This window comes from Diabrotica virgifera, chromosome 1, assembly GCF_917563875.1.
Source record: "Diabrotica virgifera virgifera chromosome 1, PGI_DIABVI_V3a".
NCBI lineage: Eukaryota > Metazoa > Arthropoda > Insecta > Coleoptera > Chrysomelidae > Diabrotica > Diabrotica virgifera.
This window is the reverse complement of record NC_065443.1, coordinates 253194063-253253484: the sequence shown is the minus strand read 5'-3', so window position 1 is coordinate 253253484 and position 59422 is coordinate 253194063. Positions and strand designations below refer to the sequence as shown.

Sequence of the window (59422 nt, the reverse complement as noted above, 5' to 3'; positions counted from 1 at the left end):
ATTTTTTCAATTTTTTTTCAAATTCAGGAAACGAAAAATTTTCAAATCGATTTTTATAGAAAACGGTGTTTTATTGACTTAAATCAAGAGTACCTTTTAGTACTAGAATACCTCACAATTTAATAATCCACTATCAAAAATGCTTAAAAGTTAAAGACAAAAAAGTTATGCGATAAAATAACCGTTGCCCCACCCAAAACCGACGCCTATGACTGGTACTAGAAATTTACAAGGGATGGAATCAATTTATCTCCAGAAGATAAATATGTTTACCAATTTTAGTTTTTCTAACTAGAAGCGTTCTGGAGGCATTTAAGAAAAACTAATTACGCGACGCCATCTTCAAAGAGCTCTAGCTCCCTTAGGAAGCATTTTCGGACTGGGTGAATTTGGTTAAATTGTCTCAAAATTATCTGAGGAATATCCTGTATTCGTTTGTCGGTAGATTTTCTGGACACCCTGTTTATTAAAAGAGCAAGAATTGGAAGAGAGCAGTTTAAAGATTAAGGTTTTCTAGAAGAGGCAGTTGACGCATAATTTACTGAATGTCAGAACTTTGGAAGCAGGGAACTTCGCTAAGCAACTAATAAAAGAAGGGGACGTCCCAATGGCGATAGGTAACGTTTTGTGGATATACAATATACAGGACAGGTATCCATAAGGTATGCCTAAATAAAAATACCCTCAGGTAACTCACAAAATTGTAGGGGCGCAGCTTTGTTATTATACATGTCACAGGAGGAAAAAGTGTCGATGCCCCAGAGAGCTACCTAGCTTTGGAAGTATACCCTTGATACGGTATGGGCACAGTATATAGAGGTTCCACAGTAAAACCACTCCTCTGTCGGCGCTTTGATCTCCAGAAGTAATACCGGCAGTACGTAATTGGTAATTCACCAGTGGTGGATGCGGGTCTTCCCTGTTAAAATCCGTACGTTTCTATGCGACTAGCAATGATAGAGTGGGGCAAAAGCGACTAAGAACATTGCGCGGTCGCCATGCGCGACTACAGATTTTACTTCCAATTTTTCAGAGAGTGGTTCTACTGTCCCTCCTTATACTGTGGTATGGGTGCACTGCAGTGCCTGACAGCATTTTGTCCAACTCGTGGGAATAAGTGAGTCACTAAGACAGAAGAGTACATACTTAGTAATGACTGACTGTTCTTGAATCTCTAAATAAAAGGAGAACGAGAAGGGGCAGGCTTTCTGTCTCAAATATATCTTAATGATCCTAATCAGTCCCGAGGATTGTATAATAGTTAATGGAGTATGTACAATAACCCAATTAGTTCGGTTGCTGAAATATTCCAAATTCCAATCATTGACAAGTCTTAAAAAGCCTAAATCATGGATTTACTTTATTTGTCACTAGCATTGCTCTCACATCTTAACTCAAGGTGCAACTTCAATAATTGGTGTTCGACCGGTGTAGAATATATAGCTTCCAGAGAAGAGAAAAAACAAAGGAATGTGAATACTATTTATTAAAAACGCGTATGTCTAAATATCTCGAACACCTCAATTTTTTAACACGTTCTTTCAGTTAGAATCCACGTTTTCATTTCATTTTTTCCATTTAATAGAATAGAATGCTGAAGTCTAATCACAGACAGATATTATCTGTAGTAGTAGCTATCGTGTTGGGCTCTTAGCGTGTGCTCACTACGGAGACCAAAGGATGGTATCCTAGCCTAGAGCATAGTATCCTACTCTTCATATTCGTGAATTCTGGCCTTCAAAATAATGCATTTATTTTACATAGCGATCAATAATATAGCTTCGATCGCCAGGTAAAATAAATACATTATTTTAAATGCGAGAATTCACGAATATGAAGGTACGATACCATGCTCTAGGCTAGGATACCATCCTTTGATCTCCGTAGTGAGCAAACCCTTTTAGATTTAATAGTGTTGTAGAGCAGTGATTCCCAACCGGGGGGCGATTGCCCCATTGGGGGCGATTTGAGATTTTCAGGGGGCGCGGGCGATAGAGCGAAGGGGGCGATATGGGGGGCAATAGAGAAAAGGGGGCGATAAGGTGGGCGATTAGCATCTGGGAAACGAGAAATGGGTAATAGAGAAGAAAAAACAATACTTTCGATCGGATATCCATAGGATAATAAAAAGTAATTAAATGTACACCAATTCAGGTAATAATAACACAAATATCTCGTCTAGTAACAGAGGGCTATGAATCATGATACAATTTAATTCTATAGGTAAGTAATACATTATAAAAAAAAAGACTAAGTTTTCACTCTAATGGCATATAAAACAACATAATGCTATTCTACATCCCACCAAAATGAAAACAATGGGAACCTTCTCTGGTTACACCTCCGAGGCTTCTACAATTTGCAAGCCATACGGATGCTGAGACTAAGGAAGATGAGGGAATTCTACAATTTACAATTCACGTCCCATCTGCTCAGCGCGGTAAAGTTCCAACGAGAATGGTTCCCTTTATACTCCAATCAGAGTAAATGTAAATAAATTTTTTTTTTAATACATTATAATTAATTATGCATTTTCCTTCTATCGAGCTTTCGTATTGGGCGAACATCCTCACAAAAGAGAAAGGGATAGAAGTGGGATAAGAATTGTGAGAGTAGGTACCGATCCTGCCGATCTGACTCTAACAAAAAGTGTATACGGCCGAAATTGTGGTCGTTTTGTCATCTATCTATCTTTTGCCCTTCATTTGTCCAAAACTGAACGTAGGCCTCCCCCTTATTTTTCCACTCTTCTTCGCTCAGTGCTAATTCTGTCCATCTGGTCCCAGCGTATCTTTTTGGGTCATTCAACCATCTCATCTGTGGTCTGCCTTTTCCTCTTTTACGGTCTCAAGGTCTCCAGTGGATTATCGCTTCCTTCCATCTTCCGTCTTTTTGTCTGTTGTTTTGTCATATTTTCCACTAGAGAGTAGTTGCATGTTTGTTTAGATCTTTCACTTTGGTTTTATTTCTGATCCATGTATTTTTATTTTTGTCACTTAGCTTGATACCCAGCATCTTTCTTTCCATTGCCCTTTGAGTATTGGCGATCCTTTCCATATTTTCCTTTGTGAAGGTCCACGTCTGTGCTTCATATGTAAATATTGGTTTTGTCATAGATGAGGTAAATAAAATTAAAGCAAAACCAAAGAATGATGGAATATTTCGTACACTCTGACACTCTGTAAAGAAAATGATGAGATATTTAATACATTGCTACTACAGTACTACATACGGAAGTCCGTTGGCTTTCGAAAGGGAATTGCTTACGGCGGTTCTGCAGTCTCATGGATACTGTTATCGAATTTTTTATAACTACTGACCCCATACTGAGTACAGCACTACAAGAGAAGCGAAATGACATCGCTTAACTATCAGATATTTCTGAAAAATTAAATGGAACGAATTTGGGATTACAAAGGAAGAACATAAATATGGCCAAAGCGAAGGGAGTAGTCTGAGCATTCATTGACAAACTATCTATTTTTGAAGAAAATATACAGAGAGGAGGTCTGACCAAATTCCCCAGAAATCATCATGTGGTTATTCTGAGGATCTTCAAACATATTGCCTCCACCTTGGAGGGGATTTGAGGTACATAGCTATTAACCAACATTGAGCCAGACATAAAGAAATTATGTGAGTATCACCAGGCCCAAGGGAGAAATTAACAATTATGTGGAAAAGATGCAAGAGGCACAAGATCGAAATAGAGGGAAAATTATGAGAGATCTATGTCCAGCAGTGAACAAGCGAAGATTGAATGACTTACCATGTATCATTTTACGAAATGTAAAAATAAATCAATATTGTACTGATTAATCTTTTGTTTCAATTTAATTGGGGAGGGGGGCGATTATAGTATTCACAACTGGTGAAACCTGTCTAAGGGGGCGATCATGGAAAAAGGTTGGGAACCACTGTTGTAGAGGATATACATACATCCGTTTGCAGCCTGAATTCTCCCTTTTATCTCTTCCGTGATATCGTTATTTATATGGGGTGATTATCGCTCTGAGGTATTTAAAACGATCCACTTATTCATAGATATATATGGATCTATTATTACATTACAACAAACCTTTACTGGAATCAAAATTGTAATAGATAACGAACCCTGTCCAGAAATTGAAATCAGGAGAGCTGTTAGGCAGGGATGTATGATGTCTCCATTACTATTTTAATGTATGTGTATAGTGAAGATATTTCTGAGGAAGCAGTACTATCTGAAACTGAAGGAATAATAATTACAGGGGCGGCTCGTGATAGTACAAGATGGTGAGGCACACTACACTTGAGGAATATTACAGTAGACTCTCTCTATAACGAACACGGGTATTACGAAGTTTCGCTTATAACGAGGTATGTCCAACATCTGTGTGCTTACTGAGGCCAGTGCTGTAATAAATTCCACCGCCTGTAACTTCCTTCCTATTTATCTGTCGACCGATATTGAGTATCGTAGGAAATTTACAATTTGCGATGGCCAAGGTTCATTGTTGAAGTCGATGATCGACACCTAATAAACTATGTAGGAGGCTTCAAAATATTTCAGTAGTGGTGATATGTACTGTTTTAAGTTCCTTTCGTCATGTAAATCAAATATTAAACAGTATTGTTCATACAAATCTTTATTAGCAATCAAGAAGCTACAACTTACAAGTTACATGACGCTAGCCGGAATGGCGTTACGTCGCTGACATCTGTCTGTCGTTGGTCTTCTTCTTTTACATCCTAAACATAATATATTACATAATATTGTTGTCTGATATAACGAGATCCGCTTATAACGAGGTAATTAGTACGCCATTTCAGTTCTCGTTATAGAGGGAGTTTACTGTATTATGGTTAGCTTTTCTTTAATAGCCGGAAGGTCGATTTTGTGGCGTCATAACGTCACAAAATGGCACCGTATTTATTTTAAGGCTTGCAAACGATATTAAATAACAATTATTTTATTCGCAAGAGAAAGTCGAAAGTTCTAAGTCTATAACATCGTTCATACTCTTATTAGCTGTTTTTTTAGCTAAAAATAAATATGATACCACATATCAAAACAGTGTGAGTCAGATGTTTCGTCCTTTCTTGGTCTCATCAGCGTTGTACAGTCATATTAAGCAAAATTTACATTATATACTACATGACAAGAACGTACAACTGATTTCAGTGGCGTAACCAGGGGGTTTTTAGGGGTTATAAGCGCCCCATACCCTTAACATCCTCCTTAATTCCATACCCCCGGAGACCCATACCCCCGGAGACCCATACCCCCTTAGGATCATCCTGGTTACGCTGTTGACTGATTCTTTTATTATTAATCACTTGCCAAAATGAAATTATTGTGCGCAATCAATATACCTTCAAACACGTGATAATTTCATTTGGAACCAATCTTATATTGTAAATGTATTGAATATATAGGAAATAAAAACAAGCAAGTAAGCAAATTACTGTTATATTATAAGATTGATTTTTTATGTTAAATAAACTAAGGGTTAAATTTTATTTTTTTGGTTTTTTATATTTTTTTTAAACAGCGTGCTTAAAAGTAAAATTATTATGAAAGAAATCATAATTTCTAATTTTTTTATTAATTTACTTATTTAATTGACATTTGGAAAATGGCATACAGCTAGTCACAGCATGATAACATATTCTAAACATCTAATTATACTAATAGTAAGTAACCAGAGTATAAGAAGGCCAAGTACACGTAACCAGAACAAACTGCTTTAACAAACTACCTAACTAAAACTGCAAGACCACGCTAGAGGCATATTTTTGCCAGCCTCTGAAAGGATATTTAATCCCGGCTCCAAAAATTATTCTCAGTTTAAATTTTATTGCGGCCGGCCGATCACTGCCGGCTTCGTAATATGCTAGACAAGGACCCATCTGAGGGAGTGCTTCTGCTATAATTTGAGAAAGTGAGAATGAGACGCATATATACTCCCACGTAGGGTAGGTACCTACCGATGTATTTATGAAGAACGCTACAAAGAATTAACTACAAAGATACGGGGTCAGGGCCATACCTACCTATTTTTATTTTTTATCATAAAAATAAAGTTATTAAGTTTTATAATAAAAATTAAGTTATTTAGCAAGTTTCAAAAAGTTAAATTGTATTTAAATAATTGATGATGAAATAACGAAATAACGTAAAGAGTCGATTGATATACCGGTGAGGCACTGCCTCACCTGCCTCATAGGACTAGCCGCCACTGAATAATTAACGGAAGATCTATTAACAACATAAGCTATGCAGATGACACCGTGATTATGGCAAGCTCTGCTGAACAACTCCAATTACTACTAAACAAAACACTAACAGTTTCTGTGAAGAGTATGGGCTAAATATGACTTCTTCTTCTTGTGGTGCTTTCTCCTTTAGTGGAGGTTAGCGACTACACTGGCAAATCTGTCTCTGTCCAATGCGGCTCTAAACAAAGATGTTGAATCAACCCCGTCCAGTCTCTTATATTTATAAGCCATGAAATCTGGCGCCTACCGACACCACGTTTTCCTTCAATCTTACCCTAGATGATCAGTTGCGCGAGGCGGTATTTTTCGTCTCTCATTATGTGTCCCAGGTAGCTAACTTTGCTGACTTTGATGATTCTTAGTAGCTCCCTATCTGTACCTATTCTCATTAGAACATCTTCGTTGGTTGTGTGGGTTGTCCAAGGTATTTTCAAGATTCTTCTATAAAGCCAGAGTTCGAAGGCTTCTAACTTGTTGATCAATGTTATGTTGAGTGTCCAGGCCTCCGTTGCATACAAAAGTATTGACCACACATAGCAATGCAGAAAACGACATCTATAAGGCTGATATTAATGCTACTGTTACAAAATAAGCCTTTCATTTTGATAAACCCTTGTCGGGCTACCTCTATTCTCGCTTTTACTTCTTGTTTATAATCAAGTTGATTGTTGAACCAGCAACCAAGATATTTGTATTGCTTTACATATTTAGGTTGTTGATGGTTCACATATTATATTGGAAGGGGTAAATTTTTGTTCCTTGGGGGCCGTCCATTACACGTGAGGTTTTTTTTAGCATTTTTTAACCCCCTCCCCCACATTTTGAGGTTTAAGACCCCGTATATCACGTGGATTGAGACATTTCGTGATTTTTATAGACCCCCTCCCCCCTTTCGAGCCTCACGTGATTAATGGACGGCCCCTTGATATTATCATAACTTTGGTTTTCGCAGTATTGATCTTCATCCCCATTTTTTCATAACTCTCATTAACCCTATTTAGCAGTATCTGAATAAGACTATGGTCCGAATCAGTCATTAATACCGTGTCACCTGCATAGCGGATGTTATTTACTAAATGACGGTAAAAATGACTAAAGAGACCAAATACATGATAATAACTAAGAAGACGAATATACAAACAAGCATACATTTGGCAAATGTACCGATAGAAAGGGTTGATAAATGCAAATATAAGAAGGAACCTGGATTTTAGACAAAAATGATCAAACAACAGAAATAAGGTGCAGGAGAGAAATAGCAAGAAATGCGTTTGTAAAATTTAAAACAATTCCCTGCAACAAAGATCCTAGGGGTACGAACATGCCGAAGATACATGGATGAGCGCGGTGTAGGTCGCGATCGCGGTCGAGGTTTACATCGATGACGGGCAGAACATACCGAAGATACCTTCCTTTCATTGTTCCTTGCGGTTTCCATATAACCAAAACTTGTCACAATCTGATTACAACAACAAATGAATAAATACACCAGCCGTATCTCCGGCGAATGTCACGTGTTTTAAAAACTACCAACAAACTTTAATTTACCACGCGATCAGCAGCTCGATCGCGATGTAAAACAAACTATTTAGTTTTGGCATCGACATCGCTATAAGCCGCGATGATAGTTCGCGAGGGTGAGCGGGTGACACATCCTTGATTTGTGCGATCTCATAAAAAAATTAAGGTTTGTTTCGACATCGATGTAGCGATCGCGACCTACACCGCGCACATCCATGTATCTTCGGCATGTTCGTGCCCATAGAACTGAAAGCAGCTGAAAGTAAGAACTTTGAGATGCTACATTTTTTTGGATACTGCAATATGGAGTTGAAAGTTGAAAGCTAGACATTGACATTGAAGTAAGAATATATAAATAAGCCACAGTCATTTAAAATGTGGTGTTATAGAAGGATACTTAGAATAGCATGGATACATAAGAAAACGAATACGGAAATATTGCGAGAAATTGGCAAAGAATACGAAATAATAAACACATAAAAATGAGTTACAATATCTAGGACACCTAATTAGGGGACAGCAATATGAAATGCTAAGAGTGATAATACAGGGAAAGATACGAGGAGAAAAGAGTACAGGAAGAAGGATGAGAGTGTTATGGTTGAAGAATTTTAGGGACTGATTTAAATGTAGAATGCAGTTCTATAGAACTCTTCAGAGCAGCTGTAGATAGAGTAAAGATAGTGATGATGATATCCAACCTACGATTGGGAGACGGCACTTAAAGAAAAAGCTTATACTGCATTTTGCTTTATTCTCTCTCGTTTCTTTTGTCTATTAATCCGGGAACAGTCGCGCCGTGAGAAAAAATCTCACATTTTATGCTTTTCCGTGATAACTTGATGAACAATTTTGCAATATTGCTTTCCACTCGTAAGTGCCTCGAGGAGGATAATAGTATTTTTTTGTGGAATATATATTTTTTTGTGCAATTTGTGGCTTTCGTGAGAACCAATTAGCTTTAAAATTGTTAGAAATAGGTATTTTTAACATAACAAGTAAATAAAATGTTGTTCTGAAGCTATTTCCTTGTGGCATTTTTATAATCAACTATTTTCAATGGGAAATAAGCCACAATTTGACAAAAAAAAAAAGATTTTATTAACGTTTCGAGGCCCAAGTCGGGTGTCGTTGTCAAAATACAAAATAATACTGTAATTATTTTGTATTTTGACAACGACATCCGACTTGGGCGTCAAAACGTTAATACAATCATTTCTTTTGATAAAATTGTGGCTTATTTCCCATTACATATAGTTGATTAAGTAAATAAAAATATTATAAAATAGAAATTTGTTTCAAATTCGTTAATTCGTATTTAAATTTGTATTGTGAGATTTTTTCTCTATACGCGACTATCGACGTTACAGAAGTGAGCGCGACTGCTCCCGGGTTAATGCACATACATTTAGTTTTCTCTTCATTGACCGTTAGATCGGTTTTTTCGTCTATATCTCTATTTTGTTTAACAATTTTCTTTTACATTGGTGATGGGATTCTCAACAATATCAATGTCGTCTCTTCCGTTTTAATTTTTGTTAGTTTTACTACTTTTTTCCAGAATTATATTAAAGAGGAGAGATGACTTCTGTTTAGACCACTGTTTATCTCAAACGATTCTAAGAGTTAGATACCTATTCGTACTTTAAATCCCCCACCATTTGTACACATATTTTTTAATAAGTTGAATTTGTTTGTTTGTCATATGCTTGTTGGAAGTATAATGAAGAGATTGTGAATTAGTTCTATTGAATTTCCATCCTTTTTCAAATAGCTTCCGTAAAGTCGTGTATAATCTGATCTTTGATGAATCTGTTTTCCTGAATCTGGCTTAATAATCCACTATGAAATTTTCTTCAAATACTTCAGGGAAATAAGCTAGAAATAGACCATGTTCGGGACACTCAAAGATCCAGGTAGCTGACTACTTTTTTAGTTATTGTAGACCTATAGGAAGAAAACCTACCTGTTTCCTGCCTAGAGTTCGCGTCCGTTTTTTAATTATTAACAATTTAGTGCAAAAATCGCGATTTTTTCGATTATTTTGCACCTCATTCAAAAGCTAAATAGTTTACATAAAATTACAAAATTTAATTTTTTAGAACATTGAAAAACCTTCTAAATGCCGGTTTTTGAAAGGGAAAAAGTTAATTTGTTGCTACGTAAACTGCAAAATAAGTGAAAATAGTTATTTGTTAATAACTTTTAATAAAACTAAATTAGAACTTTAGTGTTTTACCCAAAGTTGAAATAACACAGAAAATAATGAAGATAGGGCAATTCTGCGTATGTCAAATGAAAGTACAAAAGTCATACTATTAAAATTTACTAAAAAAAGATAAAAAAAATTGTCTAATATAGTCAAAAATCTTAATGCCAAATTTTTGAAATTCTGTAGCTTATAAACATTTAGAATAAATTTAAAAATATTGTCCGTAGAGAACATCATTTTACATATTCAAAATGCTGGTATTGGTGACTTTTCGTGGTAAGTGAAGGGGGAACTGGGAGCAGACAAATGCACGAGTTTAAAAACTAAAAATGGCAACTTAAAACTACTTTCATTTTCTATATCTCGGGATCTACTGAATATATTTGGATTTTTCTTGTTTTAATTTGTATGTAATTTTTCTGTACATTACAAATATGCAATTTGTCTAGACATTTATTAATTAATAAACAGTTTAAATTGTTTAAACAATTTTTGAAAAAAATATTTTTTCCCCAAAAATCCATGTTTTTAATAATACCATTATTACTAATGGTACTATCATTATTAATCATAAAAAAAGCTAAGGTATACTTTTATAAATAAATTATCTTCAATAAATAATTCTAATAAAAATAATTTATTTATAAAGTGTACTTTAACTTTTTCTATGATCATTAATGATACTATGATTAAAAAAATAGATTTTTGAAAAAAATATATTTTTTCAAGAATTGTTTAAACAAATTAGACTGTTTATTAATTAATAAATTTATAAACAAATTGCATATTTGTAATGTACGTAGAAATTACCTACAAATTAAAAAAGAAAGATCAAAATCCATTGAGTTGATGCGCGTAACCGATTGAACTACATTTTTGAAAAATCGAAGAGGGTGCTGTGAAGGTACAATGTTTTTAACAAAAGACACAAAAAATCCCATTCTTTAAAATGGTATTAATGAGATTCCTTAATTATTATAAACAAATTAGTTGTGAATTAAAAAAACACATGCTAACTTTGTCCCAAATGAACCCAGACTAATTTTATTTATTGGAAAATTCGTGTTAAAATACTATAGGTTTTCGAATATATAAAAATATTATTTCTACGGATAACATTTTTAAAGTTATTCTAAATGTTTATAAACTACAAAATTTCAAAAATTTGGCATTAGGATTTTTGGATATATTAATTAATTTTTTATCTTTTTTTAATATATTTTCATACTTTCACTCTTCTACTTTCTTATGGCATACTCAGAATATCCCTATGTTCATTATTTTCTGTCTTATGTTATTGCAAAATAAAGGTCTCTGGGATAAACAAATAGAATAACTTTTAAACTAATGGATCGGTCTGAAATTTTGAGGGTTTTTTAAGTACCAAAATACCCAACTTTGGGTGAAACCCTAAAATTCTAGGTTAAATTTAGTAAAAGTTATTAACAAAAATCGATTTTCATTTATTTTGCAATTTGCGAAGCAACAAATTAACTTTATCTACTCTATCTCATATTGTATAAGTTTTTAGTTTGTGAAAACTGTCTTTATAGATAGCAGTGCGTGAAGGATTTAAAGTGTGCATGAAGTAACAATGTATTTTAAATGGGATTTACTTTTTCGCACTGTTTTTTGGCACACGTTCATATAATCAAATATCCTTAACTTTCGCGATGTCGTGGTGATGAGATGTGCGCAATAAATTACAACATAAGTTTTGACAGTTTGAAAGAAGTTAGAATTTTTAAATGAAAAGTTCTAAAAATTGTAGAATAGAAATTAATTCCAGTGACGAAACAGTTTATTTATTTGTTTTCGTAGATAAAATATTGTATGAAACTGTGCGTGAAGTACTTTTTGCGAACTATACTTCACGAACTGTTTCATAAATAACTATTTTACCTTTTAAAAATCGGCATTTTGTAGGTTTTTCAATGTTCTAAAAAATCAAATTTTGTAATTTTATGTCAACTATCAACTATTTAGGTTTTTAATGGGGTGCAAAAAAATCGCGTTTTTTGCACTAAATTGTTAATAATTAAAAAACGTACGCGAACTCTAAGCTGGAAACAGGTAGATTTTCTTCCTATAGGTCTACAATAACTAAAAAAGTAGTCAGCTATAGTATTTTTACTACAAAAGCGATATTACGTAGGTCAAAATTTTTGACGTAAGAGAACTGTCAAAACATTAGAATGTGACTTTTCATTATTGCCATGTTTATTATAAACATGGCAATAATGAAAACTCACATTCTAATGTTTTGACAGTTCTCTTACGTCAAAAATTTTGACCTACGTAATATCGCTTTTGTAGTAAAAATACTGTACCTGGATCTTTAAGTATCCTTAGAAAATCCTTATTTCTCTAGACTAAAAAGGTGTTAGTCTACTTAATAGGATATTCGATACGATTTTGTACTTATACCGTAGAGAGTGCCTCTATAAGTGGAGCACTTTTGTCTCCCCTTTTATGGATAAGCAGAAAGGGCTATCATGATTTAAGAACATCTATTTAGAAAAATATAGATTTAAATTTGTATAGCAATATTTATTCTTTTATGATAATTTAATGATTCTTTAGATAATTTCATCAATATAATTACATTTCCTTATCTGCTCATATAGTACCATATTTAAACAGTCAATGAATGAGTAAATGAGAAGGTTACGTAATGTCGAAAACGCGCCAAGGATAATATAGTATTGGTATGAATGAATTCAGAATGGCTGATTAATTAATTTATGACCCCTGTGACCGAATTTTAAATAAAAATGTGGTTTTTATTACTGCAGGAGAATAAATAATGTTTTTAATAAAGCAATATGTAGTATTATTTTTGTTGTACTATCATATCCTGTTTTACAGCATGGTTAGATATGTTATGGTTATTAAAAAAAATAAAAATGATAATGTTTTATGAGATAATTAAAAAAAGTGGAAAACTATAAGTATATTAAAATGAAAAATCAAGATAATATATGTACCAGCAAAGCATAACAAAAATTTCTATGGGAGGGGTAGGGCAGCTTAAGCGGGGATTTTTGCAGTTACTCGAGCGCGTCAGAAAATCACATGGGGAGAAACCTTGTACCATGTAAACCTACTCCTATATATTGGCTCTCAATACAGGGGGGTTCGTTAAGGGAATCCGAAAAAAATCTATTCTTAGGTCAGATTAAGAGAAGGTAAGTTAAGTAGGTACATGCAGAACAATGTATATTTCAAAAATTTGATGAGCGGGGCTTAAGGAAACGGGAGAGTCACAAAGTTTCACAAAAAAAGCGAATATTTCGCGAAATGAACCTCAGATAAAAAAACTAAAAAATACGTGTTTGACATTTTTAAAAAATCTTTCGAATGATACCAAACACGACCCCATACGGAGAAGGGTGGGGGTAAATTTAAAATAAGTACCCCCCCCCCATATTTCGCGAAATGAACATCAAATCGAAAAACTGAAAAGTACACGTAAGCATAATATTTTTGACAAATCTATCGAATGACACTCAACACGACTCCTTACGGAGGTGGGGTAGTGAGTTACTTTAAAATCTTAAATAGTAGCTACCATTTTTTATTGCTGATTTGGATTCCTTACGTAAAAATAATTAGCATTTATTCGAATTATGGATAGACGGCTCTATAATCGGAAAAAACGATTGTTGGAAATGGAAAATTAAATTAAAAAATGGAAAGTCCCCACTAAAATGGAAAACTTTGTTGAACTGACTTGTTGAAAAGCCCTATTAATGCGATTACATTGCAATCCAATTTTTCTGGATTAATGGATTTTTGTGTATTATCTATTTTCATTTATAGAAGATGCGGACGAAGATGAGAAAGACATGTTCTATGAGCAACTAGAGAAGGAATACGAAAACACACCGAAATACGATATGAAAATAATAATGGGCGATTTCAACTCAAAGATTGGAAAGGAAGATATATATGGGAAGATATAACAAATAATAACGGGCACCGAGCAGTATGTTTTGCAATGGAGAGAAATATGGTAATAAGTACACAACTTCGCCGGAAGAAAATCCACAAAGGGACACGGAAGTCGCCCGACGGAAAAACAATTAACCAAATAGATCATGTACTAATAGAGAAAATGAACATGAATTTTATATCAAAAATAAAAAGCATGAGAGGAGCAGAATGCAATTCAGACCACTACCTAGTAAGAGTGACATGCATGAGAAACTGGGGTGCGACCGGGAAGGGAAAAAGGAAAAGAACGGAAGGTAAGAGAAAATACAATTCGGCCCTATTGAAAAGTAAAAAATAGATATAAAGAGAAAATAGAAATAGAACTGACAACATGCGCACAAGACATGGAAATCGAAGAAAGATGGGAGAAAGTAAAAACATCAATAAGGAAGGCAAATGAGGCAGTTCTAAACAGTGATAAAAGGAAAAGTAAATGACTGGTATGATGAAGAATGTGGAAAAGCAGCTGAAGCAGTGAGGAGAGCTAGACAAATAATGCTATTAAAAGAAAATGAGAATAACAGAAATGTGTATAGGGACGCAAGAAGGGAAATGAAAAGACAATGTAGGAGAAAGAAGAGAATATCCAAAGAAAATAAGCTAAAGGAAATTGAAGAAAAATTTTAAACTAAAGAAATAAGGTCATTTTACCAAGAGGTTAAAAGAATGGACAAAGGATATCAAAGCCGAAGCAAAGCATCTATATTAAGAATGAAGAAGGATTACTAATAAATGAAACAGCGCAGGTGCTATAAAGATGGAAAAATTATTTCGAAGAGCTATTAAATAATGTTGAAGAGGACGATATGGACATAATACAGAACATGAATAAAAACGACACGATAGTGGAGACGCCAACAAAACAAGAAGTAATGAATATAATCAGCCAACTTAAAAACAACAAAAGTCCAGGAGCGACAGAAATAACAGTTGAAATGTTATAAGGCAGGAGAAGAACAACTGTACGAGCAACTATATGGGCTGGTGAAAAAGATATGGGAAGAGGAAAAAATGCCAAATGACTGGAGGCTGGCTTGAATCTGCCCCATACATAAAAAAGGAGATAACCAAACATGTGAAAATTATAGCGGAATAGCACTCCTAGAGACAGGGTATAAGATATTAGCACAATGCATACGTGGAGAACTGAACGAATTCATGGAGGATACTGTGGGGGAGCACCAGGCAGGCTTTCGATCTAACCGTTCGGTAACAGACCAGATTTTCACGCCAAAAGAATTATAGTCGGTTCGCTAAACTCAGACGCGAATGGCTAATGATTTTAGTATGTAACTTTTTTGTTTTTTGCCAATTTTAGACAAAATTTGCAAAATTACTAAATATTTAGTAATTAATAACTATTTAGTAATTATTTTTTTGGCATTTTATCAAAATGGCAAAATTACTAGCTTAAATCACTAGCCAGTTGAGTCTGAGTTTAGCGAACGGACTATACAAGCAAATTGCTATGAGTACAAAACTACCCTGTATGCGCTGTTCATAGATTTCAAGCAGGCATATGATCGTATAAATACACTCCTGGCCAAAAAAATCGGGACACCTTAAAAATGGGTCATTTTTGATTTCTCGAATCTCCTAAACCTGTTGTCCGATTTTAGTGATTTTTTTAATATGTTATAGCTTTATTCTCTAAGAATATCGGTGTTGCTGAACAGGTAAATGTCATTGTATACCGGGTGAAACAATAATACTGTGTTTTTCCTGAAAGTTCGTAACACCCTGTGGAATATTCAAGCATTTAAAAAACATTGAAATTAAAACTCAATTGTAGCCTTAGTCTTTCGTAACATTCTGCTTTTTGACTCATTCACTTATATTGGATAACGAAAAAGTTAGGTACTTTGACAACTAGCCATGTTCTTCATCAATACAGGGTGTTTCTAAATAAGTGCGACAAACTTTAAGGGATGGTTCTGCATGAAAAAATAATGAAAGTTTGCTTTATAAACATATGTCCGCAAATGCTTCGTTTCCGAGATACGGGATGTTGAATTTTTTCTTACAAACTGACGATTTATTGATTGCTCTAAAACTGGTTGAGATATGCAAATGAAATTTGGTAGGTTTTTGGTAGGTTATTTCACATTTTTTGACATACAACTAAAAGTTTTATATTCACCATTGGCGTGCACACTGGTAATATGATCCGTATGCACGCCAATGGTGAATATAAACTATATAATTGTATGTCAAAAAATGCGCAATAACTTCCTCTTAAAACCCACCAAATTTCATTTGCATATCTCAACCGGTTTTAGAGCAATAAATAAATCGTCAGTGTGTAAGAAAAAATTCAACATCCTGTATCTCGGAAACGAAGCATTTACAGACATATGTTTATAAATCAAACGGTCATTATCTGTTTATGCAGAAGTACCCCTTAAAGTTTGTCGTACTTATTTAGAAACACCCTGTATTGATTAAGAACATGGTTAGTTGTCAAAGTACCTAACTGTTTCATTATCCAACATAAGTGAAGGAGTCAAAAAGCAGAATGTTAAGAAAGGCTAAGGCTACAATTGAGTGTTAATTTCAATATTTTTTAAATGCTAGAATATTCCACAGGATGTTACGAACTTTCAGCAGGAAAAACACAGTATTATTGTTACACCCGGTATACAATGACATTTACCTGTTCAGCAACACTATTACTACATCCATATTCTTAGAGAATAAGGCTATACCATATTAAAAAAATCACTAAAATCGGACAACAGGTTTAGGAGATTCGAGACATCAAAAATGGCCCATTTTTAAGGTGTCCCGATATTTTTGGCCAGGAGTGTAGAAAAGAAATGTACCGTGCTCTGAAAGAATTAAAAATTCCCAAAAAATTGATTAGTTTGATTGAAATGACGTTGACAAAAACGAAAAGCGAAGTAGTGTGGAAAGACGTCTCAGAGGACTTCGAAATCAAACAAGGACTCGGGCGAGGTGACCCGAAGTCAACCACGTTATTCAATCTTGTTCTTGAAGTAATAATGAGGAATGTGCAATATAAACTTGAAAGCTGGACATTGAAGGGAGAACATATAAATAAGCTACAGTTATTTGAAATGTGGTGTTACAGAAGGATGCTTAGAAGAGCATGAACACAGAAGAAAACGAACACGAAAGTATTGCGAGAAATGGACAAAAATACGAAATAATAAACACAATAAAAATAAGAAAGTTACAAGATGCGGGACCCGTAATGAGGAGAGAGCGATATGAAATGTTAAGACTCAGAATACAGGGAAAGATAAGAAGAGGAAGGAGTCTAGGAAGAAGGAAGGTTCATGCTTGAAGAATTTAAGGGATTGGTTTCTGGTTTACATGCAGTTCTACAGAACTTTTCAGAGCAGAGCGGTAGATAGAGTAAAGATAGTGATGATGATATCCAACCTCCGATTGGGAGAGGCCAGTTAAAAAAGAAGAAGCCGTTTGCATACAGATGGTCTATTGCTCTTTTAAGACTCTACCTAAATGTCTGATTTACATTTTTGAATATTCTCCACATATTTTTTTTGTAAACTTTGTAATTCATCAGACAGTTACTTATAGTCCATGTAGTGAGACCGCTCCCGTCTGAAAAAATTTCTGATTCGGTTTCTTTGTGGATTCCTATTCAAAAATGTCCCCTTTAAACACATCTGAAAGGTGCCGGGCGGAATTTTTGGGCAGAAATTGTTAAAACAATTTTTTTAAACAAATACAAAAAATCCCCTTTTATTGAATCCAAAAATATTTTTTTAGGTTTTTTTGGGTCATTCTAAACAAGAAAGGTATCTTGTGATTTTTCTCAAAAATTGATAGTTTTCGAGTTATAGGCGATTTAAAATCGAAAAATGCGAAAATACGCATTTTAAGGCTTAAAAGCTCATACTTAAATTAGTATTTTTGATGTTGCGAAGTACTTAAATTGTAGTTTTGACATTCATTTTTAAGATGATGAAGAGTTATCGGGTCCAACCTTAATTTAGACCGCCGTTTTTTAATTGTTAATTATGCGTGTCTCCTATCCTAATCTCTTATTTTCCTCCTAAAAATATATTTTTTAGATTCTTTGGGGCATTCTAAATAAAATACGTTTTTTGTTATTTTTTGAAGAAGTTAATAGTTTTAAAGTTATAAAGCGATTTAAAATTCTAAAATATGCATTTTCGTATTTTAAATAGCTTATTACTTTAAAACTATTAACTTTTGAGAAAAATGACAAAAAACCTATTTTATTTAGAATGTCCCAAATAATCTAAAAAATATATTTTTCGGAGGAAAATAGGAGATTTTTGTAAATAGTGCGCGCCGCACCGGCAAAAAATCGGATGGACACACATAATTAGCAATTAAATAACAACAGTGTAAATTGAAGTTAGACCTGATCAGTCTGCAAAATCTTGAAAATGAATGTTTAAACTACAATGTAAGTACTTGGCAACCTCAAAAATGCTAATTATGAGTTTTAAGCCTTGAAAATGCGTATTTTCGCATTTTTCAGAATTTAAATCGCCTATAACTCGAAAACTATCAATTTTTGAGAAAAATCACAAGATACCTTTCTTGTTTAGAATGACCCAAAAACCCTAAAAAAATATTTTTCGGGTCAAAAAAGGTGGTGATCTTTTGTATTTGTTTAAACAATTTCTGCCTAAAAATTCCACCCGGCACCCTTTATATTTGTTTAAAGGGGACATTTTTGAATAAAAATCCACAAAGAATCAGAAATGTTTTCAGACGGGAGCGGTCTCACCACATGGACTATTAGTACTTTAGGTGCTTTATTTTTTAAGCAAAAAAATAAACAAGATCAGTTTCTATTACACTTTTATGATTAAATACATAATTTCTCCTATTCTACAATCACACAATTTCAGGCTTGAGTACTGCTGGTACCATTAAAAATCATAATTTTTTCCAACTTTCTCTTCTTTTCTAACCTCTTTCTGTGCCTATGTGACTTCAGATGTGTAGTCCATTGGAAATCACCCACAAACACCCTTTCACACACATCACAATTGTATGTAGTGTCTTCACTATTTGGGGCTGAGTTAACGTTTTGTCTTGGTAAAGGTTTGTGAGGGCAGGTTGTGTTGTTGATATAGCTACTGACTATTTCCTCTGCAATTTGGCTTACTTCTGATTCCCACTTGGAAACGTCAGATGTATCCAAACCATATATAGGTGGTACCTAAAATAAAGCATTCCAATAATATATCAGTTAAAACTATCCATTACACAATAATACGGTATGCGGCAAAATAAACGGTACTCAATTTTTTTTTTATTTATTTCTGCTTCAACCACTAGGGTTATTAGCATAACAAAGTATACAAAGTAGGTATAGAAAAAAAATTACAAAAAGTGATAAAAAAAAACATAACATAATAAACAGATACAAAATATTAATTACCTTATACAGTATACATTTTAATTGCGAAAAATCGATGGTAAGACGCTGTGGGATAGAGCTAGAAGTGCAGATATACGAAGGAGATGCAAGGTGGACAACATTAATAACTGGGTGAAAAGCAGAAGAGTAGAATGGAACGACCACATAAGCCGAATGACAACAAATAGAGTAGTAAGGACGGCGAGACGGTTCCCCAATAGGAAGACGATCAGTGGGAAGACCACGAAAAAGATGGAATGACAGACAGAGTAATGTCTATATAAAAATAAGAAGAAGAAGTATACATTTTAATAATATTATTGATGTTAGGTCAGCGGTTCTCAACCTTTTAGCACTGGCGCCCCCTTTGAACACTGAAGATAGCTCACGCCTCCCCTCCAGTCAATAATTGGTTGGTTCAAGTTAGAACAGTGAAATTGTGAAACTGACGATGCTAACTCTACGTTAGCAAAAGCTGCGATGCAAAATAAAAATCCAGATATATTTAAATACGAAAGTTTATTTGATGTCTCATTAAACTTAACATTGTTTATTTATTTGAGAAAAAGAATAATCAAAAAATCAAATACGCATATAAAGTTGAAAGTCTTATATGAGTGTTTTTGCACTTTCAATGAGACGGTTGGCATTGTCTGTTCTTGACAAGTTTTTCGATATTCGGTTGAAACTGTGTCAGAGCACACCTTAAGTCACTTTCAACGTCCAGCCTTGAACGGTATTTTGATTTTATATACGCCAATGCAGAAAAACCAGATTCGCAAAGATATGTGGATGAAAACTGGACTAATAACTTCGCAGATACTAAAGCCACTTTTGAGTAAACAGGAAAGTAGGTTAACCAAAATTCTTCGAAGTCCATGTTTGCAAAATCTGCTTTTGCTTGTGAATCACATTTTGGGTCAATTGCCTGCTCTTGAAGGTTAACTGGAAGAATGTCAACTTCGATATGAAAAGGATCTCTTGTCAATTTAAATTCCCAGTTTTTCGAGCTAACATCTGGAAAGTACTGGAATTTGATTTTTCAGTTCTTCCAAATGCCGTGATATGACGTCTTTCAAATCCGAAACTAGATATAATGGACGGGTTTGAATATCATCGAGGAGGTCGTTCAGTTTAGGAAAAGAGGAAAAGTTTGGCTCGGAACTGTGAAGGCGGCGTTACCGAAGCGATATTTTTTCTATAAACCCCTTAATTGCATCATAAGTGCTTAAGAGGTTTTTACGGCCTTGAAGCTTCAGATTCAGGACATTAGTGTCTCAAAAAAGTCAGACAAATAAGCAAAGTAAAAGATATTTTTATCATCTGTAAATCTTCTGTGAAGATCTTCTTGTTTTGAAGTCATTAACAAAATTTCAACTTCTGACTTTAAATTGAACAATCTTGCAAGCATATTTCCTTTGGATAACCACCGGACTTCTGTGTGAAACAGGAGGGTTTCCTGATCACTATTCAGTTCTTGACATATTGCCTGAAAGAGCCTAGTGTTTAATGCGCTGGATTTGATGTGGTTAACTATTTTAATTGCTAAGTTTAATGTGACGTTGAGAGGTTCAGGTAAAGTCTGACTAGCTAAAGCTTGTCTGTGAATAATGCAGTGAGAACTGCAGAAAAAATCTTCAAGAGCAGAAAATAGGTCAATGGCTTTAGTTGTTGTTTCAAGAGATGGGACCGTTCAAGTATTACGTAACGAAGGGGGGGGGGGGGGGTCAAAAATCTTCAAAAATTGCGTTACGTAATAGTTAAGCGTCCATTACAGTGCGTTACGTAGGGGGGAGGGGGTCAAAAATCGCGATATGTAAACAATATTTCCGATGTAAACGATGTTGAAAACAATATTTCCTCCAGGAACCGTTTTCTGTCAATAAATCGACAGTAAAACAATAACTGTGCATGCTTTGAAATATCAGTTGTTTCGTCACACTGCAAAGAAAAAAACGGTGAACCTTTTAATGTTTGCAATAGTTGATTTTTCAAATCCAGAGCCATGTCATCAATTCTACGTTTTACTGTGTCGTTTGAGAGAGAAATTTTTTCTACTTTCTTACAACTGTCTTCACTAAGTACGGTACTACAAGCAGTAAGTAAACAAGGTTTAATTAGTGACTCACCAATAGTATGTGGTTTCTTGTCTTTAACTATCAAAAGTGCTATTTTGTATGAAGCTTCCACAGCTTTCTCATTTTCAACACGAAAATTTGCAGTAGAGTCAAGTTGCATACAATTTAGGCTGCTTTTTTTGGCAGTAAAAAATTCTGGGCCTTTATCTTTCAAAGAAGAATGGTTTGTAATTAGATGCCGTTCCAAACGTCCGGGGCGCATTGCATCATTACTAAGAACAGTATGGCAGTTGACACACTGAGGTATATGACTGCCGTTTTTCTCCATAAAGGTAAAACTATACTTGATATAATCGTCTGAATACAATCTTTTCTTTGGAAGTGACTTAGCCGTTTTCAAAGCTGTTACACAACACTATTAAATAATTCACAAACAATCACTCTTTTATTAAATAACGATTACACTGATTGCTACAAACAGCACACAGACGCTGTCGACTGAGACTGACGCGTGCGACGGAGTCACTGAACTGGAGCCAGGAGTGCTTGCAATACAGTGTTGGTAAATATACTTTGCGCTCCTACCATGTTGCCATACACAAGACTGTCGTGTTTAACTCAGGTTGTGTGTTTGAGTAAAACAATTTTAATCACGTTTAAATAAAGAAATATTTTTAAACAGAATAAAAATACGAAATACAAAATATTTTGTTTTTTAACAAAATATATATTTTTTAATTTTTCTTTTTTTTTCTTTGTACCCTCACGCCTCCCCTGAAATTCTCTCACGCTACCCAGGGGGGCGCGGCCCCCAGGTTGAGAACCACTGTGTTAGGTATTATGTTAAAGTTTATTAAAAAGGCTTATAGATTTTAGAAATTCTACCAAATTCGCTGTGTCCTAATAGTTGTTTTAATGTTTTTGGAAGATGATGATGTACTAGTACTCAAATTTGTATGTGTCATGCGCCGAAACATATGTTAATGTTAGGTCCTTCAGGATGGTTCTCAATTTTGCTGAAAAATATTTTATTGTGGAATACTATTTTTGGTCATATGAAAAAGGTCGCGAAAACGATCCAAGCTTAAAATCAACAATGGTTTCAGCAGGACGGGGCAACCTGTCAAACGGCCAGGGAGTTTCTTCGAATACTGCGCGATCATTTTGAAGATCGCTTCATTTCGCGTGTCAGACCGATCCACCGTCTGACATTCCGGAATTGCGGACTAGAATTAAAGATTTTTTCATGCCAGAGGGCATCTTTAACATCTGTTGTATCGGGAACGTCGCACAGTGGTTCAAAATCCCGAAAAGCTGGCCTAAAGTCAAAAAATTCAACATTTTGAGAATATTATTACATTTTCTAAAAGAGAATTAAATTCCCTATTCAGTGTTGGCAACCCTAGAGCTATATCTCATATGTCTGAATTTTCAGTTCAGTTCAAAGTTGACCTTCGTACGGAACAGAAGCACAGTTAAGAATAACGAATATTTTATACGCGTCTTGTGCGTGTATGTCGAAAACGAAATGCGCAAATTCAATTCTGCAAAATGGAGGATATTCGAGAAGCCATCTTTAATAAAAGCCGATAATATCAAAATATTTGTATATGTGTTATATTTAGTAGATGTTAAGTTGAAGTTAAGTAATAAGAAAGTATATACACTCACCGGCACAAAATTCCGCCACCCAAAATTTTTGATTAAGTTTGACAATCTATAACTTTATTATTTGTACTCCGATTTTCCAGATTCTTGCATCAGTTTGTAGGTACACGTATTGATGTCGTTTTTTATTATTCCGGTAACAAGAATTTTTTTCTTAGATGGCATTATACGGGGGTGAATGGAAGCGTTGTATTTTCTCTTAACTTTAAAAAATTCTGTGGAAAAAATTTTAGGGCTGATTTTGTTTCATACTCCTTTTGTATTATCCTGGAAGTATCATTAAGGTTTTTTTAATTAAAAATATCAAACTCACTAAAATTAACAAAACAAAATTAACAACAAAACCAAACAATTCAATATCGGGTATGTCCACCTCTTGCAGCAACGACTGCTCGCAATCTGTTTTGCATCGAATAAAGATGTGTTATCCTTGCCTCGAGAATAGCCCGATATTCCTCTACCAGGGCCATAACTGTACCAAATTTTCTGGAGGCCTAGGATGACGGCGAATAGTTTTTTTTAATTCATCCCATAAATACTCAATAGTATTGAGATCTGAGATCATTCTAATATTATCAATCCAACCTCTACTTTATGAGTCAATCAGTGTTTTTATTTACAAAAAATGGTACAGCTCTTACAAGAAAAGAGATATTCGGATAATTCAAAAAACGAAATTTTAGAGATGCCTCCGGGATAATATATGACAGTACTATGAAACAAAACCAGCTCTTCCATTTTTCCACAAAATGTTTTAAAGTTAGGAGGAAATACAACACTTCCATTCACCCCCGTATAATGCAATGCAAGCAAATTTTTTGTGTTACCCGAATAATACCAAACGATATCAATACATGTACCTACAAACTGGTGCAAGAATCTTGAAAATCGGAGTACAAATAATAAAGTTATAAATTATCAACCTTAATCAAAAATTTTGGGTGGCGGAATTTTGTGCCGGTGAGTGTATTTTGAAAAAATTAAATTTTCAGATAGCCAAATAATTATATATTCCATCGAATTCCAAGATGTTACTACAATCATCTTTTAGCTTATATTTCTCTCTTTAAGATTAAAAAAAAATTAGCTGCCACTATCTGCCCCTTTGGTTTTGCGAGAATTTTTGTACAAGCGCTCTGCGCTATGAGATTCAATATGAATCGTTAACAACGCAGAATAAACAGATCATGCCGCAGCATCCAGGTAGTTGTTATGACTGTAGAAGATCTTTAGTTATTTCAGTATCGTAGGGTGAAATCGTAGATAAAAGGGTCAGGTACAGTATTATTGAAAAATAAAGTAAAAATTAGTTTTTACTTTCGTATGATTAATAATCGAATTTAAACGTTAGAATAAAAAATTGGCGGATTGCATCCGCCATTTTGTTTTTTGAAATTTTGATTTCAGATTCGTAATCAGCAACCTCAAAAACCTCCGGATATCAAATTTCGACGGTATTACATATATTTAAATATTTGGCAAATATTCTGACAGAAATAGCTGAAAACAAACTGGGTAAAAAAGAGAAAGATAGAAAAGAATGGATATCAGATGAAACTTGGAATCTTATCGAGGAAATAAAACAACGAAAAAAAGATATCTTGCAGGCAAGAACTGTAGAAGAAAGAACGAACCGACAACAAGAATATGAAACACTAAATAAAGCAGTCAAAAGGAATACAAGAAGAGACAAAAGAATGTGGGCTGAAGAACTGACAAAACAAGCAGAAACAGCTGCACAACACAACAGGACTAGAGAGCTGTATCAAATTACTAGACGATTAACAAAAAATGGGCCCAACTGTTCGAACATTGTGTAACGATGAGTTACTACTATCGTTACTAAAATGTTATTCCGATGGGAACTAGGTATGCAACCAACTTTACAAGCACTCGTATTAGAGGTTGCAGTTGATAGACGATAAAGTTGGTAATATCTGGTAGATTAGAGTCTAGCAGTTGGCAATGACGATATCCGGCAGGGGTGTATGTCATATCGGCCATAGCGGCTGGGACTTCACTTGAATTTTCGTTCTTGTCCGATCAAGAAGTCCTCCGGTGGCCATTGTAAGAATTTACCTTTTGGTTGAAATAAGTTATAAGAAGATTAATTTACGTTGGAGGAAGTTTTTATTTTTTTGTTTGGGGTTGTGAAGAGTTTTTGGTTCCAATATTTTTTGAAGAAAACAATGGGTATGTATGAAAAAAAATATCACTTAACTATGGTTTGCCATTTCTTTTTCATGCTAAGAAAAAATAACCATCTAAATCATTTTTAATACCATATTTAGATCATATGAAAAGCATTGCTATTCTTTAATTATCACTTTTTCAATACTTCTAATATACACTCACAGGAAAAAATATTCTTAGAACTACATTTTCACTCTCAAATAAATTGAAAATCAATGATAATTTTCATTCTATCATGTATATAACTCCATATAGTAATCTTTGATTACAAGATCCACATTTTTTTTGTCCAAATACTTCCTTATATTCGTTTAAAAAGGCTTTTTCCAGTCAAGAAGAATCAAGGTCAATGAAAACATATACATCAAACCTCACTTTTTCCGTAGTTTTTTTCTCTGTCAAGTTCTGATAAGGTGAAACACCTTTTTATAGAGGCCCTGTTTCTTAGATACTTAAGGAAAACCAGCTAATAGAAGGTTTTCTGTTCTTTTAGCCACTGGAGGGAGACTATAACAAAATTTAAGTCACATTTGGATGCTTCATTTATTTATGGAATAAACAATCATTTTGGTATTATTTTGGGTTTGGATTGGAAGAGTTTTGGATGTTTTTTTTTCGTTTCTGGAATAGACACTGAGTTCTACCGACACTAGCAAGTACCTCCTCGTCAATACTCTGTGTTGCTGTTCCTTACCTCCCGAGGATTGGGAAGATCGGAGGATACGTACCTGGCTCTCTCATCATCAACCTCACCAGGATTTTGGAGAAGCCACAGGCCTACTTTTGTAGAAACGCCAGGTTTTTATAATAAAATTTGAATTTTCAATCCTTTTAAATAATAGTTTTCAATTTTCAATTTTTTTTCAATAACTCAAATACATAACCTTAATAATAATATAAATTCACCTTCTTAAACCCTATTATCTTTATAATATTCAATTTTTTTTTTGTCAACGAATTTTATATTTCATTTTCATGATTGTATCAGGTATTTAAAATAATCTCAGGATTGTAAACTATCTGGGACGATACTGTGCACACTATCGAAGGGTTTATTTCCTACTCAATAATATTTATTCCATTCACCAGATATTGTCAGGTTGTCACTTCCGATCAGATACGGGATTGTCAGCCAATCTTGTATTCTACAGTAATAATTAGTTTGTACATGCATATTTAGATCAAATCACTTCCTTAGTAGAATAAATTCATTACATATATTAGTTTTTTCATACTGTAAAACCTGCATTATCGACAGGAGTGTACTACCATAGTACGTCGGATATTTAGCTAGTGTATAGAATTGTATATAGGGTTTATAGGTATTTTTTTTATTAAATGTGGTTGTACATACTTATATGTTTTATTATCCTATCATTTTAATAGTATCTATTAATAGTATTAGTTAGGTACAGCAATATAGGTCACGTGGAGAAGAATTTATTCAATTCTTCCCTGGCGCTCAACACTACTTCTGAATATCTTCTTGGTCAATAGTTCTCTTCTTGTCATTACTCCTTATATTAATTTATTTTCTTTATCATTCAAGTATTTCAGTAGGTACCGTCTTACTAGGGCGTGCAAATACGGCCTGATCCTTCCCTGAGCCCTACTGTTTAGTCTCTTCAATTTCCAGCTAGCCTATTCCTGTAAAACTTTAGTCATTTATTAAGCTACCCCATTCAAACAGAATAATCATACGTTACAATTGTAAGATCCAAGACAGGTGAACTACTCACTACAACGGATGACCAAGTAGAGAGATGGAAAGAGCAATTTCAGGAGATGCTAGGCACGCCCAGGGATAACGCAGATGAAATTGTTGAACACCCGCAGAATATAGACTTGCATATATCTTGCGAGTCCCCTTCCAAAACGGAGATAATAACAGCTATCAAATCTCTGAGAAATAACAGGTCCCCGGGAATCGATAACATTGCTGCCTAACTATTTAAAACTGACCCGCATCTAACCGCTGAACTTTTGCTCCCCATAATCCGAAAGGTGTGGGAAACAAACCGCATTCCAGCGGGCTGGAAAAAAGGTAACATTATTAAGCTTCCAAAAAAAGGCAAACTCACACTGTGCAAAAATTGGAGAGGAATAACCTTGCTTACCGTCATAAATAAAATTTTTACGACCATCATACATAAAAGATTAACAAACAAGGTTGAATTTCGAGCAAATCAAGCATGTTTTAGACCAGAATCTTCCTGCATAGATCACATTAATACTGTGAGGGTAATAATGGAACAATCGGTTGAATCGAACACACCTCTATACATGGTTTTTGTTGATTTCGAACGTGCCTTTGACAGCCTATCTCATGCTGCTATATGGAAAATTTTAGAGCTAAGAAACATTCCTCATAAAATAATTTCCATTATAAAGTCACTGAACACTGAGGCGACGTGCAGCGTGACACACAATGGGATCAACAGTGACGAATTTGACGTACTTACTGGAGTCAGACAGGGATGTGTGCTTTCTCCGTTTCTGTTTAACATAGCTCTAGACTATGTTCTCTCCAAACTAGACTTCGACACAAAAGGGATACAATGGACGTTAACCACACGCCTTAGTGATCTAGAATACGCCGACGATATCTGCCTGTTAGGACAAAGGTTCCAGGATGTGGCCGACCAATTGGAAACACTATCCACTGAGGCCAATAAAATAGGTTTAAAAATCAATATTAGTAAAACCAAATCCATGAGAATAAACGCAAGGAACAACAAGCTATTTAATATCGACAACATGCAGATTGAAAATGTGGAAAACTTCACGTACCTTGGAAGTGTCATAACAGAAAGCAGAAAGCGGAGGTACAGAAAACGATATTCGTATGAGGATACGAAAACCTCAACAAGCATTCAGCATGCTCAACCCTGTTTGGAGGTCTGGGGAATATACTACAAGGACAAAGATCCGAATATTCCAGTCAAATGTTGTGTCTGTTCTACTCTATGGATGTGAAACCTGGAAAGTGACAAAATCCCTTACAGACAAATTGCAGGTCTTTGTTAACAAATGTCTACGAAGAATTGTCCGTATTTTCTGGCCAAACACCATCAGAAACGAAGATCTGCTACACCTGACCCAACAAAAGAGAGTAGAAAATGAAATAAAATCCAGAAAGTGGGGGTGGATAGGTCACACACTCCGAAAAGATAGTTCCAGTATTGCAAAAACTGCCCTAGAGTGGAATCCCCAAGGGAAAAGAAAAAGAGGTCGCCCAGCACAAACTTGGAGAAGATCCATCATGGACGAGATAAGAAGTCAAGGAAAGTCTTGGAATGAGGTGAAGGCCCTAGCGCAAAATAGAACCCGATGGCGCGTTTTCACTGAAGCTCTATGCTCCACTTAGGAGTTCAAGAACATTATATGTATGTATATATACATATATTTAAAATACATAAAACCGCCATATTACATCCGCCATTTTGTTTTTTGCAATTTAACTTCGGATTCGTAATTAGCGACCTCAAAAACACCTGGATGCCTAATTTCATGCAAATCAAAAAACGCTTTAATATTTTGGCCATCTTTTCGGGTTTTTGGACCACTGTGCGTCGTCGTGAATAATGTTTGCAAGGCTATATCATGTATACTAAATACTAAATATATAAAAAATCAGTAGTAAATGCACGAGAGCTCTAAAATTATCGATTTGTTTCCAGAGTGACACTTTGACAGTTTTAATTTCCTAACCCAAAGGGGAGTGAAATTATGTCAAAGTGGCACGAAGGCAACAAGTTGATAATAATTTTAGTGATCGAGGGTAATTCGCTGAGATTATTTCATGAATAAAACTGTCTTTTTAAATCATTTTAACTAATATTTTCACCTGAATATTTGTTAAACGTGTTTCTTGGTGTTATCTGTGACAAGTTGTAAAACATTAATTCTCATTAATGTCACTGAATGTTCATTTTTGCATAGTAACGAAGGGCATCTGACGTAATGCTTGACAACGGGATATTATCAAAAATTATCGGGTATAATATCACAAGAGATTGAGAATAAATTGACAATAATGCACAGTTTTTCGAAAATTTGTTGTCTGGCAATAAACACGAGAGCCCGCAGGGCTCGAGTGGCTGTTGCCCAATGACAACAAAATTAAGAAAAAATGAAGCATTATTTTCTTATTTATTCTAACTGTCGTGTGATATTCGTAAGATTATTTTTTAATACTTACATATAAAATTCAAGTCTTTATATAAAAACAGTCAGTGACATTGATCCCAATTAATGTGACACAAATTTTTCAACTTGTCAAAGTGAAAAGCACAGTTTAGCAAATATTTAGATGAATATATTAATAAAATATTAGTTTTGCCTATTTGTGTTCTCCTCATGAAAATTTGACATTAGATGCAGAACTAAAAGTATATTATGGATATTTTCTTAAATGAGACAATTATCAAAATTAGAAAACTGGTTGAAATTAAACAGAAACAATCTACTTAAAAAAATTCTCATTGTAATTTTCTACAATAGAAAATTACCAATGTAACAATAATCTGATTGGACAGAATTAAACACGTGATAAAAAATCTTACTATACGATTGATTTTTTTTTTATTTTTAAATGGCTTTGGCATAAACCAATTAGCCAGACTTATTTTTTATTTATAAAATATAAAAAGAGCATTTTTTTTGATCCAATATAAATAAATTGATTGTTCAAATTCTCACACCCTAGGATAAATGTTATTATGTTAGTAAAATTTGTGTATTTCTGTTTAGTGCATTTTTTTATATGTATATTTTTTTAATTATATTTTTTTAATGATTTACTTAAGTACTCTTTTGTTTAGTTTTAATTCCTTTTTTCCTTTGTTTTTTTTTTGTTTTTTTTATTTGTTTATCATTATTTTACTTTTTTAACATATTTGTTTTAATTTTTTTTAATGTTAATTTTTTCGTGAACACACTTAATATTTTGTATCGCAGAATTGCTTCCAATGGTGTTAGTTTTATACAATTTCATTTGGCAACGAATTAGATTGAAAGTTAAAATCATTAAAAAATAATCACTTTAATTTTTATTTCTGTAGCTTTCTATTGGTCAGAATCTCCTATGAATGAAATACATAATCCTAAACATTTCAATATTAATTATTGGTTACCTTTCTGTCCTCTCTGCCAAGAAACCTATTAAGAATCCACCGTTTCTGTTTCCTAGCATATCTCCTTGTCACCATTTTCAGCTGTTCAATGCCTTCATTCAGTTTCTTCTTTCCTTCATCCGACTCTTGTTCTTCTTTGCTCAAAATCAGGTACGGGTGGAATTCTTTAAAGCCAATTGATTGAAAAATTCCTTTACTGTAGTCAGGTGTGCTAAAAGAGAGGCAACATAAGATGTAAAAATTAAAATTGAAATGGTTCTTGAACAAAGTGTTCCCGCTTATTGAAAAATAAAATAAAAAGCTTTAAACGCCACATTCCTAATAGAATGCAGCGTAAAAAGCAAGAGAAATTTCTAAACTCGAAGAAGGTTGGTCACTAAGACAAGTTGCTGCAAATTTGAACGTGAGCCTTATGTGCATAAGCAAAATCAAAGAAAGATGGGGTCATATTAAATCTATAGCACAGTTGAGTGATTCAAGAGAGCAGAAGATCTCCACAGAGCAATAAGATAAGGCGTTAGTAGATTATCCGAGAGAAGCTTCTCTTGCCACAGCTTGAAAACTAGTGAAGATACAGTGTTTTGAGATATCATACCGTAGGGCCAATCTCGCGATATTTGTCTCATGAACCCATTTATACAGTCATTGGAAAATTGTCGAAATGTAGGCACGGTAGCTGTGTCGGTGACACCTGATTGATAACAGTGTGAACACAGGAACCATGTCGGCGAACTTGAAAGTATTATAGCAAGTGAATTGATAAATTTTGCAGCGTATTTTTGTCAACGTATGATGACGGACAAGAGCTGAAGGCCCGAGCGTTTGTTCTTATATTAAAAAAAAATTAACAGGATTATGGGGCTTACACCAAATACTAATTGTATTACTGTTTATCATTATTCAATATTATATGTATATATTTAAAATAAAATGGATATTTTTAACCCAGACTTCCTTATTTTCGTTATTAGAACATAATACATTTTATTCAAAATAACTTTTTTCCATAATTTCAATTTTGTAAAATATATTTATTTTATTTTGATTTTTTAATTTTAATTAACTTATCCTGGGTCTGCCATTGGTAAGTAGCGTCAATACTAGATAATTATACTAGATAAGGGTGTAAACTATTCAATGGCCGCAGCTGTACTATACTTTTAGTGTTTGAATAGTTACTACACCTCTATTAAGGGCGTAGTTCCAAAATTTCGCGCCAATGTGATTTAAATGCATACATTTTTTTTCGAGTCTCGAAGAAACTAAGGGATATTTTTGAAAAATTTAAATGCAGAATGAAAGATTACATTATTACCGAGGGCCGAAAGTCCCTTAGAATAACCAAAAAGTTTCTTTTAAATGAGATATTTGAAATTAAAAATCAAACTAAATTTTCTCTTTTTTTCTCACCCCCGTAACTTATTACAATAAACATTATAGAAGATTTCAGGGACTTTCGACCCTCCGTAATAATGCAATCTTTCATTCTGCATTTAAATTTGTCAAAAATACTTATTAGTTCTTAGGATTCGAAAAAAAAATGAATGCATTTAAAAGACATTGGCGTGAAATTTTGCGCCTACAGTACGACCAGTTTCACTTTGTATTTGAGATTTGGATGCGAACTGGTGTTGACATTGGGTTTTTCCAAATTTTTTAAATTCTCTTTTGGTAACATCTCGCCCAGTAAAATACCTGCATGGTACCAAAATAAAATTCAGAAAATATGGAAAAACCGAACATCAACAACAGTGCGCATCCACATCTCAAATACAAAGTGAATCTGGTTGTGCTGTACACCCTTAAAGCTGGTTCATTACTCAAATTAATGCAACTTTTATTGGGATTCAAAAAACATTTTTACCAGTAATACTGTACTTGTTAACTTTAATTAACAACTATTCACCAAACTTACTCATTGGTTAGTAGTCTTTGCTGATTGTACACTTTATGAAATTCAAGTAGTTCTGTTAAAAGTCCTTGCTTCAACATACCATCCACTCTATCATTCAATCTTTGGTCTAACACTTCCTAGAATCAAACTAAGTTACAAACATATTATTTGATGATTTTCAACTTACCTGATCACACTGAAGCCATAAAACTAAAGAATTTGTAAAACGAAGACCTCCCCCTGATTTTGAACTATCCTTAGCACTTTGTTGTTCCTCAAGAAGTTCACTGTGCTTTTTTCCTTTCTTATGCAATATTTCTAGAGACCTAGAATAATTTTAAAAATCGTATGTTAGGAAAATATACATCACACATTATACAAGAACGGTTTACCCCATAAGTAGAGCATAAACCTACTAATTTTTTCTTGCATTTCTACACACTGCACACCAAATCTTTTTTATTCGATTCTATATATTTTTCAAAGTTGAAATGTATTTTGAAAATTGTTATGAACAAATAAGATAAAAAAATACAATTTCCCAAATATCTTCAAATAAAATGTTTTAGGCGTGTCTCATCGAAACAAATACTTTTTTTGGTCTCTTTGTAATTAATTAATGCCTTATTTTCAAGTTATTTGCAATTTTATGTTGAAAAATGCCTTAATGCCTAATTTAGTAATTTTTGGGACTTTTTTCCAAAAAACCTACTAAATGAATAGCAATTCTACAAAAAGCATTATAATCTTTAAACCTTCGAGTATAAGTAGGATTATTTTGACAATGATAAGTGGTTTCTATCTTGCTAACAACATAGTTTTAAATTTAAACAAAGTTATATAGGCGCCCACCTGTATCAGTGTAGCCACTGTACTTTCTATTCTACTACTACTTACAGGGTTGAAAAAAAACATGTTTTTTTATTTTATACAAAACAAACGTTTTTTTTTGTTTTAAATGGTTTTTTTGTTTTAAACATGTTTTATTTTTCGTTTTTATATTACATGTTTTAAACAAATAAAACGTAGAAAAAAACATTGTTTAATCATATTTCTTAAAATGAGAAGGATCTGTTTGAGGAATTAGGCAGCACAGATACATATAATAACTTATGGCTGTTCAGCCCATATTCTGAACTTACTTGCCCACGATATAGAAGTGCCAGGAATAAAGAACAGTGTCAAAAAATTGCAAATATTTCAGAAATGTACATTTTGCTAGCGCAAAATTCCGAGAAGCTGGTGATTCTTCTCTTGTATTGCATTAGGATGTTCGTTGGAATACTTTATCGGAATGCTTAGAAAGTTAGTTGAAAAACTGGCCAATATTATTTCACGTTTGCTCTAAAACAATAGAATAAGTATTGATAAATATGTAATAAAGCTTGTAAACGATAAAAAGTTAAAGACAAATGCCTAGGACTAGGTATTTATAAAAATTAAAGTATATTGCAGTGCAGGGACAAAGTCCAAACAAATACTTGCACTAAAGGAGAGAGAAATGATACGAATAAAGTCAAGGAGCTTATGAAAATGGCTTTAATCCTGGTTCATTTCTTGACAAGTTTGCTTGCTCATTGCTTTAGCGGAAATAAATTTAGTCAAGAGCAAATAAAAACTGGCATGGAATATGTAGAAACTTCACTTCACATCCAGAAGCATTGCCAATTATTATTAATTACCAGGAAAAGTGTGTACCCTTTAAACCTTATATATTTTCTAAATATCACAGGGATTAAAGCAAGGATGTTGCCTGTCCCCCACTTTATTTAAAATATACCTAGAAAGTGCTTTAACACCTTGGCTGCGTTACAGGACAAATAGACCTCGTACTACACTAACAGTTGGCTATGTCGATTGTGTCATAATGCATGGTGGCAAATGGGGTATACGGGACATGTCTCTTAACGCACCCAATGCAAGGTTATAAATATCTCTAAACGCAGCCAAGGTGTTAAAAAATGGAAATAAAAATGTAGAACAATGGGGATACCACTCACCAACACTATGTATATACGCTCAATTTTGCAGACAACCAAGTAATAATGGCTCAAGATTATGACGATATAAACTATATGGCCTGAAAATTAATTGAAGAGTATGGTATATGGGTTCTAGAAGTCAATAAAAAGAAAAAATAATACTTGTGCATTGGATGCACAATGAAACACTAGACAAAGCCATAAGGGAAAAGCCATCAAAATGTTAAAACAGTATTTTTATGGGACCAATCCATCAGCAAAGAAAATAAAAAGAGGATGTTTGAGACTATAGTGAAAGTCTCATATATACACATGCGAGGTATGGCCACTAAAAGGAAAAACACTGGCAATGCTAAGAGCAAAGGAAAAATGGATTTTTGAAGAAGAGCAGCAGTAAGATCTAGGAGAGAAAGGATTACCAACGAATGCATTAGATTAGCAATATTGGGAATCAAACAAAAAATCACAGATGATTCTGCAAATATCAACAACTTATCTGATTCAGACATATACAAAGAATGGCTGAACAACGAATACCAAAGGAAATACTAGAATGGCAATCAGAAGAAAAGAGAAATTGATGTAAAATGAGAAAAAATTAAGGCGCAGGAATAGACAAAGAGGTGAGGGAAAGAAACATAGAAGAGGATCTATGAAACAACCCGACAAAGTGGCGATTGGAAGTTGAAAAACAATGGAGAACCTTATAAATTATAAAACGACATGTAGTAGAAGAAACAAGTCCCAAAAGTCACTAATTCAGGCATTTTTTTTTTAACAAGAAATTGCAAATAACTGAAACAGGAAGTATTTTTCGAAAAAAAAAAAATTACCAAGAGAGGAAAGTGTTTATTTCGATGATATATGCCTAATAAACTTTACTAGAAGCAGTTCAGGAAATTGGTTTTTTGTTATAAGCTATTTGTTAACCCCTTAATGTACACATTAATTTTGAAGTTTTGGTCAAAAAATGGTCGAATTTTTTTAGAGTGAAAATGTGATGTTTATATACAGTGAGCACGTAAAGCTTGGAATAAATTCATTTTCTCGTGAATGGACGATTTTGGATAGAAATCCCGAAACAGGTCGATTTTTATTTTTAGATTATGACTTATTGGCATATATATTTTACTAGTGACGTCATCCATCTGAGATTAATGACGTAATCGATGATTTTTTTAAATGAGAACAGGGGTCGTGTGATAGCTTATTTGAAAGGTAATTTAATTATCTATTTAGTAATATAAACACTAACATAATTATTTATACAGGGTGTCCAAAAAAATTTTTTTTAATTAAATTAATTGAGACAAAAAGAAGAATGTATGTAATTTATTTAATTCAAAATACATTTTGTTGCTGTGAGAAGGCAGGAAGAAATTCTTATTTGAGAAATAAATCTTATTTTTCGCTTAAATTCAATGTTAATGCTGCCACACACCTGCCTCTTGGTAGTTTGAACATTTAGTTTAAGCCAAAAGCAATTTTTCGTTTAAATAAACATTTTTTTTTCTATTTTCTGATAGCAGTAAAATGTATTTTGAATTAAATAAATTACATACATTCTTCTTTTTGTGTAAATTAATTTAATTAAAAAAATATTTTTTGGACATCCTGTATAAATAGTTATGTTAATATTTATATTACCGAATAGAGAATTGCTTAACCTTTCAAATGAGCTGTCACACGACCCCTATTCTAATTTAAAAAAAATCATTGATTACATCATTATGCTCAGATGGATGACGTCACTAGTATGAAAAATATGCCAAAAAGTCATAATTTAAAAATAAAAATCGACCTGTTTTGGCATTCCTTTCCAAAATCCCCCATTCATGAAAAATTGAATTTATTCCAACCTTTACGTGCTCACTGTATAATTAAATTAAAAAAAAATTTTGGGAGCTTCAAGTGCACTAACACTTTGTATAAAAATAAAATTCTGAAAATGGTTCGGACTGCAAGGTATTAAATAAATCTCATTTTACAATGGCTTAACACTGGCTGGGCAATAAGAAAAGGTATAGTCGGACAAACATAAGTTTGGGATTGCGACATAGCGTTTCGCCAAGACAAGCAAACCATTTCTACCAGTGGCGGACGAAAACAGGCAGATTTGAAATAAATTTTTATAAGTAAATTATAGTAGTACCTCAATTATATTTAATTAAAGCGAAGAACGAATTTGTTTCTTTTTATTTTCATATTTTTTAATAATTATGAAGCTTATAATCACTTGCATTTGATAAAATAATGAGCAAAATATTAGGAGTACTTTAATATATGACAAATTCCTCAATACTTACAATTATTTAATAACATTATCAGGAAGGAAGGAAGGAAGGAAGGATTTCAACTATAAAAAAATTAAACAAGTGTTTATTTTTACTAATTCTAATGTATTTATTTTCTAAACAATGATTCTAAACAAAGTTTTAATTACGATTCTTCGGATGGTTCTAAGATATCTTTTTAAAAGTATGATGGTTTAAATTTTAAATGTATCAAAACATACAGACGTGAGAACCATTCATTTGAGAAAAATAAAAATTATGTAGAATCGTATGTAACCTTGGAGATATTTATTTTTTGTTTACAGTTTTTCGGAAATCGAAATCTAAACAAATTATCGATTATAAATACTTGGTACTTTTGAAAAAACATTCTTCATAACTGTAAATTGTAGAAAGTTGAACTAAAACGATGTCAACAAGATATCAATTTAAAATACATTATCCATTATACAATTTTATTTTTTAAGCTGAATAATTACTTTTACTATGTTACCTAAAGCCTAATCCAATTATCGTTTTCCTTAATGTTTCCTTTGACCCTGTAATTTGTTCTTTAGTTTTTGATAGATACCTTAAATAAATAGAAATCGTTAAAATATTTGGAAAGTAAATCTTCTCTTATACTTTAAGTAAATAAAATTGTAAAAGAATTGTATCTATATCAGTGTGTTTACGAAAAAACTTTTATTTCGTTCTAAACGGGTACAAACAATTGTTTTATAATTTTACTTACTCTATTTTATTTACCATAAAAAATATAGGTATCAATTTCCCACTAACTAATAATTTTTTAACTTTTAAACTATTTACCATTAATTGTAGGGGATCTTTTCTCGATGGTGTAGAAGTCGTATATAATATTTTTGATGGTTTTCACTTGTCCACTGCTCAATTCAATTTTTTTGGAACGACAACGTTTTCTTTTTGGACTTTTAAAAGATAAACTAGTCGCTCCATTTTTATTTACGTCTCTACCTTCTTTTCTTATTTTGGTTAAGGTGTTTTTGCTTATACCCGTCGCTGCTAGAATCCTATCCCTACAATTACCAATGTTAAATGTTACTAAACGAAAATATTGCGAAAAAAATTGCAAAAGATTGGCGTGAAAGAAGAAACAGTGCCTAAAAACTTGTGTATTTGATCAGAGCATCCTTCCTATTAGGACGTATGGCTCATAAACATGGACATTAACAAAGGCCAACAACATAAACAAAATAGAAAGGACTCACAGAAAATATCTATTGTATTAATTCATGTTTTATTCCATGTTGGGATTAACACTTCAAGACAGAAAACCAAACAAATGGATAAGAGAGAAACAAAAGTAAAAGATGTAGCTGAAAATATAACAGGGTTAAAATGGAGATTTGCTGGCCACAATGCGAGACACGAAGATAAAAGATGGAATGCTGAAATACAAAACAGGAGACTGTGGATGCAGCTGCAGGAACTCACTGGAAAAGCGCAACCAAGGACAGACAGATATGGAAAGATTTGGGGAAAGCCTATGTCCAAAGGTGGATAGAAATGGGCTAAAGAAGAAGAAGAATCTGATGAAACTTCATAAATACAATTATAATAAGAAAATAAGAATACTAGTAACTTTAATATCAAGAAAATAAAATGCCATTAACAATACTTACGCCAATTTACTTAAAGGTATTAACAGGTTTTCGATTGTTTTGAAATGTGCTGCCTCTTGTTCCATAAATGTAGTAACATTATAAATTATTGCCTTTGCTTGGCTATTCAACCCCAGCCCTTTGATTCCTATCTTTTTATGAGGCATATTGTTAAATAACTAATGACTTAACTTAACGCACTAGAGATACACTAAATGTCTTAATAATACACTAATTACTACTACTAATATACCAAACACTAAGCTAAAAACTATTAATAAAATATCCAACACGATCAAACCAATAAGTTAAACACTCTCTGCGATACGTAATGCACTTCTAACTACGACACTGGCGATCAGCAAACTAGCTGTTTCCATGGTAACGTTAGTAAACAAGAACCACTGCCCATCATCGAGTTTTAAATCATATTCCCAAACTTATGTTTGTCCGAGTCTATTTATGTACCTACCGCTATTTAGTACACTACGCTTTGAATAAAAACAGATTTTTAACAATTCAACAAAATTCAATGTATCAATAATTGTCAATGGTTTCTACTGCAATTTATTAGATAAATAAATATCATTTTATAATGACACTGACTTGGCAATAAAAAAAGGTCCAGATGTAAAAGAAAAAGAAGAATGTAGAAAAGCTTTTACGGTTATTTACAAATTTATATGCTTTTATACAAATACCAGCTTCGCAATTGCTTGAAAAATTAAAAGATTAAAATTTAATGCTCGCTCGTGTCAGAGTCGAGCATGTACAAAATTGCCAGTAAGGCTTGCTCGTGTCATAGTCAAGCGTGTACATTAAGGGGTTAATAACAATTTCCGGACCACTTGGAATAAAAAAGGTTTGGTGCAGTAGAAGCAAAACAAATTATGTCAGTATATTTCGTTTTTCCTTTTAGGGGTAAACCCCTCGCCTGTTAGTGAATAAGATTGAAAGAAAACAATATCACCTTAGAATCTTCCTTTTGTTATTTGGATGAAGCCTTTTTGCCATTAGTGGATCCAATAACTTCAGTTTCTTGTGCAATTCTTCACTTGATAACTCATGATCATTATTTGATAATTGACTTCCCACTTTCTGAAAATCTCCATCATCTATCAGGATCTTCCATAAGAGAGATTCTATATAATAGTTGGTACCTCCAACTACAACAGGCAGCTTGTTATTATTAAACAAAGAATCTATAACGCTTAAAGCTCTATTTCTATACTGAACAACAGTGTACATCTCTTGTGGATCCAGAATATCTATCAGGTGATGTGGAGCCACAGACTGTTCTTCTTTTGTAGCTTTAGCAGTAATAATATCAAGACCTTTATACACCTACGGAAAAGTTTATTAATTCTTAAGCAACTTGAAGACAATAATTTTAAGTATACTTGCATAGAATCGGCACCAATTATTTCACCGCAAAATTTCTTGGCCAATTCTAAAGATAATTTTGTTTTTCCAGAACCTGTGGCACCCAGAATAATCACTAAAGGACGGGAAGTCATTTTAAAAACAAAATTGATTCATTCACAGACCAAAATTAAGGTTTAAAAACAATTTTAAAAATATTATTATTAGAAAAACACACGTGTGTTGCTGTCAAAATTGTTCCTACTGTCAAATGTCAAAGTTTAATTTAAAATGACATAAAATATTATAGTAATCTATACTATACCAAAATATGGCAAAGTACTCTCAAAGATGTCGCCACAGAACAGTTTCACTTTTAATAAACCTTTTACCGTTGATTGATAAATACGGAGTAAATTTATCAGTCAACGCTTTTACTATTTAATTTTAAAAATGTATATTGTTTAAAAAATATTTTATGTAGTATAATATTTTTCAACATCAAACATAATGGTAAATGTGAACCATTCAATTCTTAAATAAATTCTCGATGTTAAGTCACAATGACGACCTCTCGTACTCTCGTGGATTTCGGCTGAACTAGCTTCGAGGGGGTTTTCAATGTGAAACGCTGAGCGCACTTGCTTTTAAAACAAGTCACATTAAACGTATGCACGCAATGATGAATCCCTGTCGTACTCCACATTTGATGGGTAGTTTTTCAGTAGGACTATCTCCAACTTAAATAGAGGCTACTTGATTGTAATAAGTATTTTAGCAGTCTTATATCATAGTGGTCAAGTCCTGATGCCCACAGGCAATCGAAAAGTGTATCGTGTTGTGCTCAGTCGCATGCCTTCTCGAAGTCGATGAAACAAAGATAAACGTACTTTAGGAACTTACAACTTTTTGTAAGAGAACGCGCATACAAAATAGTGCCTCTCTGGTCCCTAGACCAGCGATACTCAAAGTGTGTTCCGCGGAACCCTAGGGTTCCGCGATACCCCTGTAGGGGTTCCGCGAGAATTAAAAAAAAATTCAAAACACCTCTTTCTGTTCGACTTTTCTGACGCGGTATAGCACGATTCACGAGGCGTGGTCGAACCACAGGTCGAACTTAGTTGCCTCCTGTTGTCTCATACAATTTTACTAGCCTGTCACCGCTAATACATGACTTGGTGTGACCAAAGAATACCCCAACCAAGTTGGTTGGGGTATTCTTTGGTGACTTAGTCCTTAGTACTGTCAGTAGTCAGTCGACAATTAGGGTTCGGAACGAAAAAAGTGTTTATTTTTCTACTGCTGTATTCTGATTGTATTAGTTTTGTACTTTTGTTGTTTGTGATTGTACGTTATTTTGTGGTTTTTAATAAAGAAGAATATGACGTTGGCTTAAAGGCGTTAAACGTGATGCAATAACATCTTCTACCGAAGCCGAATGTTCGAAAGCAGTACACGCGGAATATGCAGCAATTACCGGTCACGACGATTATGCAACGACGTCAGTTCCACGGTTTCAAAGGCGAAAAATAGGAAGTTTGATGACACAGTTTCGGATTTGTTGATTCCAACGGTTCACCTAACTGCATTTTATGTAGTAAACTATTTCATAATAGTTCCAATGGCACCTGCTAAGTTGCGCCGACATTTAGAAACTGTACACCCCGAGTCTAAAAACAAGAATAAAGAATTTTTTATACGTAAAAAAGAACAGTTATTGGAAAGTCAAAAAACTATAATGCATGTAACCAAAACTTTCAATGAAAAGGCCACAGAGCCATTATATTATTTAGTTAGCTATCGCATTGCACAAGCAGGTGAAGCGCACAATATCGCTGAGAATTTAATAAAAACCATGTGTGTTAGACATAACAAAATGTATGATCGATGAAAAATCTGCAAAGCATCTTTCTACTGTACCACTATCGAACGTTACTGTTTCACGGCGTATTCATGATCTGGCCAGCTGCGTCAAACAAGAACTACCTAGTTACACGTCTACAAAAAACACGATTCGCCTTGCAAATAGATGAGTCTACTGATGTTGTTGGTCTGGCTATCCTGCTGGTAAAACAGCAGGATTGGTGTCACGAATAAAAAATAAAGCTTAGACAAGCACTTGCGATGAAGAAAATGCCGTCAAATCTAAAATAAGTTATGGATCAAGCAGTAAAAAGAATAAATTTTATCAAATCACGACCATATTCCCGATTGTTCTCATTATTGTGTGAAGATTATGGCAGCAAATATAAAACACTGCTGCTCCATACAGAAGTGCGATGGCTGTGTGAGGGTAAAACTTTAGCAAGGCTATTTGAACTTAGAGCCGAGTTACAAATGTTTCTTTCAAATACTTATTTCAATTTGAAAGACCGTTTGTATGATAAAACTTATATGTTCCGACTGTCTTTTATGGCGAATATCTTTCAAAAACTGAACGATTTAAATTTATCATTGCAAGGTAAACAGACAATAGTGTTCCAGGCCTGTAACAAAATAACTGCGTTCAAAAGAAAATTAGATTTTTTAATTATTTGCGTCAGAAAGAGAAAAATAGAAAGCTTTACATCATTCAGTTCGTCAGCGATACGGACTCAGAAATGTTCCAAGATGATGTATTTGAAGAAATAGTCAAATATCTCACTTCCATGCGTGCATCTTTTGATGTATTTTTCCGAAGAACAGAATACAAAAATGAAACTGAATTCATGGATTCATAAACCCAACTTACAAAAGCCCGAAAATATGTCAAACGAGATATACGAATCTCTTTTAGAAATGTCATCAGACACATTTATGGAGTGATTGTTTAAAACGACGCCTCCCAGAGATTTTTGGTGCAGAATCCGTGATGAATATCCAATGATTGCCAAAATGGCTGTGAATATTCTTCTCCCGTTCTCAACAACATATTTATGCGAAACAGGATTCTCCACATATGCAGCCACGAAAACAAAATACACAAAATGAGACTTCAAATTAATGTCATCTATCAAACCTGATATCAACCAATTGATGAAAAATAAGAAAACAGTTTCATACCTTCCATTAGTTAACAAGTATGTAAGTAATAAGTAACTGTTACATTGGAATTTGATTAAGCTTATTAATAAAAAATACACTTTTAAAAACTATTGTAGGGTTCCGTTAAGTATTTTACTTTCCAAAAGGGTTCCGTCACCAAAAAAGATTGAGAACCGCTGCCCTAGACCATCTCTAAATCCAAATTGCATATTTCCCACTGTACTTTCGCACGAAAGGAATATTCGGTTTTGTATAATTCGTAGAAGTATCTTCACTCATCAAACTGATTTATCTAAAATCGCTGCATTTGGTGGGCCTGCCTTTGGTTTGGAAATGTTATAAACAGTGGTTCCAATCAATCAATCTGGTATTTTTCCTTCGTTGTAAATTTTGTTAAAGAAAGTGGTTACGTAGGTAATGTTTTCCTCGTACAAAAGTTTAAGTAGCTCAGCAGGGATTTGATCTGCTCAGATAATGAAATAACCATTCTTTATTAAATACTCCGTACCATAAAAATACGTAAATATTGAATTGGAGACGAAGCAATAAAAAGCGTTAAGTCATTATCACTATTCAAGGTAATTAAATATTAATGATAATGAAATATAATAATACAAGGTTTCTTATTTTTTTTTCTGTACATAAGAGGTCAGATGAAAAATTTTATCGTGTTTTAGATTAAAATTAAAATCACATAAGAATAATAAATGATATTTCGTTGTGAAGCGAAACAAGAGTCGTCTTAATTTAGTTAGTTCAGAGAGAGCCAAAAGCACTGTAACTGGTTTCAACTCTTGTTAGAGTTTCTTCAGAGAGCGCATGTTTGATTCTCTCTGAACCACTAAAATTCGGGTCGCCAGCCTCGATCCATAAACGAAAGATCATGAAGACATGGATGCCGTGGCGGCGTCTGTTAAATAAGAACGAAAGTTTTACTTTCAATATTAACAATATATTGAAAATAAAACTTTATTAGAACTAATCTTCTGGTTACACCATTCGTGGCTTCTAAAATTTGCAAGCCAACGAATTGCCGGAGCTAAGAAGGCCGAGGGAGATCTATCAGGTTACATCTCACTACCCGACTGTCCAGCACTAGAGATGTATCAAGTCAAACTAGTTTGATTTTATTCAACAAACTTGACTTGACTTGAAAACCAAACTTTTTTTGTAAAAAAGTTTGACTTGACTTGATTTTGATATCTTTAGGTTCGACTTGAAATCAAACTTCTTCAAACAGTTTGAAGTTTGAATATCATATTGGGCAACGTGTTTATTTCCAATTCTAATTGAGAGCGTACGTATTTTGACTCATTTGGATAGGTCTGAATCTGACGTCCATCGAGTTGGCCGAACAAAGTCAGCAGAACAGAGTTATTCTTATACCATAATTAAGTGTAAATAAAACGCAAAAATGTTCCAAGAAAAAAATTTATTGCTCTTTTTTTAAATATATCGCATGTTCTGCTAACTTGACAATCAAGCTAACAGAACAGTAGTTCAAAAATTGATAAAAATCATTTATAATTGAATGCTAAAGTATTCTCTGAATTAAATGCAAATTTAATGTTGCAAGAAAAATTATTGCTCTTTCTTTTTAAAAGTTATTGCACGTTCTGCTAACTTGATTTCAAGCTAGCAGAACAATAGTTCAAAAATTGATAAATAGTTTATAATTGAATAACAGAGTATTCTCTGAATTAAATGCAAATTTAATGTTCCAAGAAAACATGTATTGCTCTATTTTTTAAAAAGTTATCGCATGTTCTGCTAACTTGATTTTAAGCTAGCAGAACTAACAGTAGTTCAGAAATTCATAAAACATTTATAATCGAATACCACGCTCGACTGGGACACGAGTGACCATTTTTTAATCCTTAAATTGTTTAAGCACATGCGAAGCTGGTATTTGTATAAAAACATAGTTTGTATTACAAATTCTTAATAGGGGTACCGAAATCCTTTTTTTATTGCCCAGTCAGTGTTAGATATTGTATTTTATTATTATCGAAAACCTTGCAGTCGGAACCGTTGAGAATTGATAACAATTGAATTTTGTTGAATTGTCAGAAAGGCCACCTTTACACCTTCAATATTATTGAAGCAATATTGACGAATAATAATGGTACAAAAAATTTAATTGTGCAGTGAAGGAGAATGGATCTATATAGAGCAGGGGTGGGCAAACTTTTTTTAGTAAGGGCCACAAAATGTTTTTGGTCTATTACCGAGGGCCCCAATGTTTGTTACCTTAACATGTTAGAATTTTTAACTCTTTACTAATTTTGTTTAAAGGGGGGGGGGGGGAAGATATGGTTTGAAATCAACATTTCAAGCACATTTTTGTGAATTTTGTTTGAAACTATGACAGAATTATTTTATTTTTAAATTAAATAAACATATTCGGTACAATTCAAAGAATATTCAAAAAAAATTTCAAGACCAAATATTGAAAAACAAGTTAACGGTGGCAAAATTTTACAGACACCTCAAAAAAAAAAGGATTTTGCAGTAGACATCAACAAAAAATTCAAAAATATTTTATCAGCTTATGAGTTTATCGAGGTAGCGCTGTCATGTTTTTTTAGTTTTAATGATTTTTGAGTTTTTGATATCACTCAGAAGTCAAAATAAGAAATTTTTTTGTAAAAAGGGGTGCAAAACAATCTTATTTATTATTGTTAAAGAAAAAATATCTCGACAGCATTACCTCACGAAATGCCTAAAAAAATCTATAAAAAATTTCAGGTGGATCTATCAATTAGCTTTTGAGTTACAATGTCCTCCGCCTTTGAAAAAAGCAGTTTTGACAACTTTTATTTTCAATTTCTTTTTTGTATGTCAAATCGTAAAGTTATGAACACCTAAATATGTTTTTGAATCGTTTTGTATGTTTTTATTTTTATAACGATTTCCGAAGTGGAAATCGAAACGTCAAATAAATTTAATTTCAAACTTAAATTGTGGTTTATTTTCTGGTTAAATGTAGACTGGTACCGAATCAGTTTGAACTGAAAAATGATTTCTTAGAAGTGGTAATAAAAAATATATCTTCAAAATCTTTGAAACAATTTTCAAATTCCATCAGCAAATTACAAAGTTTTTCTTCATAAATTTTAAACTTATTTTATGGTTCATTATTTAATGAGAGAAATAATTGAACTAATTCTTGATTTTTTGTATGATCAATGAATAGTTTGAGTTTCATTTTAAAAGTTTCATTTTGCGTTCAAAACTTATAAAATTAACAAATTTGTCGCAGTTTTTCATTTCTAAAAATAAAGCAAATTCCTTATACTAATTCACAGCATATTTTAAGAACCTTATAAGACATCAGTATGTTCTGTTTCTATAACTCTTCCAAAAATGCTATTAATGCACGATGATTTATTCCTCTTGAACGAATAAAACCAAAAATATTAGGTATAATTGAAGTAAAGATGTCTACTTGCAAAACATTTTTTGCACAATACCTGCTGATGGATTATGCAGTGACAAAATAATAAATCATGTTCTGGAGATTGTTCATGAACGTAATCTTTAAGTTTACAATATTTGCTCCTCTTTTTGGTGCTCCATCAGGTGTTGCACTTACTAGGTGGTTACGAGTTAGTTTAAAAATTTCCAAACAGATTCTGACTACTTCAAAAATATCGTTTCCATTTGTTGAAATTTCATGGATTTCATTGAGAGATCCGACAAAACTGTGCCGGAAACCCAAATAATTGCCCGCGTTATTTTGAAAATTTGCGCAAAAATCACCCGCTGCGAAAGTGTTAATAGCTGTATTATCTATATTTAATTATTAATATTAGCAATAATTAAAAAAATCTTTAAATGAATTTTTTTTTAATTTTTTTATTAACATCCAAGATTTTTTACGATCTATTTTACAATGAAAACAATAAGTAAAATTAGGTTTGTTCTAGTATCAGTTTCAAACGGTTTGAAACCGTCAGCGAATAGTGGACTAGCGCTAGTAGAGGGGATAGCACTGGTGACTGTATTATGTTCCCTCACTGACCAACTGTTTGCTGACGGTTTCTGACTAGTTTGACTGTTTGCTAGAACAAACCTATTGTTTGTCTTTACAATGACAGAGAGATGTAAGGTCCAGTGACCAAACCATCACGACACACACACACACACACACACACATTAGCTTGTTTACCGGTGAGATGCGCACATACACTGATACGCGAGCACGAAAACTAAAACTGGCACAGAACACATAACATAATGGCTGGGCGCTGTTGAAGGCATAGTTTCCTCTGCTGTAGGCTCTGTCAGGATCGGTTAGGTAGGTCCAAGGGATCATAACGCTTCAATCTCTTCGCTTGTTGGTTGTTGAGAAGATTATGTGCCAGGGTGTTAGGATGTACCCGCAACCTATTTTGATACTGTTCAGAAGATTTTTTGCACTCTTCAGAGACTGATAGTATCTGAAGATCTCTATGTATTGCGTCATTCTGGATATACCAAGGGGCATTAGCGATTGTTCTTAGAGTTTTGATTGAAATCTTTGTATTTTCATAACATTAGATTTGCTAGCTGATCCCCAGAGCTGCGAACCATATGTCCAAATGGGTATATAAATATATGGGTATATAAATGAAAATAATTCAGTTTTTTTCGCGGGCCGCAAAAAATGTCTAAAGGGCCGCATGCGGCCAGCGGACCGCACTTTGCCCACCCCTCTTATACAGGGTAATTACAAAGTCATAACCAATTTTATATGAAAATTGTAACAAGTTCAACTCACTGTATAAATAAAAATAAGCACAAGGGCAATGGTTTATTAATGCCATATTTTTTATTTATTGTTAAAATTTTTAAAAATGATTGATGTTGCGTATTTACTTTATATCTAATAAAGGGTGAGTTAAAACTCAAGTACATTATTTTTTCAGTAAAACTTAAATGGGATACCCTGTATTTTATATCACTATTAAAAAGTACCATTACCGTACTTTAATTTGTATACAACATTCCCTATGTCTAAATTTATTAGTTTACTTTTATTTTTCTTTGCGTTTAAATTTTTCAAAAATACGTATTAGTTTTCTCAGGTTTCGACAAAAATGAATCCCATTTAAATAGCTTTGAAGCCGAAAGTACGTACCGAAAGTTCGTACCCATCCCCTTAATGGTAACCATTTAATTTGATAGGTAAATAAATTCTAATTCGTTATTATTCTACCATATTGATGCAATTTAACTCTAATTTCGATAAATCGGGGTACCGTTTAGACACGACGATAAATTAAAACAACTCGATCATCACAACAAATTGATTCAATCCGATACCAACGTCAACCCAATTCCAACTTTGATAAATCGCCAGATGCACCGTTTACACACAACGATAAGTTGCAACAGCTCGACTGATATGGATAAGTTGCTTGATTTATCGCTGTGTCTAAACGACGCTTTAAATTGGAGCTGGAAGGTCAGATAATAGAACAAGTAATGGAGTTTAAATACCTAGACATCACACTATCTAGCTACGGAAGGTTCGAAACAGAAGTGGAAGATCAAGTTAATAGAGCAAACAGAGCCGCAGGTTGCCTGAATGATACAATATTGTTTATTTATTTATACGGGCAAGCCCAATTCGGTAATACATTAATAAGATATTGATAATTACAGTGTTGAATATATAAGAATAAAATAAGAGAGTACAAAACATTAAAAAAGACATGACAAAGTAAAATAATTACAAAACATTAATTACTAACAAATAACAAGGTTATGACATTGCTAAATATTTAATATGAGTAATTATATCTATGAAAAGAAATATGAAAGGTTTGAATTTGTCTTGTTGATCGTGGTGGAACAAACAACAATATTTTAGCAAGAAGTTCAGGGCAGTAATATATGCCATTGATAATATTAAACAATACTGTAAGATCTTTACGCTTCCTACGGACATCCAGAGAAGAGATATTCAAAAATCGTTCCATATCTGTATAATTATAATTGATGTGTTTTTTGAACCCAATATATCTAAGAAAATTATGTTGAACACTATCAAGTTTGTTCTTGAGGTGTAAATAATGTGGGGACCAAACTGGAGAACAGTAGTCAAGGTGCGTCCTGACTAAGAAATATCGAAGAAATATGGAGAAATAAAAATATCGGAGAAGATATGAAAGGCAGAATTTACAAAACAGTCATCAGAACAATAATGACATACGCGGCAGAAACACGACCCGACACAGAGAGGACAAAAATATTGCTCGAAACAGCGAAGATGAAAACCCTTCGAAAAATCGATGGTGAGACTCTATGGGACAGAACTAGAAGTGCAGATATACGACAGAAGACAGGGTAAGAAACAGAATAATAGAATGGAATGACCACATAAACCGAATGACAACAGAGTAGTCAGGACAGCGAGAGACGGTTTCCCAATAGGCAGACGATCAGTGGTAAGACCACGGAAACGATGAAACGACAACTTACTAGAGGCACATTGAAAAAACAGACAGTCATGTCTATACAAAAAGAAGAAGAAGAATAATTTATGAAAATTTTGATAATAAATAAAAAAAATGGCATCAATAATCCATTGCTTTTATGCTTATTTTTATTTATACAATGAGTTAACTTGTTACAATTTTCATACAAAATTGGTTATAACTTTGTAAAATACCCCGTATAACATAACAATCCTACTTTATACATTTGTAATGGCGAAGTTAAGAAGATTTTGAATATAAAATAAAATACAGGGTGTTCCAATAAAAAAATTAAGTTTGGTCTGCCACTATGTTATCGAACACCCTCTGTAACATTCTAATTAATTTTGAAATGTGAATCTCAAAGTTGGATACAATTTTTGTTATTAACTTTTATTGCTATCTATTACTATAACGGATCTACGTAGCTTTACCCCACTAATCAATCACCCTGTACATTTAATTGGATATGTAAATAAATTCTAATACGGTAAGATTCTCCTAAATTGATGCAACCCAACTCCAATGATAAATCGCTGTACTGTTTAGACACGACGATAAATTTAAAACAACTCGATCGATAATAAGTTGATTCAACCCGATACCAACTTCAACCCAACTCCAACTTTGATAAATCGCTGGATGCACCGTTTACACACAACGATAAGTTGCAACAGCTCGACTGATATGGATAAGTTGCTGGATTTATCGCTGTGTCTAAACGACGCTTTGTTTCATGCCATTAGGGCCAGAGCTGTAAAAGATACTTTTTAAAAGTATCTAGATACTTTTAAGATACTTGAGGCAAAAAGTATCTTAAGATACTAAGTATCTAAGATACTTTTTTGTGAAAGTATCTAAAGATACAAAATACCGGAAAAGTATTTAGAGTAAAAATGTCTTAGATACTTTCAAGTATCTAAGATACTTTTGAGTATCTAAGATACTTTTAAGTATCTAAGATACTTTTTAAGTATGTAAGATACTTTTATGTATCAAAGATACTTTTATGTATCAAAGATACTTAGATGCTTTTCTAGTATCTAAGATACTTAGATACTTTTGTAGTAACTAAGATACTTTAAGGGTATAATATAAAGGTACTCGGTACTCTACTACTCTACAGTAGATTGTCGATACTTTTGTTTTAAAAACATTATTTTAACCCTTTAAATTATCATACAATTTTAGTTTAAGCCAGCAGGTACTTTGAAATGGTATACTTTGGGTTTTGGGGTAGATAAGAAATAAAAGACGTTAAGTTATTACAAACTAATAACTATGTATTGAAAACAAAAATCAAACATTAAATTTTCAAAACAATATAAAATAAACATAAATTCGTGTGTTAAAAACAGCATAAGATGCATTATGCATTAAAAACAGAACATTCAACATAATTAAATTTTTAAACACAATAGGATAGGATATAAAAAATAGTAACATTTTGGTAGCTAATAACTAGTTAGTATAACCACTAGCTTTTAGTAAAACTAAATTTTCAAAAGTATGATCAGACAAGGCATGACGTCGGGGTGAATTAATAAAAGTTGCAAAAGAAAACATTCTTTCAACAGCTGCAGAACAAGGTAATGGCGTATTGAACTTTTTAAATAATTGTTCTATAATATTATATTTTTTTAACATTTGTATGTTGGTTTCAAAATCGGCCAAATATTGTAATAGTTGCTGCTCAGCTTGTCGTTTATAATATAAATCAGTATAGCCAGTGTTTTCGTTTTGCGTTTGAAGATCGGAGTTAATATCAAATTCAAAGAAGTTGTCTTGCATTTTGTTACTTCTCATTACAGTAGTAATGTTATTTGTACTTACATCAAATTGTTTTAATTGTTCCTCATTTTCCTTCATAATTTTTATAGCTTCTGTAATTACCAAATCCTTAATTTCACCAAGGTCATTTTCGATATTCCTGATTCCTCGAAATGCAGTAAGCCAACGTGTTTTAAATAAAGGATTAGTAACTGCAGCAATTTATTGCAGATTGGTTAGTCAACTTAAGAAGTTTTTCAAATCTGGAGTTTAAAGATACTGTCAGAGCGTTCAAAATAGGTTCCACATATTTAAACTTATTGGTTTTAAGCTTTTCAATTTTAACAAACAAGCTTACGATTGATGGTAGAAGGAAACCGTAGTACATATTTTGTTCGCCTTGAAGAATGTCAAGTGCCAAAGCAAACGGTTTTAGTATTTGGCATAATTCTGCTAAATAATTTAGATCAGTATCTCTGAGCCGATCTTGTTTTGCAAAATTTAATTTTTCGTATAGAGATTCCAGTTTTTCTTTAGACTTAAGAATCTGGTTCAGAGCATCGAACATGGAATTCCAACGAGTCACACCCGGGTAACTTAAAGTATGTCCTAATACTTTTTTTATCACTTCAGCTGATTTAGGACGACCTGCTTTTTTCCATATATGATTACACCTAGCTATTGCTTGTTCATGTTTTGATCTAAGAGAACTGGTTGAATTAATTATTTTCATAATATCAGTAGTTGTTATTAGGGCAAGTGTATGACTTGCACAACGTATGTGTTCAGATAAAGTAGGTATGATCATGATCAAATTATTGTCACTTAAATTATTTGGAAGGAGATAATTTTCATTTTCAAATATGTCAGGAATATCCTCTTCATCCTCCAAAATATCTTCCTGATCTTCCTCAATGATGTCGATATCATCTTTTGGCACTTGTTGTTGATGTTCACCGTCGTCACCCGTGTAGTGTAAAACATTATTGATACCAAAAACACCAAATGCTTTGACAAAATTTGAGCCGTTGTCAGTAATTGTTGCTAACACTTTATTTGGATGTAGATTATAAGCAGTATGTATGTCTTCTAATAGTTCAGCTATACGGTCGTGTGTATGCGCTCCAGAAAATCTTCTACATGCTAGCGGTGCTGACTTTCGTAGAAGTTTGTCGTCAATCCAATGACATGTAACACCAAGAAAACTTCGGGTTTTGCATGACCAAATGTCAGCCGTCGTGCAGACGTAACGGATATCATGTAATGTTAATTTTAAGTTTTCTCTGTTCTCAGACACCATAGAGGAAATTTTTTTTACAGCTGTAGGCCTGGATATGATTTTTAAAGGAGTAATTCCCTTAAATAAATTTAAAAAGCTACGATTTTGTAACAACGACAAAGGTGACATGGTATCTACAATAAACTGAAGAAGTCTTCTGTTAAATTTACCCTGTGTAACATTTTCGGTCTTTGTAATCATTTGTCTAATGTTCATTTGCCTATCATTGATATTTTTAATTTTCAGTTTTTTCGTAAGTTTAGAACTTAAATAATCCTTATAAAATGTTGAATGTTTCGTTTTAAAATGTTTTAAGAAGTTACTAGTAGAACCTGAATTTCCCTTTAAATATTTATTATTAGGTAAACACATTCTACACTTAGCTATAATGTCTCTTGTCCCGTCAAGTTTTTCTAACATTTGTTGCGTAATTTCAAAATATTTCCCATCAAAGAGATTTGAGGTTGCTGCATTATGATGTGAGGATTGACTATTATTTACAGAAACAGAACTAGTAAAACTACTAGCAGCAGTAGCACTAGTAGCAGCCGAGTTGTCTGAATCTGAATCCTGATTTTCATAGGTTTTTTCCGAAGATTTTGAAGAGGAGGCACCGCCAAAAAATTTTCTGAACTTCTTTTTTGTTGTTGTTTCAGGACTTTCAGGAACATACGTAGGGTCTTTTTCATCTTCACTTGGTGTAAAAGGGTCAGGTTCAGGTGATTCAGATTCAGTAAATGTCATGTCAACATCGACATTTAGTTCTTTATCATGACAATTCTCATATATATCCATCTGAAACAAAATTGTCAAGTTTTATGTGGCCCCGACCCTAATTTTGTTAGCACTACTATAATTATTTTTTGAATGATTTTACAAGGACCACGCTGCAATAACTACTTAAACTTGAAAAAATAAGATTTTTAACACCCTGTATCTCTTAAACTTCTAATTGTAGACCCCAAGTATTAGAGATTGTTTGAATCGGCTTAATGCAAAGAATCCAAAAAGATGAAAATATACATCAGGGGCAGGGCTTAATTAGTTAATCCTGGAAATATGAAACACCCTGCCTGTATAAAAGTAAATAATTTTAAAACGTGAAATTTAAAGTTGTCCACAGTTTTTATAAATAGGTTTTTTTTGTACAGTATCAGATATATCGAACTTTTGCACCATTGGGAATTGGGACACCCTGTCAGAGCGCAAAAATATCATGATAGTTTATATAAATATCAAAATATCGGATATATCAGATATATCGGATATATATCCAAATGTGATATTTATATATTTTCGAAAAAAGTTACAAAATGGAAAAAAAGCAGAAATAATAAGATTATTCAAAAGTAAATATGAAAAAAACATGTAAAACTAAATAAAAAATTAAGTATGCTAGTAAAATGTGAAATGATATTACGCTAAAGCGAAAAAACAAATAATGCTAATAGATACATAAAAGATAAAAATAAGAAACAAAATTAACAAAAATATAACCTTTGATGCCTTTGAAACAAAACCATAAATTCCTTCTTAAATAATTAATAAATTGATACACTCTTAAGTCTTCAATATAAATCAAAATAAAAACAGAAAAGCAATAATATTATAAAATAACTTAAAAACATTAATTACCGTCAAACTTTATAAGTCTGAAATGTAGGAAAGGAAATAGAATATTGATATATATCTTGATCTTGATATTTATTATAGATAAGTATCAAGATATACAGAGAGAGTCTGTAATTTGGAATAAAGTCAATATCTCAAATACTAATTGTTTTTTTGAAAAATGCCCAGACCCGTCGAGTTGTATTTCAAATTGTCCTTTTTGACATACAATAATAATGTATACAGGGTGTCCCAATTTCGAGATATGACGTCATCGTTGATTTTCTTAAATGGCAACACTATCATTTTGATAGCAATTTTGATAGGGTGTGTAAAGTTATACAAAACTGCAAAATATCAAATTTTTATTATCTACCATTTACAAGATAATAGAAGATAACAAAGTTATATCTGTAATTTGGAATAAATTCAATAATTAAAATAATAATTGTTTTTTTGAAAAATTCTCAGACCCGTCGATTAGTATTTCAAATTGTCATTTTTGACATACAATAATAATGTATACAGGGTCTTCCAATTTAGAGATATGACGTCATCGTTGATTTTATTAAATGGCAACACTGTCATTTTGATAGCTATTTTGATAGGGTGTGTAAAGTTATACACAACTGCAAAATTTCACATTTTTATTCCCTACTATTTACAAGATAGTAAAAAATATCAAATTTATGAAAAACAAGTAATCAAATAATAATTGAATTTAATTATTTCAAATAAGCAAATGCTCATAAAGTTGCCCATTGACAATTTGACAATAATTGAGGGCAACATTATGAGTATTTATTTCTTAATTGAAATAATTAAATTGAATTATTATTTGATTACTTGTTTTTCATAACTTTGTTATTTTTTATTATCTTCTAAATGGTAGGGAACAAAAATTTGAAATTTTGCAGTTGTGTATAACTTTATACACCCTATCAAAATAGCTATCAAAATGACAGTGTTGCCATTTAAGAAAATCAACGATGACGTCATATCTCTAAATTGGGACACCCTGTATACATTATTATTGTATGTCAAAAATGACAATTTGAAATACTAATCGACGGGTCTGAGCATTTTTCAAAAATACAATTAATATTTTAATTATTGAATTATACCAAATTGCAGACATAACTTTGATATTTTCTATTATCTTGTAAATGGTAGAGAATAAAAATTTGATATTTTGCAGTTGTTTATAACTTTACACACCCTATCAAAATAGCTATCAAAATGACAGTGTTGCCATTTAAGAAAATCAACGATGACGTCATATCTCTAAATTGGGACACCCTATATACATTATTGTTGTATGTCAAAAAGGACAATTTGAAATACTAATCGACGGATCTGAGCATTTTTCAAAAATACAATTAGTATTTGAGATATTGAATTTATTCCAAATTACAGACTCTCTCTGTATAATCAGATCAGGATATATATCAGTGGATATATATTTTTGCGCCCTGCACCCTGTAGATACAACCGTAATGTTAATTTTATAATTTTATTTTGATTTCTTTGACCATAGGATTTTAGGTATTCTACTCTACATTGCAGGGATCAGGGATCATAATTTATTGAATCACTTCATTTTTTAAATTTAAACAAATAAACATTTTATTTAAATTTAAAATAGGTTATAAAAAGCAAAGAAAGGAACTTACCTTTTCTAGTGCACTAATATTTTTTCCTTTAGCGAGTACGAACGGCAAAGGCAAACTAACTTAACGCTGTAAAGGATAAACGGATAATGCTGCGGACCGGCGGGCGGGATGCAAAGAACAATACACATCGTCTCTCCCGCTACGGCCGGCGCGACAGGTCAAAGTTTGTCGGATCATGAAAAGTATCTATTTCTCAGGTCCTGAGTAAGTATCTAAGATACTTTTTTGTATCTAAGATACTTTTAGTATCTAAAGATACTTTTAAAGATAAAAGATACTAGATACTTTTAAGAAGTATCTAAAGTAAAAGTAACTTTTAAATGAACTAAAAAGTATCTTAAATAAAAGTATCTAAGATACTTTTAGTATCTTAGATACTTTTTTATCTTTGTACTAAAGATACTTTCAGCTCTGATTAGGGCTGCAGGTTTTTTAAATTCATATGTTTGGAGTTTGGGAGGTCATTTCAGATTTCAGAGTCATTTCAGATACAAACATAAATATACGCATTCTTTTAAGGCATATGACCAGGGGTGGCGTTTTTATAGTTTTGAATATTGAATAAAGAAAAATATATTTTATTATTAATTCATATTTTGGTACATTATTATTTATTTATATTTTAAATAACGTAAGAAATTAGAAGCGCAATATTTATTGAATACTTTATTTTAAAAATATTTTATGCGTAGATTTTCTAGTTACAAGGAAATATAAATAAATATATTGTTGTTTGTCTAATAATTCTGTGTTAATTTCCGGCTATACATTCTCAAATATAATAAATATTAAACATTATTGATACTTATTGAATTTTCACTTTAAACTTATTGAGAGCGTATCTTTAAAGGTTTAGTTAACAAATAATTTTAATAAAAACATTTTATCATGGCAGCTAGGACGCAAAATCGAGTCACAAGACTACGTGCCCTTCGTAATATTGAAATCTGTAAAACTAAACAAATTGAAAAGCTTGCAGATGAACTTTTAGTAGATGAATCTCTAGTTCCAGGATTTCTCTTTGCTGCAAAAGATTACGAAAATATCAATACTAGTTTTAATGATCAACATACTGAGTTAATCAATTTAATCGCTGTTGAGGAAAATGCTGATTTAGATGGGGAAGAATTAATTAGGTTCGAATTCGCTAATTCTATTAATAAAATAGCTTCACTTTATTTTAAACATCATTCAGTATTAAACATTGCTTCTAGTGGACCTCAGAATGTATCATCTGATCCACCGATTAGATCTAAACCTAATGTAAGTCTCCCCAGACTGAATTTGAGTATATATAATGGAGAGATTACCGATTTTCCTACCTATATTGATTTATATAATGCTCTTGTACATAATAATTCAGATATTTCTAATATAGAAAAGTTTAGTTATCTTCTGCAACCAGTGGCGTCTTAAGCGGGGGTGCAAGGGGTGCACGGCACCCGGGCGGCAGGTTATAGGGGGCGGCAGCTGGATCATAACGAATGACAAGTTCCATGTTTACATACGCATATGCACAAACGCTTTTTTACTAAGATGTACCTACCTACACTTAATATGCTGTATATTATATAGCCTACTTTAAAGTGTACGCCACTGTCTCGGCGTGAACAAATCTGAAAGTTTTTAGAAAATACTCAATTTAGGAAGCTTCTTAGAACTGAATCAACAGGGGGGCGTCTGTGAATCTTAAATGTGTTCGAGCGGAAGTTGTTACCAAAAAAGGTCAATCCTTCTCGGTAAACCTTTGAAAAATGGTAAAAAATCTTTTGTATTAAATATCTATTTACGTAGAATAGATGACGTTGATATATTTTCTCTCTACGAACATTAGGAACCCTTTAGATGGGAGGAGACATTTTAACAATTAAAGAAATAGGAGTCCCATTGGTTTAATGGGGAAAGGACCGCCTTTCAAAGTTTATAAAAATCGGTTTTCTTAAAAAATTTTTAGTTTCTATCTGAAATTTGAATTTAAACCAGTGACTTCTTGAGTTCCTGCTTTACGTTATTTTAACTTTACTTGATTAAATAGTACAGTGTCGTGAGTTTTGAAAAACCGCAGAAGTGCCCATAGAGATACAGCATCGTCAAACTCAAGGTAAGAATGTTATTAAAGTTACTACCTATTAAACGAGGACTGTAAAACAATTCTTTTTGTACATTAATGAAACTCACGTCTGGCTAGAGGGTTGTAGTATTTTTATTTATTTTTTTAAATTATTGCAGATGGCTGATGGAAGACAAAAACTTTCTGGTTTCCAATATCGGAAACGGAAACTGGAAAAAGAAGAAAAAGTGAAAAAATGCACGAGTTCTATAAGCAAGTTTCTTCAGAAAGTTCAACCAGGACCATCAACAAGTTCAGATATGAATCCAGTTTTCGAAAAAACTGTTGAAGATACAATGATGGGTGTTACTGAAACTTCTACTGATACTCTGATGGAAGAAATTTCAGCAACGTCAGCATCGGAAGCAACATTAACACCGACCGCAGCAGCCTCGGTAACAACTACTGCATTTTCTGATCATATCAGTAATAATTCGAGTTCAGTAATGAATGCGAATATCATCGATTCATTGACAGATCCTGCCCTTTGGCCACAAAGTATTTCAGATAATGTCAAGCTTTCACTACTTGAAATAGGTCCGGTACAAATAAAAAATTTTACATTTCCATTAGATGATTCTAATCGATCATTTTCAACTACGTATTTTCTTAAGAAACTAGGAAATAATGAAACGGTTATACGGGACTGGCTCGTTTATTCTAAATCTAGTGATTCTGTGTTTTGTTTTTACTGTAAACTATTTAGCAGTGCAATAAATGCTTTTAATGATGAAATAGGTTACAAAGATTGGCGTCATTTATCGAGAAATATAGAACGACATGAAAAAAGTGTAGCACATTTTCAAAGTGTGAGACAATATGTTGATTTAAAACAAAATATAATGAAAGGAAGAACTGTAGATTCGATTAATCAGGCCCAAATGGACCGTGAAAAAAAAAAGGTGGATGGCAGTTATTGAAAGAATTATATACATTATTCAGTTTTTGGCTAGACAAAATTTGGCTTTTAGAGGGCATACAGAAAAGATATTTCAAAATGATAATGGAAACTTTTTAAAACTAATAGAAAGTGTTTCAAAATTTGACAATGTTTTAGCAGAGCACATTAATCGCATTGCAAAAGCTGAACACCGCAATATGCCTCATTATCTTGGTCATAACATTCAAAATGAACTGATAACTGTAATAGGAGAAAATATCAAAAACACCATTGTTAACACACTGAAACATTGTAAATATTATTCTATAATTTTAGATTGTACAGCTGACATAAGTCATGAAGAGCAAATTACAATAATTTTTAGATTTGTTTATCTTAACCCCTTAACAAAAAATGTTGAGATAAGAGAGCATTTTCTTGGATTTTGCTCTGTTACTGACACAACTGGACAAGGATTAATGACGTTTTTATTGAATTTTTTGGAAGGCTTAAATATTGATATTAATGACATGCGCGGCCAAGGCTACGACAATGGTGCCAATATGAAAGGCAAAAAAATTGGCTTACAAAAAAAAATTTTGGATATAAATCCTAGAGCATTTTATGTACCATGTGCAGCGCATAGTCTTAATTTAGTTGTAAATGATGCTGCAAAATGTTCTTTGGAAGTTACAAATTTCTTTGCCATTGTCCAAGAATTATATGTATTTTTTTCGGCATCAACATCGCGCTGGCAAGTCTTAAAAAAAGAACTGCCTACTTTAACTCTAAAATCATTTTCCGATACACGATGGGAAAGCCGCATTGATGCTGTGAAAGCCCTTCGTTTTAATTTAGAAAAAATTTATGATGCTTTGTTCTTTATTTATAGTGATTCAAATAAAGATAACGACACAAAAAATTTGGCATATTCTTTGATTTCAAAAATAAAGTCGTACAAATTTGTTTGTTCCTTGGTAACTTGGTATAATATTTTATTAAAA

At 32.9% G+C, this 59422-nt stretch overlaps 1 protein-coding gene across 2 annotated transcripts; it reads right to left on the bottom strand.

The window, feature by feature from the left end:
* Positions 1-18788: 18788 nt before the first annotated feature.
* Positions 18789-39861, bottom strand: LOC114331442 (tRNA dimethylallyltransferase). Of its 2 annotated transcripts, none has more exons than XM_028281022.2 (6): positions 39646-39861; positions 39216-39589; positions 32535-32673; positions 32369-32484; positions 30454-30664; positions 18789-19178 (listed from the first exon to the last, which is right to left on the bottom strand). In XM_028281022.2, the coding sequence occupies exons 1-6, from the start codon at positions 39760-39762 to the stop codon at positions 18861-18863; spliced, it is 1275 nt and encodes a 424-aa protein (XP_028136823.2). In that variant the 5' UTR covers positions 39763-39861; the 3' UTR covers positions 18789-18860. The 2 variants fall into 2 exon arrangements, with proteins under 2 accessions (XP_028136823.2, XP_028136824.2); XM_028281023.2 differs by having other exon boundaries at positions 39650-39786.
* Between the last annotated feature and the right edge of the window lie 19561 nt (positions 39862-59422).

Coding starts and splice junctions, on each gene's coding strand:
- LOC114331442 (XM_028281022.2), bottom strand. CDS start 39,762: ATGACTTCCCGTCCTTTAGTGATTATTCTGGGTGCCACAGGTTCTGGA. Junction 30,665..32,368: donor CAAAGACTACTAACCAATGA/GTAAGTTTGGTG, acceptor CCTCTCTTTTAG/CACACCTGACTACAGTAAAG. Junction 19,179..30,453: donor TTGGCAGAGAGGACAGAAAG/GTAACCAATAAT, acceptor GCTTTATTTTAG/GTACCACCTATATATGGTTT.